Raw genomic sequence first — 72,089 nt, forward strand, 5'->3', positions numbered from 1 at the left:
AATAATAATAATAATATATTAATAATAATAGTAATAATAATAATAATAATACTTTATTGCACACATCCATAACAAATACAAAGAAACGGGCCTGTCTAAGTCCCCAGGACTTGTGCGACTAGGCCCGGCAGAGCCGGTTACGTGCCTCCGTATACTTCTAACATTGAGCTATGGCAGTGTTAATACCTCCTTTCAATTTATGTATGATATATATGTGCATTTAAACGTGTGAGCGTCCGTCAGTGCTGCCGAGGAAAATGAACCCTTGAATATACACTTCTTTACTTGTTGTTCTGGCAGATTTGATGCCTTCATGCAGTAGGCGAAGAATCATTGGTCAGCAGCGAGCTTGTAGTAAGATAACGTGCTATGTGTCGCCAACAGCCAAAAACAAAGTCTTTCATGCTCGCCTTAACGGGTACTGGTGGTGCTGACTACCCTCTCCCAAATTTAAATGCGCTTTCATACCATATAAAGCGGACGGAGCAATCACCGTCGCCGTAGCTCAGTGGCAGAGCATCGGGTGCGTTATTCGAAGGCCGCAGGTTCGGTACCAGCATGCAGCAAGTTATCTTTGGTCCACTTTTCTTTCTTCACGTTCACACTACAATTACTTCTAATAAAGTCCGCTATGCTTTGCTTGGTATTGTCTGTTACTTCTTAATAATAACCTGTCATAAGCATTGTGCTCTACATGTAGAAGTATCCACAATGTTGGATAAATGGTCACGCCGTTCGGCTGCTCACCTGTAGGTCACGTTTTCTGTCGGGACCACGTCGATTGCATGTCGGTGAAGCCGAAGTGGTCTATTCACTGTGCGATGTTAGAGAACGTTAAAGAACAGCTGATGGCCGAAACTTCCGAAGCCCTCTACAGTGTCCCTCATAATCCCATCTCAGTTTTGGCACGTAAAACCAGAAATATTGTTATATGTAGAAGAGACAGATACACGTGTTGTAGTATACACAATGTTATCAGCGTGTGGTATTTTTTTAAATATAGATGAAGTGTGGATCTAATCAAACACACGTCGCTTCACCTGAGGACAAATATAAAACGAAAATAAACGATAACCAAACGCAGAACACTTAAGGGTTTATAGGTACGTAGTGGCTGATGTATGTACTTCGGAAAGAAGCACAATAGTGCTATATAGCAATTGATAATACAGGTCTACGATAAAAGTCGGATATCATATCTGGGTTGGAAGTTGGCCAAAAGTTGCTGGGCCAATAGGCATTAAAGGGGCATAAAAAAACCGTAAACGGGGAAGTGCAGTGCACCTTGTGCAGAATGGGCTTCTTTTGGATTGAGACAGGCACTTGGCAAAATTATTTTTGAAGAAATTAATGGAACATTTTTTTTTTTCAAACCAAGCATCCATGCCGAAATACGCACACCGCAGGGTCCAAAAAAGTTCGCTTCACTTAATTTCTTTGAACGACTCCCCCCCCCCCCCCTTTTTTTTTGTTGCTACAGTTATTGCCGAGTAAAGTAGTTGTCGTTGACAGTAATCATGGACTGAATTCACAAGTCATCTTGTTATTCATTCCCGTCTACTTTTTGTTGATTGGCCACCTTCGTCGATAGTGCGTCATGACATGATTGCTTAGAATATTAGGCTTGCGAGCAATTCTGGTTTTATTTCTTTCACTTTTTCTTGGAAATACGGGAAGAACCAGAAGCTGTGCATAGCTGAATGTCATTATAGAATGCAACCGATTCCTATGAATGGCGACGTGCAGTGTAAGAGATGCTGCTTGATTTGTTGACAGGCTGCCCGAAACGAAAAAAAAATTCACTAAACAACTATTAGTTCAGCAAAAAATATGGGGCTGAATATCCGCATATGTTAGGAGCAAGAATGAGCGACACAAGATACAAGGAAGGAAAAAAAGGATGGGGGGAGGCGTGGAATGAAAGCTTGTCAGCAGGACACCGACCTCGACAAGAAGAGGAAAGCGGGGCCCACTCCCTGTAACGACACGCCTCCTAATCCTCAGAATACGCCATAACACGCCACGCGGAAACACTCTCGTTAAGACAGACACACTGGGAGATCCGTGGAAGAGAGCGCTTTCATCCCGAGGCGCCGCGTTTTCTCTCCTTGCAATTTAAGGGCTCCACTCATTACTCTTCGCGACAAAGTTTTTTTGCGTGTCTGTATGCTTTGTCTTAGTAGCTAGCATCCATGCAATGGATTTTTTTATTTCTTTATATTTGTGTGACACTATTAGGAAACAGGAGTCATTTATGCGCGGCAGTTTCTCCGTCATCTATCTGCGAATGCGCAGAAGAAAAAAAAACTCTTGGTGGGTGTTTGCCCTAGAAATTACGCAAAATCTTCGAGGATTTCGCTTAATACGGATGTTGTAAGCTTTCAAGAAAGTAAATACTGACACACAGAATGGCGTGTTGGAAGATGTACGAGCTAAGACAGACAATGTCTCTTTTTTGAAACCACTTATTTTCTACGCTGGTATAAGCGACAAGTTGTTTCTTCACTCGGATGACGTCGGGTGTTAATAATTAAAGGTGCTTTTTGGACCTTGTCCCTTGTACTAAGGCCAAATTTACGATCATTATAGTTGCCAAGTTCCCCATCATTGTAGCTGATATTAGAAAAGTTTATTTACAGTTGATGGTGTGCCACGACATGAGTTATGACGTTTGTGTACTTTGAAATGCAGATGGTACAACTGAGTGCCAATGACTGATTAACTTCTATAGTTGTAGACTTTGTATGATGCAACAGACAGCAGTGTCCTGTGACTTTTGAGAGCGAAGGACATGCGTTTCTGTTTAATGTTGTATCTTTGTGTGTTTCCTGCTTCTTGTAAAAACTTGTTTATTAGTGTGGCTGTTCTGCTGACTCGTTTAATACCGTGCCATTTTTGCTATGCGCTGAAAGCCCAACAGAGAAGGAGTAGTGTGTATCATGAAGGGCGGTGACCTATGCTACACACATATGTGTTCGATATGAGGAAATGTTTCTACGGCAGAAGTCACCACAAAATAAAACTTCGTTTGTTCCTGCGTATGGGTGATTTTTATCGCGGCCCTTGAGTCCCCGTAACATGTTTATGTAGCCTGAATAGCGCAGTGCCGGGATTTACAATCACCGTCACATATGGAAGAGTAGTGAGAGATTCACGTGACCTGGGCAGAAACGTCACGTATGGACGGCATGACGTCACACCTACGTCGAGATTTGAATGAAAGGGGTGAGGTTCTGCCTGGAATCGCACGCGTATCGCTATTTTGCCAGTGTCAGCGTTGGGCGGTAACAGCGCACAAACTCACGGTACGAAGAGAAGGGACAGAAACAAGCGCCGACTCTAAACTGAAGATTTAGAGAAGTATAAAAATTATCTGAACACATAAGATAAACATACAGAACATGCGCAGAGGGACCAGCTTGGGACCGTGTCAATTTCATTAACAATTTTACACTGTGGGTAACTGCGCAGGGGCGACCAATTTCAATTCAAACAAGCATGCTACTGATTAGAATTTCTTCTTTTTCACGTAAAGATATCGATGTTTGACTAACGAAGAACTCCCCTTCGTTTTTTATAATGAATGCTTCCAAGAGTTTTCTTGTGACCTGATCACTATGTTTGAAGTGCACTGTATTGAACAAAGGCGTGCATCCACACGTGTGGCTTTGTGAAGGCAGATTCACATTCTAGCAGTTCTTGAAGGTTCCGAAGTGTTCTTTTAGCCATACATAAAGACAGTGCCCTGTTTCACTGATGTACACTTTTTTACATGTTAAAGGAATTTTGTAGACTACCCCTAGTACATAGAGTAGTGAAGCGTCCTTGCAGAGTTTTACACTACATTTATTTTGGCTGGAGCTCTTTCTATCATACTTTTTGTTCACCATAGGGCTCAATTTCTTAATTTGTTTCCTGCTGAGAATAGTACCTGTACATCATATCCTAATGCCACAGTTTTTAGTCCATGAGCTAATCTATGCTTGTAGGGCATGATGGCACATTTCTGTTTACCTCTCTCATTTTTTAATACTTTTTTTCCTTCTTGATATGACGTATCGGACCATCGAAAACAGAAGTGATAACAGGCGTCGGGAAGCCGGCTACCTGAAGGCGACAAACCTGTTCATAGAAGCTTTTTTCTGCCTGGTGCCTGCACGACTTCTCAATCGCCGCCCCGAGGCTAGATGTAGCGATGCCGTTCTTTTCCATTTTAAATGCGAAGCATTTTTTGGCGAACTTCGGTGACTTTGAGCGTATCTATCTATGTATCTATCTAGCCGCCTACGACATTTAGCTCTCCTGACCGTTTCAATAATGGTATTGATACCAAACTTGGTATGGCATAATATGACTGTATGAAGAATATATTTGACTAGTCGTGACATGAAAATCAAGATGTGTATGTCATGAATGTCATGATTTTCATTTCATTGCCCTGCAGCTCTTGCGGCGGTTTCATTCACAAGGCATGTTGCAAAACTGGTATGGTATGACATGATTGCATGGCGAACACAAGCGACAGGCCCTAAAAGGAAAATCATGACATGCGTGTCATGTAACAACATGACTACATGCCACGCTCATGATGCACTAGCGGCCATTTCCCTAGCGTCGCATGATTCCAAATTTGGTATTACGATACGTGAATGGTTGACGAGGGTATGTGACTGGTGCAAAGATGATAATCATTAGATGCGTGTCATGTAACAACATGACTACATGCCACGCTCATGATGCGCTAGCGGCCGTTTCGTTAGCTCTACTTATACCAAGTTTGGTATTACAGGACGTGAATGGATAACGAAGGTATGATAATGGTGCAATCATGATAAACATGAGATGCGTGTCAAGTGACAACATGCTAACATGCTACGCTCATGACGCGCTCACGGCCGTTTCGTTAGCTTCACATGATCCCAGCTCGGTATTACGTGACGCGAACAGACGACATAGGTACATGAGACATTCAAACATGATAATCACGACATGCGTTTCATGTAACAACATGACTACATGCCACACTCATGATGCACTCGCGGCTGTTCCGCTAGCTTCACATATGCCAAATTGGGAATTACGTGACGTCAATGAATGACGAAGGTATGTACGTGACTGGTGAAAACATGATAATCATGAGATGGAAGCCATGTGAGAACATGACTACATGCCACACTCAAGGCACCAATACATTTCGACGTGACGTGGTGCGCGTGCTCGCCGGCGTTCATTTCGTTGCGTCAAGCCGGTGTTTCAACGCCAGGCACCGGTCCTGTATACTCGGAGGCGCGCGCCGCGCAGGGTTGCTTTGACACATGCGCGTTTCAGCGCGTCCGGCGTCCCTCCGCCACGAAAAGAGAGAGACGCAGTGTTGTCTGGGTAACGCATCGGTACGAAATGCAGCATGTCGCATTTCGCGCCAGTTGCCATCGGGTCACGCCGACGGACGCTGGTCGAGCCGGTCGTGCCTGGCGTCAGACTATAGAATGCTCGCATTTTGCTAACGTAGCGTCGCTGTGCCCAGCGTGCGTGCGCGCGCGTCAACGCTAAATTGGAATATATTGGGCCCTTCATGATGCGCTCGGTGCCGTTTTGCCAGCTCTACATATACCAAATTTGGTGTCAAGTGACGTCAATGGATGACGAAATGTATGACTGGGGCAAACATGATAATCCTGGCACGCGAGTCATGTAAGAACATGACAACCTACCACGCTCATAGCGTGCTCGCTGTCGTTTAGCTAGCTCCACATATACTAAATTTGGTATCACGTGACGTGAATTGATGACGAAGGTAAACGACACACCTATAGATGATAATCATGACACGGAAGTCATGTACGGCATTATTTGATTCCACCTCTTAACGCTGTGCTCATTTTAAGGTGACATATCAACCGTCCTCATTTGTGCTTCGCATGTCATCGTTTCTCACTGTACGTGGGGTCTGCCAATTTTTTCGATCACCAGACTTGTAATTAAGCAACGGTTTCACTAATCTTGGGTTATACGCCCAACAAGGGTGGTGGTTAGCAAAAGTTATCTTTATGTCTAGGAACTGTAAGACATGCTGTGAAGGCATTTCGCAGGTGAAGTTTAGCCCGATCCCAGTTTATCGAAAGATCTGCAGAATCTTCTCTTCGTCCCATGAGTTTGTGTGCTGTTACCGCCCATAATGTATCACCAACTAGCCCAACTATCAGTCTGCGTCAGCGTTGGGCCCGCATCCCTACAGGGGGCCAGTAGCCTACGCATGGCCTCTACGTGGTCGTCACTTGTTAGCCAGCATAAATGCTGTGAGAATCACAGACGACAGTGCCGTGCCGCTCTATCAATCACGTCACGCATGACGTTTCTTCTCGGGACACGTGACTTCCACATGTGACGGAAGGCCCGCCACTGTGCTCTGTGGTATAAGGAAACGCACGCTACCATGCTTCGTGTTGTTTTACCCTTGTAGTCGGGCTAGCTTCCTCAACAGCAACTTCTCAGAATATACCGTTGGGTACTGTCCAGATGAAAACTGTACAGGAACAATTATGTGAATACATGAATACTTTTAGATTCATTATTTTATTTGCTCTATTATACACCGATAACCCTGTCCCCCTTCTCCAATCTGTCCATTCTCTTTGATACACCGGTCTCCGACAGCTCAAGGCACACATATTTTCCCGTCCTCGTCCACAGAGTACACGCATAATGATTTCGCCCACTTTTTCAACAACCGTGCTACGTTTTTCGCGCCTTCGATAACTCCCGTTGGCGGCGCAGCACCAGCGTTCGTTTTGCTTCGCTCGCAAGCAGCTACAGGTGCCGAGGGGCAAACGACCGATTGTGGTCAAGATGGCACAATTAAGACATCTGGGTGCTCCCGTGTCATCACTCGTCGTCATGTAGCTAGTACAGCCGTGCACTGAGGCCCCAACAAATCTTTTTGCTGTTGGCCCCGGAACGACTGAGGCATGAGCGGTAATCTCTTCAAACGTATGATCAAAACAAACGTCTATACATTCTACCTAATGTTGAAAGAACCCCTGGTGGCGAAAATTTCCGGAGCCCTCCACTACGGCATCTCTCATAATCATATGGTGGTTTTGGGACGTTAAACCCCAAAAATCATCATCTATCTAAAGTTGGTCGGCTAGCTTCCGTGTTCGTCTATTTCTCCCGCGTTCTCCCTTCATGACTTTACTAGAGGAAACGAGGGAGGGAAAGACGCGTGGTGTGCTGTGCGTGTGTGTGGTGCGTGCGTGTGTGTGTGTGTGTGTGTGTGTGTGTGTGTGTGTGTGTGTGTGTGTGTGTGTGTGTGTGTGTGTGTGTGTGTGTGTGCAGCCTAAAGAAGCTGCAGAGTCATTCTGGACACCACTCTGCAGCTCTCTCCCGGCCGGCCGGGGGTTGATGTGGACTCGGGAAGGCAAGAGCAAAGAGCCCACGAAGTAGCACGCTGAGGCTGATGTCCACTTCCGCGCGAGTAGAGAAGCCGCTCTGCGCCGGTTAGTGGCCACGGCTCTTGTCGTTTGGCTGCGATGCCCGTTCGTTCGCTCTCCCGCTCTCAAGTCAACAACTGAGTCTATAGTTGAATCTTTTGTTGTATATTTGCGTCCCTCTTGTGTGTTCGGCACGGGTAGTAGCAACCCTGCTGCCCCTCCCCCACATGCACACGATACCCCAAGATCGAAAAAAAAGTACAGCTGTACGAGGGAGCACGTGTCGTCCATATACTGTCGCTTTCGCTTAAAACACCAGAAAAGCGGTAAACGGATAAGCGGTGCCACACACGTAAAACTCGGCCGACCAAGTTGGAGTGCGTTGTTTTAGATGCGGAAGCATCTTATACTCGCGCCTTGTAGTGCGCCGTCCACGCCGTCCGCACCGCTTCTCGAACAATCGACAGCTGACGCGCGTGCATGCGCCGTCGCGCCGTCGCCCACTCTTCCACCATCTGTGCATCCCTTCCTCCTCTACACACCGCGCGCGCTTCACTCCTCCACCATCTGTGCACCCTTCCTCCTCTACACACCGCGTTCGACATCTACAATTCTCCTGATTCTCCAGTGGACGCGCATGTGGCGTCGCGCTTCGAGAACATTCAACAGCTGACAGTGCATGCGCCGTCGTGCTGTATATATACTCAAGGTCGGCGCTCGCTCGCTCAGTTGCCGCTCATCGGTTGGTTTGTACGGCGCGTCGACGTCCAAGGTCGCGGTGAAATGAATTCCAACGAATCCACAAACACAATGATCGACGTCCCTTCGACCAGCGCCGCCCTTTCGCATACGTGTGTACGTGTTCACTCATTTAACACCCCCTCCTACAACCACGTTAACCAATTTAGCCATCGACCCAAGTAAGTCGCAATTTAACACCCCATTTCACAACCACGTTAACCAATTTAGCCATCGACCTAAGTAAGTCGCACTTTAACACCCCGTTAACCAATTATATGGTCCGCATCCTCCTCAGTGTTCCCCCGAGGGAAGCTGCGGGCATTTTTTTTCCCTCGAGTATAAGTGAAGACGAATAGTTGTACGGAGAAGAGTTGACAGACGTCGGTCAGTCGGTGCTTGGCGCAGCAGGGATAGTTCATCCATTAACCTCTTTTTGTGCAAACCGTTAGAGAGATGAGAGCCTTTGTTTTCTGAGGGACTGCGAGACAATGGAAAGAGTTTCTTATACACAGGCGAGCTTTCATTGCTGCTTCCGCCGCCGACCCTTGGGTCGGGCCCCCTTTATGCGATGCGGACAGATGCTGTCGTTCTTGGCAGAAGGAATCTCCACATGTCATAAGCGCCTCGCGTAGTTTTCTTTTTTTTTCTTTTCTTGAGACAGGGCACGCGAATAAGAAGTACGATGTGCGGGAGCACTTTTCTTGTAGGAAAGTTTTCTCTGTGGAGCGAGCGCGTGTGCATGCATTAGGAATTATAGAGTAAATCAACGATGATGACGATGATAGAAGCGGAACGCCGAAAAATAAGGAGGGTGCCCGAGAAGTACATGCCGAGTGTATGCTCTGAAAGTATGGCCCAAGGCCGCGTGAGGTCTATAACTGTGGGTTCGCGTACACGCGGGAGTATATTGCGGTTGAGTTGAAAAAGCCGCGTCCGAGAAACAAATTGCCGCGTCCTTTCGCGGGCCTATGAAGCTGTCGACATGATCATTTTCACTGTCCGCGTATTGTGTTAGGCACAGCATGGGAAACCAGACGTGGCTGATTTTTTAGTTCGACAAAATTAAGATATCTGTGTCCGCAAGAGCAGTGGTTTCGCTTCGTGAGAGAGTTGAGACGCAAAGTAGGACAAACGCTTTAGTCGTACTGGCTTTATACATCCAAACCATTGAGGCGTAATGGTGGTCCCCATTTTTTCTTGTTATCAGACTCTATACAGTTAAGGTTATAGTGCTCTTAGGCACTTGCGACAAGGATTGACCAAATGCAGCCAAGTGCCAGTTTCGTGCAGTGAGTGCGTGGAAAGATGTATACAGGAGATCCGCTGTAAAGATTCAGAAATGGTGCTTAAGGCACGTGTTTGATACTCATTTTAGGGGCGAAGCTCTTTATAGCGGCACCCGTTCGTCCCTCGTCGTAGTGTGTAACAAGTATAACATTTTGACCTTCAAGGTGGTGCCGGTGTGAGATTTCTTCTGTGCGTTGTTGAACAATAAAAGATAGTGCCTAATGTACATGCCAATGGCTGCTAAGGGGGAATGAAAGACAGGAGAATTCGGCTTTTAGTTAACGCAAACGCTGCGAATTTTTTATTGTTCAACGACGCACCAAAGACAAGAAAGGGTTGCTACGTTATACTCGCTGGGCTTAACCTCCTTGGTTTTAGAAAGGTTTAGCGAGCGTTGGGCCGCACAGCAATGAATAGAGTGAACTAGTATATACCGTGAACTCGAGGTGATTAAAGGTGGAAAGTAGACACGAAGCGCAAGCCGTAAGGCCGCGTTCACACTGAGCATGCTGGCCGCCGAAAGTGCTCCGAATCCGGTTTGGCGGAGGCGAGATCCGCCGAAAGGGCCCTCTCCGCGCCGATCGCTCTCGGACCGATTTTTGCGGCGTCTGCCACCGAATCGGTCACCACGGACCAATAGGAGCGCTAGTCAAGGAATTTTGAAAAATGGCGGCCAAGCCCTACTCACTTGTTATGCTGCAGTGCACGTAACTGAATGTTGAAACCAACGGGAGTTTAACCTACTCTGTGCCTACTTCGCCTCCGTATTTCGTGAAAGAGGTGACCGAGCTTGCTGTTGGCGAGACCGAGCTTGTTGCGGTCTTGCAGAGCAAAACGAACCCACCAACGCCACTGGCGTCGGTGGTTTTTCTGCTCTTCGTGCATTGCAAGACGGCCACTTGCCAGCAAAGTAAGCAGTACTGTCTTTTCTTGCTTCTTGCGTACGAGAATTGTCGAAGTATACACCACCGGATAGCGTAGTAGTGTTTGCGAGCCGCGGCAACAACCGGGTGACAGCGCATCCATCCCGCGTTCGCCCCGTAGTAGATGGCATATTCGGCGGCGCGGGGCGCGTCCAGTGCGAACGACGCTGCGTTTCGGCGGCAGGGGAATTTCGGTCGCTGTAGAAAGCGGATGTTTCAGTGTAAACTAGGCATAAGAAAGTGTGCGTGTGCCGCCTCTCGTTCAGTCCTTGGAATGTCCACTGGATGGCGGTGCTTCTATATGAGGAACATATGATGAAAAGATGCGAGATGGTCGTACCTGGAGTGTTGACTACATGGACGAACAGACACACAGTCAGATGCATGGACGGACGCATGGATGGCTGCACGGACGGATGGACGCATGAACGGACGCAGGAGCGGATGCATGGACGAAAGCAGGGGCGGACGCACAGATGAACCTGCGGACGCACGAGTAGACGCACGCACGGATGGGCGGATGGACGCACGGGCGGCCACACAGACGCACGCATGGATGGACGGAAGCAAGAACGAATAGACGAACGGATGCTTCGCCCCACTATCTATCATTCACTCCGTGGATATGCTGCCTTTTTTTTTGATCAGCCTTTGAACGCTAGTTACTACATTCTGTAAGATCTTACTTGATGACGCTGACACAGTTTGCGTGGTATAGACGAAATGCGCAAAAGATGCCCAGCGTATCTGAAGAACGGGCACGTTAGCGTTTTGGTTAGTCAGTCAGCAAATTTTATGAATGCAAAACTTTATTACAAATGGCTTTCTTCCGGTGAAGGTGGAGCCCTCAGTCCAGGGCCCCTGTGGCATTTGCCATCTTGCAAGCACTGTCGATCAGCTTGAGCTGTTCTTCAGGCTTAGAGCAGGACAGCGCAGCCTCCCACTGCTCCGGTGTTGGTGTACAGTTTCTTGGCACTATCTGTGTGTGTTGGCAGGCCCATGTTACGTGGTAAAGTGTGGGGTGTTCTCTGCATAGCGGGCATTTGTTGGTGTATATTCCCGGATAGATTTTACTCAGAAGACTGAGATTGGGTTACGTATTAGTCTGCAGCTGTCTCCAGGCAAGCGACTGCTCTCTGTTGAGGTCTTTGTGGGGAGGGGGATAAATTCTCCTCAGGGCTCTCTGGTGTTCTAAAATTGCTCCATAGCGTCTTGTAACTGTGGCTGGTTCCTCGTCGTTGTGCGCCCCCCGGTCGGCATATTCTCGGGCAATGGCGTCGGCACGCTGGTTCCCTGTCACAGTTTCATGGCCTGGTGTCCACGTAATGGAGCAGCTCGAGAAGTTGATTTTTCTTCCCTTGAGTATGCGGATGGCAGCACTGGATATGCGTCCGCTGCTGTACCGTCGACACGTTTCTTGCGAGTCAGTAACTATTTCTGTAGTAGACTCTTCGCTCTGGTGTGTGATGGCGAGCGCAATCGCTACTTCCTCAGCCTCGAGGATGTTGTTGCTTTTGATCGAAGCGCTGTTGACTTCCCTAAGTTGGTGATCAACAACACTTACAACTGTCCCGGAGTGCTCTCTGTATGTGGTCGCGTCAACGTACAATACGTCGGTTCTCGCCTTGAAATTTTTTTCTTGTGGTTCTGATCTGGCTTTTCTTCGAGCCTTATGGATTTCTGGATGCATGTTTCGAGGTATTGGGCTGACTTCAATGATCTGGCGAATGTCCTTTGGTATGCTCGCCGTGTAATTGATTTCTCCGCAAGCATCCCTCATGCCCAATGTCTGCAGCGTATGCCTGCCCATAGCAGTCAACATTAATCTCATTTTCTGCGCAACAAGATGCGCCTCGATGTGTTCTTGCACTGTGTTGTTTATCCCGAGTTTAAGGAATTTCTCTGTCGAGGTGCTGACAGGTAGACCAAGGACGCACTTGTAGGCTTTTCTGAGGATTGCCTCTAATTGTTCTTTTTCCTGTGGGAGTGGTGTTTGGTAGGGGACACTGTAAACAATCCTACTGACCACGAGAGCCTGTACAAGCCTACAAGTGTCCTCCTCCTTCAGACCCCGTCTTTTGTTAGAGATTCTGGTGATCATCCTCGTGATTTTCGCTGTAGTGTTTGACAGCTGTCTGACGGTGTGGTCTATACGACAGTTGCTTTGTATCCACATGCCGAGAATCTCGATTTGGGACACTTCTGGAATTTTCTTCCCCCCTATATAGACGTCTATGGAGTTTTGCAGATCGTATCCTCGTCTGTAGACTCTCAGAACTTCAGATTTCTCCGGAGAGCAGACGAGGCCACATTGACGCACGTAGTCGTGAACTGTATCAGCTGCGCGTTGCAGAAGATCTTGTTTTTGGCCTAGAGATCCTCTTGTTACCCAGATTGTAACATCATCTGCGTAGATGGCATGTCTGAGTCCTTCAATGTTTTTGAGGTTCCGAGCTAAGCCAATCATAACGATGTTGAACAGCATTGGCGATATCACAGAACCTTGGGGTGTTACTTTTGTGGGCGTATCGAACGTATCAGTGCGGATGCCTCCTATACCGATTGTGGCGGTTCTGTTACTGAGAAAAGCTTTGATGTAGTTGTGTATTCGCTTTCCACAGCCTACTTTGCTAAGCTCCTCTAGCACAGCTTTATGACTGACATTGTCGAAAGCAGCCTTAAGATCCAGTGCAAGTAGTACGTTTTCGCCATATTTTGGGACATCGGTAAGCACCTCCTCCTTGATTTGTAGGAGGACGTCCTGTGTTGAGAGGCATTTTCGGAAGCCAAACATGGTGTGCGGCATGAGTTTGTTGTCGTCCAGGTAGGTCTCCATCCTATGAAGCACGATTCTCTCGTATACTTTTCCCAAACACGAAGTCAACGAAATGGGTCTTAAATTTTTCAAACTTGGGGCCTTTCCAGACAAATTTTATGAAGGCAGAATGAATAAAGATTATTGATCATCATACTAAGAATAACTGCACAGAATTATAGACTATGCGACAAAACTTATTCTGAGCCTGAGTCTATGGTTTTCATTGAAGAGATGTGGCAGTACCGTTAGTGAAGGAACTCCACTGTCATCGAGTCAGAGAGGTTCTTTCGCCATTCACTCGAATTCACAAAGTAGGCGAGCCTGCCGTCACAATCAAGAATTTCTCCACTGCATAAGTTATTCTATCGTTCCGAATTATCAATAAGAGAACTCTGGGATATAAGGGAATGGATATGAGGGGAAAGATATACGGGAGATGCAGAAACAGGATATTCACATACGCAGGAACCCCGCTTATTGTGCGGATTGTTCTCCGTCTGACCAATCCCCTTTTGAAGAACGGCACCTTTAAGAGTACTATGTTGTATTGCTTAAAATTGTCACTTCATCAGTGTTAACAGTGCACGTGGACAAAATCTCGGAGTGCACGTCATCAAGAAAGGCTTCATTAGCCTCAAATGTACAACTTATCTTGTCGTTCTGTCTTCTTGCCGTATCAGTGATTAACAATTTATTTCTACAAACATTGTGAAGAACTAGCCACTGCCTCAACACGGCATCTATTTCTATAAATTTGGCAATCACTAGTTGCCCTTTAGCATCATGCGAGTCATTTGAAATGTTTAAAAAACGTTTCTCAAATGGCTGACCAGTGATGCAGGTTTTACTTTATCCTTATTCTGTTGCATGGCATGGATTAGAAATTCAAAGTTGCTTTAAATATGTAATGGTAGAGGTAAGCGAAAGTAAAAAAAAATATATGACGATCACCTCGAAAGGAGACGCTACGCGTCCTAATTTCGGGCGTAAATCACAGGCCCTTTTACCCTAAGCAAGGCCTTACGGGCAATGCCTTTCAGTGTCCTCGCTGAAACCTTTTACAGAAGTTCCACCCAGAACGAACGCTATAAGCTATGTTGCTTATTTTTATGGTTATTGAATGTATAAAACACTGATTGGGCAAAGATTGACACATTGGCATTTGTACTGCTACCGTGCAGTGAAAATAAAAGTTTCAGACTTGCCTTCGTTCGAACTTTGATCGCACGAACGTGATTTGCCAATGTGAAGCGTTTCGTCGAACGCTATTTAAAATATTTATCATTTACGTGGAAAGTTATGTAACCAGGTATATGACAATCTGTGGCCACCACTACTGGGGTACAGTGGTTATTGTGCTTGGCTGTTGATCCGAAGGTAGCGGGTTCGTTCATGGCCGCGAGTGTCGCTTTTCGATGCAGGCAAGATGCTGGAGGCTCGTTGGTGTCCGCGCACGTGCTGTCTGTTCTTATTATGTTGTGTAGCGCAGTTAGAGCGCTAATCAGATGACCATTTGTTTATACTGAGGTCCACGTTAAAGTACTCCAAGTGGGGGCGATCTTCAAAGCACTCTATTATTCGGCGTGCCTCCTATTCATATCGTGGTTTTGGGTCGTCAGCCCAACTGTTATATTAGAGTTTGCGACCGCAAGAATTTCGCAAGGTACTGAAAGTCTTGCATTATTACTTCCATCTCAAAGCTCACGATATATTAAGACGCCACTAATAGCACTGACATAGAAATCAATAGGAGACTCGAAGATTGGGCTTTCGAGGTGCTTTGAATTTTTCGATACATACCGAAACACTCGGAGCAGGAAATATATGATCCGATGGCTAAAAGTGCAATTTTAGTCCAGCGTTTTTACTACCATGGCGTAATGAAAACACTTTTCAATAACCACCACACGTCGTACTCTCGCCACGTGGGTTCCTCTCTTGTTTGCTGGCAGCCACGCAGCAGGTCACCTAGTTCTCTATGGCATGGTGTCCACGCATATGAATTTGTAGCTTTATTTATTTTAATCAAGAGCTTGCAGTAAATATTGCAGCTGGCCACAGGTGTAGGCCTCGCATGTGAAGGTGTTCTAATAGGTATGTTCTACTGCTACCCCTTAGGTGCTAGAGATTTCATTTTAGAAAGGCAGTAAACCGTTCTCTTTGAAATTTTGATGAAATGCTCATGTAAAAAAAGAAGTAGAAAGATCAAAGGAACCGACGTTAATTCGGGAAAATCGCAGTGAAAAAGAGCTGGAGAGTAACACTGTGGCAATAGCCAAGTGAGCAGCAAACTAATGTTTTGGGAATCGCCTGGTGGGTTGAGATTAAATAAGTAAACAAAGTTACAGCTATACCTAACACATCCCGGTGGTCTCATCTTGAACATGTAGTGTGACATGTTTTCCATGAACCGCGTATTAGTACTTTCACACTTATTCACAAAATATAGGTCTGTCTGTATACCTCTCCCTTTATCTTGCTCTTCCTGCAATAATGGCTTCTTGGCCTGGCAGTACATTGAAATAACAATAAGTAATAATAAGAATCAGTGTTCCTTTCTGTGATGTTTCCACGGTATTTTCACACCTATATGGACCTTAATACAAGCTGCCGTGTTTTTTGTTGGAATTTGCAAAAACGCTGCGCCACACCATCGATACTCTAATGGCCTACTTAGCACAACCAACACCCGGCACTTGTCAGGAACTCAACAACGTTAATTAACGCGTTATAAGCGGATCATACCGATTATTTCTGAAATAAACAGAACAAGTGGAAACAATAATGGCCAGTGGATATCTCGCCGAAAGAACTTTCCTGTTAAGTGATGCGTGCTAGCGATGACGTTCGATCAGACGAGCAAAATAGCGAGGTGCCATCAGTTCAGCAGATCAGGGCATGCGTCGCAAGACTAGCCGGCTGACAACAGATTCGCAGACACTGCACACTCGATTTTGCCTTCTGTGAAGGGGGCCACGGCTGCTTAGGCGGGACTTGTATCTTTTGCCACCCGAGATCACCATGATATTTCTGTGTGCTCGCACAGAACTCACACAGTAGTCAAAGAACTGCCTTGGTTCCCCCCCCCCCTTTTTTTTTGTATTTCTCCCGTATATAGAGGAGAGCAAGCGGTAAGTATAACGCAATAGTGAGAGCGAGAGAGAGACTGAAGAGGTTGAGCCGACAAACAAAAATGGATCATTGCTGTCCTTCGATGGCTGCCACCTCCGACGCCCTCCCCCTTCACCCCCCCTTCTTCTCATCAAAGTGTCGCGAGACGCGTGCTCAATTTAGTGATTATTGTCACCTGGCCATGATTAATTATTATCACGATGCGTCCTAATTACTACATGAGTACTGACGTTGCTAGTGGTGGCACACGGTTTTTTTTTCACTCTTTCGAACATCAGTGATCCATTTCTTCTCTCTCGAATTACGAAGGTTGTGCGAGAAAGTGAAGGAGCAGCGATGAACAACGAGAAGGGGAGGAACAGAAATGAGCTTAGTGACCCCCTTTGCAATCGGTCGGGCGCGTCCGAAGATTATTCCTGCTCTTTCAAGTTTCGTGGCTTGCTTTTGTTTTCACCTTTTCTAGCAGAGAGCTTGAGTTCAGACGTGAGGAGAAAATGAGAGACGGAGAAGGAGAGGTGCCGCTTTTGTGCGTGCCGAATTGGGTTACGCTAATCACATGCATGCATGTGCTTTTGTCAGTACCAAATCTCTCTTGCGGTCATCTTCATTGCCTCGCAATGGCGCTTCCGACGTACATGTACCTTCCATACAAAATGGTAGTGCCGTGCGTGAGTGGCTGTGTCCGCGCACATGCGCTAGTTTCGTTTGTAATTACTTTCTCGAGAAACACAAATTACAAAACATTTTTTTTCAGTCACCACTATTTTTTTCTGTACAATTCTTCTCAAACCTTCGTGGGAAGCACCGCGAATTATAGGTATTTTTCACGCTTTCCTTATACCTCGAGTAATCACACATGCCTGAGGTGGAGGTAAATTTTGTTTGAACAAACAATGATGATTGAAGCCTTGGAATTCCATTTATTGGATGGGGTACAGGTGCAAGAGTGCGCGAAATACAAACAATGTGATATCGATACACCCATGCCTGGTGGTTCTCCTTGCGTGTATTTTTATTGTTTGTTTGTCTACTGCCCCTCCCTGCCCCCGCCCCCCCCCACACACAAACACACACACACACACACACGCACGCACGCATGCACACACACACACACACACACACACACACACACACACACACACACACACACACACACACACACACACACACACACACACACACGCACACACATTAAGGTCTGTTAACCCAGCAGAAAATCTGCAACCCTAACGACACACTTTGATCAGGTTCTTTTTCTGAGCAAATCGTAGGACGCTTCGTCAGGAACCTCGTTTTCTAGGACAGTTTTACATTTACTTGCACTATTAAAGTGAACTAACTTCGTCGATTACAAACACGACGGCAATAAAAAACAGCCACAAAAAGAAAAGAAAGGCAGGAAAGGAGCATCAAGAAAACAATTGTTACCACGACAGCTATAGTATAAGAAAAGAGAAGTAGCCCGCATGACACATATAGGCTCGAACACCTCTCAAGTACAGTTATAAAACCAAGAAAGCAACAGACACGACACTTTTATTATCATTATCGTTGTCACTATAGTTACATGCAAAGCCATTCAATGAGTGGATGAATGAATGAATGAACTAGAGCTACAGTATGAAATTTGAATTATTCATGTAGGCGCGTCCACCCAGAAATTAAACGCTGATCAGTGTATATATATATACCTTGCTAAAGGTGTATGGATTCTCGCTGATGTTTATTTGGCCATCACCTCCAGTAGTGCTGGGCACGATATCTTGGTATACGCTTTTAAATTTTCTTAGAGTAAAAGAGATCTTTTTATACTGGAATTAAGTCTCTTCACTTATAGTCACCAATGAATGATCATAGTGACACGGACAATTACGAGTGAATAACTCGACTTCATCCCATAACGCATTAAAACGCTTATTAAGAATATAAATATACATTATTTGACAATGCTTCCAACGCGTAAATTTATCAGCTTGTTATCAGGAGGGAGTTCCGAACATGTTCATCCGCTTCTATTGCCTAAAGTACTCAAATAATCTCGCTCGCAATTTCGTAATAACTGAAAAAAAGAAAAAAGAAAGAAAGAAAGAAAGAAAAAAAAGAAAGAAAGAAAGAAAGAAAGAAAGAAAGAAAGAAAGAAAGAAAGAAAGAAAGAAGTGATGAAGCTTCGTGCGGCAGTAATAAGAGCAAGTTGGGAATCAAAACGAACCACGAAGAAAGCTTATTTGCGTAACACGTGGATTTGATTTTGGCACTGCTCCTGGCTCGATATAGCTGCACAGACAGTTACAAACGAGTCGTTTGGCGCAACGCTTACATATATGTATTGTACTGACGCCTACGCAGCCCTTCCGTGCAATCGACGACAAATTGCCGGCGATCGCCGACATGCATTGGTGGGGTAACTCAGACCACTGAGAAAGTGCGGCGACAGCATATACCACTGCAGCGCGAACCGCTCGCCCAGCTATATGCTTTATTACGCGTGCCAGACTGATCGGTACGTGAATTAGTCAATCGCGCGTTGTGATAGACCGGTGCGGAATTAGTTTTCGTGACACTACATCCGGAGGCTATACTACTAGCCGCCGGGAGTACGCCTAGGGTTACAAGAAAGAGACCATCTGGGCAGGACGACTGCCGCATCTGAAAAGCTAATTTCTTGTGACTGATGTACTTTTGTCACGCTGTGAATCGGGCTCGAAGAATTTGCAGTTTTTTTGAAGAATTTGCTTTTTATTTGGCTTTGCGTGCCGAGGGTTTAACTTTTTAATCTTTTGCAGGAAAAGCTGGGGGAGTTCTGAAAGTTAGGGTGACGCTCAGCGAAGATGCCCAGCGTTCGTGCGTGCGTGCGTGCGTGCGTGCGTGCGCGCGCGCGTGTGTGTGTGTGTGTGTGTGTGTGTGTGTGTGTGTGTGCGTGCGTGCGTGCGTGCGTGCGTGTGTTTTACTGAACAAGAAAGGGTAGACAAAGCGTCAACCTTTCCCTGTACTCACTGGCTTGGAATTTTGAGCGCTTATTTCGTGAACCGCAATTGCTTTCATGTCATACGTTTTGACGTGACATTTTAGGTTACGACTGAAGCGATCTGAATTATCATTTTCACACACGTACTGTTAAGCTCATAGAGACTGCTCGCAGTCAACGTGTAAGTGGACGTTTTACTATTTTATTACTTTTGCTGGCAGCAGTAGAAAAATGGACACGTTCTCTTGCAGCCTCATGTTTTCTTGAGCGTTTTTTTTTCTGAACTAAGGCCGTATCACTCGTGTAATTAATTTCCCATCATGCAACGTCAAGCGTACCACATCTCACAGGCAGAAGACAAATCCATACGTCTCATAAGAGCTGTCCGCTCAGAAGTGCAAGCACCACTGGGTTGTTTTGCTAAGATAACGCAAAAACAACAAGATGATTGGCTCTGGTACCGCAAAATAGCCGGTGTAAATTTCATTTTCACACAGACAGACAACAGGTGCCATGTGATTTCACTTAGGACTCGGGAAGAAAGAGTGCAGTTAAAAAACCATAGCCATCCCCGGCACATATATAGGGTTGCTTGCATCTTTATTCCAAGGAACTCATCCTGGTATAACAGGGCTCCAACCCCCATTATTCCACAGAATCGAGCATAGCCATGGCGTGTGCTTGTACAGTAAATTTGACTCTGAATTAGTCCGGAACCGCAATACATACAGCTCCAAGGCTCGTCGCGGCTGATAAAAAAGTGAATAAGATACGTAAACTTCACGTGAAATATGTTTGAAGAAAAGAATTTGAAAGAAGCGGGGGCTCTAAAAAAAAAAAAACATTCCCCCCACAGAAGCGAGTTGGCTCGCGGCTATAACGTTTGCGCAAGAAAAAAAAATACTGCCAGATTAAGGCAGCAAAAACAGATATGCCGACTATATGACGTGTGGTTGGGCCCTTACGTAAATTACGACCGTTTCTTTATTGAACTAGAGCGCTGATCGTGAAAAACTAAGAAATTGAGAAAAGTAAAGCATGACGCTCTCAGAGAATGGAAATGAGGAGAGTGGAGTCGGCGAGGCTGGAAAAACTTAGTGGCTTTGGAGCATATGCTTGTTTCACAAAATAAATAAATGAGAAAAGAACGCATGCTAGTGAAGGCTAAGTGAGGGAAGAAAGCGCTTCGAAGAAGTTCGGGGAAATTTTTCTTACACGAGTTATAGCGTTTGTGCATGTATATAACCATGCTGGCTAACAGAAAATTGCGTGAAAAACTATATATATATATATATATATATATATATATATATATATATATATATATATATATAAAGAAGTGTATACCTAAGGAAAGAAGTGTATACCTAAGGGCTCGTTTTTCCGTGTTTTTAACACAATAATAATGAGATATAACAGACAGTAATGCCAAGGAATGTACAGGGGAAGTTATTAACATTAATGGAATGTAAATAAGAAGAAAGAAAAGTGGATGAAAAAATTACCAACTGTAAGCAGAAATCGAACCTACGACCTTCGAATTACGCGTTCGATGCTCTAACCACTGAGCTATTACAGCGGCCCTCCCTCCATCCACTTTTTTTGGGTTTATCTGTGAATTTAGAAGTAGGAGCGACAGTCAGCGCCATCTATAAGCCAAACAACGAGTGTGAAAACACTCTTATGCGCATGTTTGGCGTCACGTAGCACGTGAACTTATTATGAGCGGGCAGCTGATTAATTGTCCCTCTTATACAACCTAAACACACCAAGTCTGCCAGTACGAGACCCTCGTTCAATGAAATAAGGGAAAGAAGTGTATACCTAAGGGCTCGTTTTTCCGTGTTTTTAACACAATAATAATGAGATATAACAGACAGTAATGCCAAGGAATGTACAGGGGAAGTTATTAACATTAATGGAATGTAAATAAGAAGAAAGAAAAGTGGATGAAAAAATTACCAACTGTAAGCAGGAATCAAACCTACGACCTTCGAATTACGCGTTCGATGCTCTAACCACTGAGCTATTACAGCGGCCCTCCCTCCATCCACTTTTTTTGGGTTTATCTGTGAATTTAGAAGTAGGAGCGACAGTCAGCGCCATCTATAAGCCAAACAACGAGTGTGAAAACACTCTTATGCGCATGTTTGGCGTCACGTAGCACGTGAACTTATTATGAGCGGGCAGCTGATTAATTGTCCCTCTTATACAACCTAAACACACCAAGTCTGCCAGTACGAGACCCTCGTTCAATGAAATAAGGGAAAGAAGTGTATACCTAAGGGCTCGTTTTTCCGTGTTTTTAACACAATAATAATGAGATATAACAGACAGTAATGCCAAGGAATGTACAGGGGAAGTTATTAACATTAATGGAATGTAAATAAGAAGAAAGAAAAGTGGATGAAAAAATTACCAACTGTAAGCAGGAATCGAACCTACGACCTTCGAATTACGCGTTCGATGCTCTAACCACTGAGCTATTACAGCGGCCCTCCCTCCATCCACTTTTTTTGGGTTTATCTGTGAATTTAGAAGTAGGAGCGACCGTCAGCGCCATCTATAAGCCAAACAACGAGTGTGAAAACACTCTTATGCGCATGTTTGGCGTCACGTAGCACGTGAACTTATTATGAGCGGGCAGCTGATTGATTGTCCCTCTTATACAACCTAAACACACCAAGTCTGCCAGTACGAGACCCTCGTTCAATGAAATAAGGGAAAGAAGTGTATACCTAAGGGCTCGTTTTTCCGTGTTTTTAACACAATAATAATGAGATATAACAGACAGTAATGCCAAGGAATGTACAGGGGAAGTTATTACCATTAATGGAATGTAAATAAGAAGAAAGAAAAGTGGATGTAAAAATTACCAACTGTAAGCAGGAATCGAACCTACGACCTTCGAATTACGCGTTCGATGCTCTAACCACTGAGCTATTACAGCGGCCCTCCCTCCATCCACTTTTTTTGGGTTTATCTGTGAATTTAGAAGTAGGAGCGACAGTCAGCGCCATCTATAAGCCAAACAACGAGTGTGAAAACACTCTTATGCGCATGTTTGGCGTCACGTAGCACGTGAACTTATTATGAGCGGGCAGCTGATTAATTGTCCCTCTTATACAACCTAAACACACCAAGTCTGCCAGTACGAGACCCTCGTTCAATGAAATAAGGGAAAGAAGTGTATACCTAAGGGCTCGTTTTTCCGTGTTTTCAACACAATAATAATGAGATATAACAGACAGTAATGCCAAGGAATGTACAGGGGAAGTTATTAACATTAATGGAATGTAAATAAGAAGAAAGAAAAGTGGATGAAAAAATTACCAACTGTAAGCAGGAATCGAACCTACGACCTTCGAATTACGCGTTCGATGCTCTAACCACTGAGCTATCACAGCTTTTTTTTTCTTTATTGCCTTGCAAATCATGACTGTTCCCATTTTACATATTTACATATTGGTTCATATTCAAGTGCGTCACAAAATACATCCACAGAATGCATTGAGGTACCGTCAGCTCTTGGCTGACTATTAATCAATACTTGGGCATTCGTAACAATCGCTCAATGCACCCAATCCAGTCTGGCACATCCTCTTGGCTTTTCAGCATTTCAAGAAAATGGCACACAGATTTGGAAAAATATTGGCGCACAGCTAGCACTTCTACATCCACGTATTCAAAGGCACATCGGGTTTTCCATATACTGTGCAGGCCCAGAAGCATGATAAGATCATAAGGTACACCTGCCTCGTTTTTAACCGAAAGAAAACGGATGCCATGTGGACTTAACGGTAATTCTTTTATCAAGGTTCTTTGCAGTATGTCCCAGAAAAATACCCCGCTCCAGCAATCTATAAACACGTGTTCAATTGTTTCCGGTTTATTACACAAGTGGCAATTTGTGCTACATGGCACGAATATTCCCTTATCCTGCAACCACGTTTTAACTGGTAAGGTACCAGTACGTAATTTAAAGAAAAAAGTTTTGACCCCTGGCGCTACAAGCATTCTTTTAACACGTTTCAGAACATCCTGTCCTGGGCCTGCACAATATAGCTGACGGCACAATGGAACAGGCAGTAAAACATCGACAAGGTCTCTATACAATTTTTTACGTGGTACTTCAGCCAGATACTCTAACGAAAATCTCACTGACAAAAAGCGGAAAGACGAAACAACTTCTTGTAAATACCCTTGTATTGGTCCTTGCATATTTGATGATGATACGAGAAATCCCGGCAGCACTCTAGATAACCTTAGTTGTATAACAGTTCTCAAAAAGGGTCATCCACATCACGCAGAAAAAGGAAACGATTGACAAGTTGTCTTATGTACAAATGAACTAATCCGAGTCCGCCATCTCTAACTTTTCTGAAAAGGTTTGTGCGGCTTGATCTTTCCCATACAGAGCTCCATATGAAAATTGCAAATACTTTGTGTATTTTCTGTACACTTATTCTACTGCAGTGCAAAACCTGCATTACGTACCACAGCTTGCTCACCAGAAACAAGTTGCACGTTGTGGCCCCTGCGAATATCGAAATACCCCAACCTTTCCATTTTTCTACATCATTGCGCAATGCCTGTGTTTCTTTTTTCCAATACGGTTCACTGTCATGATAGAACTCCAGCGGCACTCCTAAATACTTCACTGGTGTTTCCTGCCATTTAATGTTTAGAAATACTCTTGGCGTGACGTCCCATTCCCCATGCCAGAAGCCAAGGCACTTATCCCAGTTCACGGCACTACCACTCGCCTGGCAAAAAGTTTTCACGGCATATACAGCATGCATTATACTCTCATAATTTGTACAGAAAACTGCAATGTCGTCTGCGTATGTGAGGAGGCTAACCTCAGCTTCATGCAATTTAAAGCCGCTTATTGCAGGGTTATAAATTACACTTAAGCAGAAAGGTTCAATGAAAACAGCAAAAAGCAGGGGCGATAGTGGACACCCCTGTCTCACTGACCGCAGCACAGGTATACGCTCACCCGCAGTTTTATTTATTACCAATCTCGTCGTGCATCCAGTGTAAGCCATGCGCACTCCTTCGCTAATCAAACTCCCTACGTTAATGTGCTCAAGTAATGAAAGGAGCACGTCGTGCGGCACGCGATCAAATGCCTTTTCGAGGTCAGTTTGAAGCATGGCAACATTGAGATGCATAGCGTCACAAATTTCTAGGATTGATCGTGCTATGTTTATGTTGGTCATTATTTTCCTTCCCTTTATGCCACAAGTTTGGTGGGGCACAATCAGTTTTGTCATAGCTGTCTGGAGTCTTCTGGCCAATATTTTCCTCAATATTTTATAGTCAACATTAGTTAGGCTGATTGGTCTATATGCAGTAACACTTCTTAACTTCGCGGGATCATCTGTTTTAGGTATTAAGACCGTGTGGGCTGACAAAAACGATGGTGGAAGTTGTTTACACTTAAAAGCCTCGTTAAATACCTCCTTCAAAATAGGTGAAACTACGTGTTTGAATTCATTGTACACTGCAGCACTCAGGCCACCTGGTCCTGGAGACTTACCATTGTTTAACTTATCAATTGCTTTTTCAACTTCTCGCTCTGTTATAGGCAATTCTAAAATTTCCTTTCTTTCATCATCAAGTCTTGGCAATAATGAAATGAAATCGCTATTAAAACGTTCTGCGTGCACACTGGTTGGTGTGAATAACTCTTTGTAATATTCGAAAAAAGCACCGGATATTGCTTCTTTCGTATGGCACCTTGTTCCTTTATATTCTATTTCTCTTATTTCATTCTTACAGACAAGTCTCTTCTCAGCTCCAAGAGCTCGTTTTGTTGGCATTTCTCCCGCTACCAAGTTTTCTGCTCGAGCTCGAATCAATGCTCCACGATAACGTTCTTGGTCTATCAACTCTGGCTTCTGTGTAGTTATGTTTATCTTCTCTGAAAATGTTCCGGCCTGAGTACATTTATCCGCAACTAACTGTTGCAAGTTTTCACGCAAACGCACTTCAAGTTCTTTTTCAGCATGTCTCAGGATACTGGCTCTCTCAAGTGCTTTCAGTTTAATGGTCTGTTTAAATATTTCCCACTTATGTCCCCAGGATTCAAGTGTTCTATTTGCTAAGTCTTCTATGCCCTCTAGAAAAATTCGATTAAACTCTTCATTATTTAGTAGCTTTACATTAAATTTACAGAGGTCCCAAGAGAAATGTTTGTTACTCCTTTTATGTTTACCCATTGAGAATGAAACCAAACAATGATCACTAAACGTAACAGGTGTAACTCTGTAATCATGGCACGAAGGAATGATTTCGGAAGACACATATACTCTGTCAAGTCTAGCATGGCTTGAACGCTGAAATTGGGTAAACATAACCCCTTTTCCACTGCAAAGACATTCACCGACGTCCTCTAGCTGAGCTTTCGCCACCATATCGATTAGAACGGCAGTGTTTAAATCTCTGTATGGCCTGGAACTTGATTTATCTATACTCGAACAAACGCAGTTGAAATCCCCGGCCAAAATTAGTTTACGTTCACTTTAAATACACATGAAGTTTTTCAAAAAACTCCTTTCGATCTTGAATCACAGTGGGTGCGTACACACAGATTACTCTCCATTTTTCTCTTGGTAGGGATAAATCACATATAATAAAACGACCCGCCTCGCAGGTAGTTACAGACTCCACTTTCGCATTAAGGCTCTGCCGAATCAACAAGAGGCAACCTGCAGATGTACCCACCGCGTGACAAACGCACACATCAAACAGTCTCGTGAAAGGCTGCACCATTCGCTCAGCGTGCTCTTCACTCTCTACTTTAGTTTCCTGTACAGCGACGATGTCTAGATCTTGTTCTATAATCAGGCGGTAAAGCTGGTTTTGCCGCTGTTTGGCAGAAAGCCCACGTACACTTAGCGTCGCCAATCTAATCGTCGCCATCGTGATGAGAGAAAGCCGAGCGAAAGACGCTTAACTTACCAATACCTAAAACACTGTCCGGCCGACGCTCAAGGCGTCGTCCCGTCGCCGCCGCGTGAAAGCGACGACGAACGCAGGCGGCCAGCACCCCGAGACTTTTTGGAGCCAGCCACTCGCCACTGCCCTTGATCTTCCTGGGTCAGACGCTACTGGGACGCCGCGTCTCCCTCATTCAGGCGTCGCTTTACTGGCGTAGCTTCAACTGTATTCATGTCCGAAGTAGCGTCGGACCCGATGACTGGTTCAGCCTTGTGCTGGGTTTCCATTTGAGTCGAACGCCGTTGCGTTGGAGTGCCCACAACCGTATTTTCGTCTGTGTCTTGCTTAGGTGTCTCCATCTTTCTCTCGCTGGTCGCCACTGCATGAGACGCCTCCACTCCTGCCTTCGACGCCGCGGCCCTCTCTGCTTTCTCTTCATCCATGAGCAATTCACTGTGGTCGGCATTTGTTGCTCGACTTGCTGCACTGGCATAGGAACGAGTACAGTCCGCCTGCTCATGCCCAAAAGCGCGACAACCAGCGCACCTGGGCACCCTGCAGTCGCGACGAATGTGTCCCGTGTTCCGGCAACGCAGGCACAGCGGTGCTCTTCCTGGCACAACCACCAGTGCCATGCCGCTTCGGAGACGCATCTGGTGGGGTATGCGATCCGTAGTAACGCCTTCTTTAAGTAGTAGCCGAACGAATCTTGTGGTTGACTCAACTCCTTCGAAGTCTTCGTCTCTCCACTTGTCGCTGATAACTTCTTTCACTTCACCGTACTCCCGGAAAGCACGCCGTACAGTATCTGCGTTGACGTCAAAGGCTACCCAATGCAACTTGAGACGCACCTCTTGCCTTTCTGGGTCGACGACGACGCAGAGCCGGTCTTTCACGGAGAGTAGGCCAGCGTCCAGAACTGTCTTCTTGGCTTCATCAGTCTTCATGTTAAGAAGCCAGACGTGCGACATCTGATACGCTCCTATGCCGCTTACCTCTTGAATGATGCCTAACTCCTTGAGCGGCTTTCGGAAGTCATTAATCCCGTACGGACGCGCTGCGATATCGCAGTGCAGAACCAACGTGCGTCTGAGTCCTTCTCCTGTGGGCAGTGGTGGAAGAATTAAACGGTAGTCCTTGGGAAGCGATGTGCACATGAAACCGCGGCCAGCGTCGGCCGCTGTTACAGCTCTTGAGGAGCCTGCCATCCTGCGTCCGCACGCGTCGGTGACCAGAAGCAGAATGCACTGAGCTATCACAGCGGCCGTCCCTTTATCCACTTTTTAGGGTTTATATGTGAATTTAGAAGTAGGAGTGACAGTCAGCGCCATCTATAAGCCAAACAACGAGTGTGAAAACACTCTTATTCGCATGTTTGGCGTCACGTAGCACGTGAACTTATTATGAGCGGGCAGCTGATTATTTTTCCCTCTTATACAACCTAAACACACCAAGTCTGCCAGTACGAGACCCTCGTTCAATGAAATAAGGGAGAGAAGTGTATACCTAAGGGCTCGTATTTCTAAATTCACATATAATCCCCAAAAAGTGGATGGAGGGATGGCCGCTGTGATAGCTCAGTGGTTAGAGCATCGAACGCGTTATTCGAAGGTCGTAGGTTCGATTCCTGCTCACAGCTGGTACTTTTTTCATCCACTTTTCTTTCTTCTTTCTTCTTATTTACATTCCATTGGTTCTAATAACTTCCCCTGTACATTCCTTGGCATTACTGTCTGTTATATCTCATTAATACTGTGTTAAAACACGGAAATACGAGCCCTTAGGTTTACGTGTGTTTCTCTGCATATATTGTGTTTCTCTGCAGCTGACACGGTATAAGCTGCGTTTTGCAGCAACGATGTCGAGGAGGGAGTGCCAACTGATAGTTCAAGGGCGGCGCGCTTAAACCGACTGTTGACGCTCCCTCCTCAATATCGTTGCTGCGAAACGCAGCTTCAAGCGTGTCATCTGCAGCGCTTTTATTTCTATATTAACACTTGTATTAGCCTTATCAGGAGTACAGTGAATACCCAAGATTTGCGGCAATTATCTTCCGAAGAAAAACATTTGTTAATTTGTGCAATTTTCTCTTAAATGCTCTACATCATGTGCCACTGAGGACTTTTAATGCTTTACAACAGAAAACAGTAAATTATGACTAGAAAGTGTTGTCTTTCTGCATTCCTTTTGCGCAAAAAGGCTCATTCATGTGGTTTAGATGTGCTGTACATGTATTCCCGTCGCGGATGCGTGGGTGTGCAGCCTAGTGGAAGAGGCACTCGCTTTCGGAGCATCAATGTGCAGGTTCAAATCCCATCGTTGGAAAGAGGAAAACGTTATTTTATTCCTGCTGAACTCATTATCGGGTCTGACCGATCATTCGTGGCGCTGAAAGCAGCGCAGTAGCTGGGCCGCAGGGCTTACGGGAGCGTCCACTCTTTATTTAAGTATGTTTTTCTATGCTGCTAGTGGTTGCGGTCGGTCATATAAATTCACATCAACGCGCACATCCACAACCACTTGACGTCATCATCATCATCATCATCATCATCATCAGCCTGACTATGTCCACTGCAGGACAAAGGCCTCTCCCATGTTCCGCCAGTTAGCCCGGTCCTGTGCTTGCTGCTGCCAATTTATACCCGCAAACTTCTTAATCTCATCTGCCCACCTAACCTTCTGTCTCCCCCTAACCCGCTTGCCTTCTCTGGGAATCCAGTCAGTTACTCTTATTGACCAGCGGTTATCCTGTCTACGCGCTACATGCCCGGCCCATGCCCATTTTCTCTTCTTGATTTCAGCTATGATATCCTTAACCAGTTGACGTAGCAGGCTGTAAAGCTAAAGAAACATGGGCTGTGACGTAGCCGGCCGCGATACATCGGCTGGGCATTAATTGCATCAATAGATTGTGTTCGCTGAGCGTTTCAATGCGCATCCTTGTTTTCGGTCACTTTTATATTAATTTTCGTGTCGTCATTACGCGATAAACTGCCGTTTCAACGATCATGCGTTTATAGTGACGTGGGAGTGCCAACAGTCAGCGGAAGAGCGCCGTCCTTTAGCCTCCAGTTTCGGCAGCGCCATCCTCGTAGCACGTTATCTGTATTTCGAGGCTCTCTGCAACTCGCGCCTTTGATATATATATTGCTCACAATAGTACATCTGTTTTAACTATACGTCTGCTGTGGGCCACGTGGGAAAGAATAGGCACGTTTTGCGTTCCGACTTTCTGCTCGTCGCATATGAGTGCACGTTCGAAGGTGAAAGTCTTACGGCGGCCAACTGTGCCATACTTCGAGCGTCTTTCTGAGAAGTATAGGTAATGTAAACCAGTGTGGTGCTTTTCGGAGTACACTGCCGCTTCTCGGTGGTATAGCTGGGATGAAGCTAAATGAATGGGCGAAAGAGTTTCGTCAGATAGCTTGGAAGGAAGTTAATGGGCGCCAAACTTTTCGGGGCTCTCTTATATTCTTCTCAAAAAGCGCGCATTGGCGTGAGCTGGAAATATAGCGAGTGGCAGTGCGTCTGTGTACGCGGAGCGAATGTTTCACGAGACGTGAAAATTGGTCTGAATAACGTCAGGTGTTCAGATTGATTAGCTTCCGAAATGTTCATTGCTCATCGTTATATATACTCTTACGCATTAGTCGCGTTCAGGTGTGGAGGCATCACTTTCGTTCAAAGTGTAAAGATACCACGAGGCTGCAGTTTTCAGACGGTGGACGGCTGAAGCGTGGTGGTGCTTCGGAGAGAACACCCGAGTAGGAGACGAAGAAAAAAAATTGAAACAAGAGCTGATGTGGAGATGAGAAAGCTGAGGGGGGAAATGTGCAGAAGTTGGGGTGCGAGATTCACCCCATACGAAGCGGCGTGCGTCGTTTCATCTAGCGGTATTAGTGCATGAAAAAAAGGAACAAATAAAAGGGAAGTTCTTAAAAAGCTCTAAACTGTGTCTTGATAGCATAAAAAATATATCTAAAATTAAAACAAAACGAGGATAGAGACTGCGACAGCCTTTTACTACTACACACACAACTCGATGCAAAATGTGAGCTTCCAAGCAAGAAAGAAAAAAATGGAAGAACGAGAAAGAAGGTGACAGCACAGGACAAAAATTAACAAAAGTATATAATAGAAAAGCTGCTCGACACGGACGAAAATCCAATGGACGATGACGGCAGCTAGGCCTCTGCGGCGCGATTTCTGAGCCCATGATGTCCTCAAAAATTAAACGACACTAAGCCAAACAAGCCAAAAAAGAAACACATTATGGAAAGAGACACAAGGTTCGCTTGTCATTTGTTTTGCAGAATAGCATCATTCACATTTTTTTGGAGGCCACTCACTCCCAGGGTTATATGGCTACTCGTTGAGATAACATTTTTCTTCCTTCTCCCGTAGCCAATTGTAAAATATCTGTTTTATGTATCTTTATTGGAGCGTTACTCTATTTTTGCAACTGCACGACTTATTTTTTCTTTTGTTCGTCGACCCACTCGATAACTGTACTGGCCAATTCTCGTCCCCTCTTTCAGACTCATGTCATTTTTTTTATTTTTGAGTCCGAGAGTTTATTTGCTCATCCAGATATAGTTGGCGATAAGCTTGTCGTCTAATACCGTGCGGTACTACCTCGCTAATATGTGTCGCAATAGTTTCCTTAATGACGGAATGGTATACTGACAGCCAACACCTTCGGCATTATAACCGTAAATCACGCTGCATTTATATGGATAGATATGTTGGGTTTGACGTCCCAAAACCACCATATGAATATGAGAGACGCTGTAGTGGAGGACTCAAGGAAATTTGGACCACCTGGGGTTCTTTACTGTGCAGTCTGAGCACACTGGCCTACAGCATTTCCGCCTCCATCGGAAATGCAGCCGCCGCAGCCGGGATTTGATCCCACGACCTGAGGGTCAGCAGCCGAGTACCTTAGCCACTAGACCACCGCGGTGGGGCCACGCTGCATCTAACTTTTTAAAGCAGCTCCCTTAAGGTTAGCTTACACCCGCCATATAGACCATCATTGCCCACTGGTAGCGTTACAGAGGTGTTAGTGATTGAAATTTTATTTGAGCTTGCGTTTTCTAACGGCCTCATAACTCACTAACCGATAGTGAGCTTCGTGCCTATAACGTGGCGTGAGTGAGCGGAATCGCGAAGCCGGTGTGAACAGTGTCACGACCGTCATAAAAGATAAAAGGGATGACCATGGTTATCCGTTCTATCTTGTGAACGTCAGTGTTCACGCCTTAAGTGAACTGTGCATCATCAGTCGCGGGCATAGTGCACCACGCATGTAAATCAGGCGACGAATTCCACGATACTTTTCACACATAGGGCTCTTTGCAGTTAATCAATTGCTTCTAACTGAATGTGCTGCTTATGCATGGCTGGCTAAAGCGCTCTCTTATTAAAAGAAAATAAGTAATATCTTTCTGTGAACGCGGGCCGAAATATGAAATAGCCATTATTTGTTTTGAGCCACCTTTGATTGAATTGCCCACCTCAAGATGCGGACATGACGCGGTATGCGTAGCTCGTTTCACACTTCAGAGTTCATTTAACATGAGAAGAGGTTTTCTTTCTTGATGGCATGTTTTTATGGTGATCATTTTACGAATGCAATACAGGTAGTCAGAGCGAAGAACCGTGTAAATAGATGACAGCAACCAGAAGCGCGCAGCGAACAAGCCGAGCGAGACCAGCATCTGAGCGTTGGCAAAGCTGCTGACTTTTGAGACGCGTCTTCTTCGCAAACTGTTCGATGACAGTTGAGTGAATACTATACTCTGAGCCCGATCCAATTAGCAGTCGGGTCATGGGGATGCCTACGCTTATACTCAGAATGTTAGAGGTATAAACTGTGTTTGTAGACATTTGCTGTGACGTAATTTGTGGTAGAAGAAATGGACGTGGGCCGGGCACGCCGCGTAGGCAGGGGTACCGGTGGTCATTAGGGGAACTCACTAGATTCCCAGAGAAGGTAAGCGCATGAGGGGGAGACAGAAATTTGGGTGGGCAGAGGAAAATATGAAGTTTGCGGGTATTAAGTGGCAGCAGCAAGCGCAGGACCAAGTTGACTGGTGGCACTTGGGAGAGAACTTTGTCCTGCAGTGGGCATACTCAGGCTCATGATTATGATCATGAATCTGTGATAGCTGCTCGTCGTTCTGAAAACAGTACCCCTGTAACTGAACTCGCGTTGAGTAACTGTCCTTTCAATAAGAAAACACTGAAATTCTTATCTGAAGTCCTTCGTGACGTAAATGTTTAGGGTATGCGGATTTTCTGCCATACTGAAGTTATCTGGACGTCCTTTTATTGCCATCGCTTTTTTTTCTTTTTAGGCATCGTGTCGATGCACGACAGAGCGCCCCGTAGCTTTTCTTGAAGTACCACGCAGTCGTACAACGGAGTGCAATTGGTTTTTCGCTGAGTCAGCGTTTCATGATAGGTCTTCGCAGGAACGCTGGTTAACTTCTATTTGTTACCATTGTCGAGCAGCTGGGCGAACACGACTCTTGAATGGCTGGACGTCAGCCGTAGAGTAAAGCGTAGTGCACGCTACTAAGGCCTCAGTCGCTCTCATTTTTCGCGGCTGAGAGGCTATCGGTCACGTCGTTCGTGTAAGTTTATGGCGTAACCTCACTTAAACTCCACTCGCGCGGAATCGGGGGATAATGATGGCAATTAGGTTAGTGAGGATGAAAATGTTGTTTACGAGAAGGCCGAAACCGAATGGTCTGAAATAGCGAAAAGCCTGTTGGTTTATGCTCGCTCGTTAACTGAACACTGACTGCTCTTCTGCCGCTACTGCTGCTGCTCTGTCGCTGTAGCCGGAAAGTCCTTGGTTCATCGACGACAAAAAAAAACTATAATACAGCTGTAAACTGTAATTGCACGTATTTTTCAAGAGACGCGGAGTAGTTTATTTTCTAGACAGCAAGACTTAGGACGAGGACCATTACACACGTTGAAGTTTCGCGAGTGTATCGTGCGTGATTGTCGTAAATTAAATGTTTGATTTGTATTTCTAAATACGAAGCTGTTCTTCCTCAACCAAAGGCTCTTTGACCACTTTTACCTATCTCTTTATCTAGCCGCTTACGTCTCGGTGCTTTCATGGTCGCTTCCTGAACTTGTTATATACCAATATTGGCACAGGAGGGTATTAACGTATCAGGTGTCTTACCGACAAGTTATGGCATGAATCACGTGGTATACTCCTCTCGTGTACCTGAAGAGCCTTTTTTCTCCCAGTCACGTGTCACACAGATACTCGCACAGCAGAGCTCGCGGAATTAAGGCATGGACTTACGCGCCAATGCTGTACATAAAGCCAGGAACAGTGGCAATAGAATTTGGGAATCTTAATGCAATAGCGTTGAGGAGCCCATTTCAAGCTAGCTTAGTGCCTGCGTCGGCGGCGTTGTCGGTGAGAGAAAAACGCATATGGACTCAAAAAACACAACGACGGTTTGAGCCGTATTGGAACACAAACATTCTACGTTGCAAGTGTTCTAACACAGAGCGAATAATCATTATTATTAAGGGTTTTACGTCCCAAAACCACCGTATGACCATGAGATACGCCGTACTCCGGAAATTTCGACCATTTGTTGTTCTTTACCATGTAGTGACATCGCAGAGTACACAGGTCTTTACCATTTCTCCTGCTTTGAAATGCGACCGCCAGGAACGGGATCGAAAGCGTGGCCTTCGGGTCAGCAGCCGAGCCACTGTTCCAGCGAGGTGGACCTATACCACAGAGCTACGCCAGTGCTCGGAACGGCTTCAAAAAAAATAATAAATATAACCTATAGAGGCGTTAAGGAGAAGCGAGAGGGTAACGTCAGTAGCCGGTGCACTGTTCATGATCTAATTTTATGACAATATAATGAGCATTACATATGTAATCTCATGCCTCAACAACCTATAGTTCAGCGTTGTTCGATCCCGAAGGAATTCGCCAACGAAGGTTAGTTGTAACATGCAAATCAGCACAATAACGTGTACTTAGGTTCTATAAAACTTGAGTTTGTGCTCTAAAGTATATACGCTACCCTCTATAGACACCAAATAAGTGAGCGTGCCTAGTGAGATAATGAAACTTTTCGGTGGGCTATTATTTGGTATTTAATTGCCCAGTAAGCCCGTGGTGGGCACACTTCTTCGCCTTCCACAAATACGTTCATTACAGTCGCAACTCTTGCTTCAACAAAAAAAAAAAAGAAGGAGGGAAGCAGCATTGGTGGCTAACTGCCCTACGTGAAACCGGTTCCCATAATGAGTTGCATCAGCCAGTATTTTTTTTAATATTTTACTTTTGCCAGCTTATCGTATATGTTCTGATTACTTCCACGTAAGTGCCAGTGCAATTGTGGATAATGTCCCTCCTTTATATCAATTTCTGTATTCGCTCTCTGCTGTCTGGTGAACCTCCCTGCCTTCTTCCTTTTGTCTTCCTTCTTTCTCTCACGTCATCGGTGAGGAGTGTGACTTCAAACTTTATAAGGGTTTCGCTTTCCTTCAAAATCAAAATTCGTGTCGTTTAGAGTGAAATTCGCTCCTAATGGCGTGGCTGTAGTCAATGAAGCATGTGGGAGATATATGATGTGCAGAAAGAAGGACATCTAAACGGTAGGTTGTTCCACTTTTCCATAAAAAAATATGTAAGACTAAAAGGGAGAGAGAAAGCGAGGTGAATATGGCTGAAGTAGTAACATGCGAACTGTTGGCGTAGTAGTGAATGATGCTAGCAAAGTATGTTCGCTCAGCTTTATGCCGGCCACAGCAAGCCGAGGTGGGAGGTATGGTGCTCAGTGGATGGAGTCGTGTCACTTCCTGGATCGCATCACTCCCTGCCATTATTCTTGCTGCACGCATTTCGCCGAATATTTTAGCCTGCGACACTTGAGGAAGGGGCGTCTGTCGTTCGGGAGTTCAATTACGTGTAGCACTTGCGCTTTCTTCTTCTCCCTAAAGAAGTATGTAATAAACTCACGAGGCCAAGAATAATCTTTAAGTGCTGTTTTTGCAATGCGAGACTTAGCATCTACGTATGAAAAAAATGTATTTTTTCCCAGCACGTGAAGTTTGGTTGAAATGAAGTCGCAAAATCATTTGTCCACCTGTAATTAAAAGTTTGCGTAATTTCACCTTGGTGGGTTCAGATATCAGCAGCCGAATGAGTGCTTTATTGTTCACTTCAATTCTCCTCAAATTGCGTCATAATCATTACTCTAAATTAAAAAGCAGCAAATGGCGTCCCCCACGCTTTCCTTGACTTCGTTGTCTGTTTTTTTCAGTTGCTTTATGTAACGAGAGAACGAGTCTCTTGAGCAGTTCTCACTCCTTCGTAATTCAGATTTGACACTTGAACAACAACGTATAGGCGCTAAGATAAAACATGAAAAAATAGGTAAAAGCCTTATAATATATAAAGAAAAATGAAAATATTACAAATGACTATCGAACAATAAACGTTTATTTTTCATCCTCCTTCTTGCAAATACCTCTCACCATCTCTTCATGCAACATGCAGTGGTCACTGCGGCCTTTAATTTAAGATACTTCGCGCGCAAAGCAAGTTTAGAAGTAGTTTCTTGTCCTATACTTCTCTTTTTGCCTTCTTAAAGACAGTAATGCTAGCAACTAACAGCCGGTCATGCGAACAACTCGCACTCCAAAACAAGTCCCAGTATAGTTTCCAGAGGCGATGGTAGGAATAGGGTGTAAGGTGCAACTCGGTTCATTTCAGCACTGCAAAGGTGCCTCTCGGCAAACCGTATCGATTTACACGTGATGTCGACTGACACCGCAGATATGCCGACTCGCGTGTAAAATGACTCGTCCACCGTGATAACGTTTTAAAGGGTGGCTCTTTGTAATTCATGTATAAAACAAAACAGCTTACATAGATTTGCCTTTATTACGCCTGACATATTGTTTATGCAGCAAACCAGCACAACGTAAACAGTCGTGACGCTGCATAGCAGGTAAATAATATTAGCAGCACCTCTCTAAAATGTGCTTGTTTTATTTTTGCATTAAAAGAACGCTAAGCTCCAATGTTGGTTCTGCAAGCTTCGCGTGCAGCGGGCGCCGAAAAATCATCTGTACTCTCTTAAACACCGCGTAGCCGAAACGCACCTGCTAACCCTGTAAAGCGGCGACTCTCTTACACGTGAACCATCTGTTGCGTGTGCTGGTAGTGTTTCGTGTGGATCTTTGTTTCTGGCTTTTTGCCTCCAGAATTCAGAGGTATAGGCCTATGTTTGCCGCAGATATTCGCGAAGCATAACGCGCGGATGGTCCGCGTTCTCAAAAAACTGGCTACTTCTGCCGTTTCAAATGTGCACCAAATAGAAGTTCCCGGCACAGTCTTATGCTACCAGAAATAAGAAAGGATAGCTCCAGCCAGCAATTAATTGTGGCGTGCTTGCTTCGAATGCGGTTTGCGGGTTCAGCTGGCCAACCCAAGCACTCACGAAGAACGCCCAAGATCCCGCGAGGTATTACCGCATTAATGATGCTCTTAAACGTCCCCAGCTTTCAAATCACAATGACGCCTGTTTCTAAGGGACGTAATGTGTCTTGCGCTATGCACAGCACGTGTGCGATGTTACTTGCTGTTTCGGCTCCGAGGTGCGCACGCTGGAACTGCAGTGAAACTGACACTCTTTCCGCATTCGATCGTGATTTAAGATTATGCTTTGAACAGAGACTCTAAAGCTGAAACAAGCGAGCAGAAAATCAGCTTTGGCACTTTCCAATGAAAGCAGGAGTGTAGGTACTTGATTCTCCGCTTGGAGGTAAATACCCTATTTACTACGCTTTTGAGCTCACCACCTGACTGACAAAGCGCACCAAATTACACTTCAGTGGTTACCCAGTCAATGTGGAATCATCGGCAATGAACAGGCTGATCAAGCAGCCCACTCAGCCCACGCAGAAGACCATGAAGTGCTACTACCACTTTCTAAGACAGATGCTGCACGAAAGCTCCACTGGCCCCCTCGCCAGCAAACCACATCACAATGAAGTCACCCGCACTTCAAGCATACCCGACTGTACTCGCTTGACCCTACGTTAAGTCTTCAAGTCCCATCAAGACTTCGCCGAGCAGACAAGATCCTCTTATGTAGGCTGGGCATTGTGTTTAGCAACGCCTACGCTTTCCGCATCGGGATGGCTGACACCGCAGCCTGTGGCCACTGTGGCAAAAGAGAATCCATCAAACATATCCTTTGTGACTGCCTAGAGTATAGTGGACAACGACTATGCGTTCGCAAGGAACTCAGCCAATTAGATAATCAACCTCTGTCGGAGGAAAGAATTTTAGAATATAGACAAGATGCAACCAACTTAACAGAAGAAGGCCCTGAAAGCGCTACTGCACTTTTTGCGATCGACCAGCCTTTTTGAATGGTTGTAGCCAGAACGGCTTTCCTGTGTGTGTTTTCGTTTTCTCATGTGTACACGTGTGTTTTTTTTTTTGGTATTCTCTATCTACCCCCTTTTTTTTTCCTTTTTCCCACTCCCAGGGCTGGGTAGTGAACCGAATGCCAATATCTGGTTAACCTCCCGGCCCTCCTTTCTCTCTCTCTCTCTCTCCCTCTCTCTCTGTGTGCGCGGCGAAAACGCCTCATGTAGATCGGCTGCGCAAGATGCTCATGCAAGCAACGACAGTCTTTCTCTCCTTCTCTACTCCTTCTCCTCTTATAGAAGCTTCCGCGCTGCTTGTACTGGACACCATTTCATACATAAATGACTGGTCGCCGAGGTGCATGGAATACGGGCTACGGCACAAGGCTACTGACCCCAATGTCGCGGGCTCGATCTTGGCCGCGGTGGTCGCATTTCGACGGAGGCGAAATCTTTTAGGTCCGTGTGATGTCAGTGTACATTAAATAACAGTAAATGGTCAGGATTTTCTGGAGCCCTCCACTACAGTGTCCCATATAATGGTATCACGGTTTTAGTGCACAACCCCCCCTCCCCCCATTGCTAATATTAGCACAGTTAACTGCGTGAGTGGTTTTCGTACATGGTTGACATTGGTCGAGTTGGTGCAGTTCCAACTGATGCTAAAGGATCGCAAACAAAACGACAAAACTTTGTAAGACTTAGCAAACAATTATGACTGACTGGTGTCCCTGTTGCGTGCGCTCCTTCAATCTTAGAGGGTTTTTTTAAAGTTTTTATTAGCTTTCATGAGAACTAGTTTGAACCTAACTAAAAGCCAACTCCGGCGATATTTCGACTATGTCAAAGTAATGGCGTTTCTTTGCTCCTGAGACACTCTTGTCACGAGCCCAATAGCTGCAATGCTTGAAACATTCAAAAATAAGTTTAATAAGCAAGAAGGTGCAAAACCAAAACCCGACCGGGCGCCCTGTCTGCGTTTCACGTACTATTTGGTAAGAACCGGAAGCCGCATACTGGTCCCGCCGGTGCGTAGCATGAAAACTGAAAGACAGGCCAGCGAAGCACCAGCCTAACACCACAGAGGAAGGAAGAAAGCTTTCCCATGCTATAGCCGTGCCAAACACTACTACCGTGGCCTTGTGGTCAGCACAATAAATGCTGTAGCGGCCAAAGTAGCGATGTCATCGGCTGCATGACTTCTGATGACATGCCAAACATGGCGTCACATAAACAGTGTTGCCAATAATTCTGGCAAGCGAGGTGAGCTTTTCGAGGCAATCTTAAAAAATTATTCGCAAACAATCAGCGCAGCTCTCAACCCTGTAATTTGGCAAAAATGACGATAAGTGCAAAGGAACGTGTCCAGCAATTTCATTAAGGTACACTGACCTAAAGAAATTACTGTAATTGGCCTTTATGTGTTGAAATGACAGCTCAACAAGCGAATTGGCCTCCGAGAAAGCGCAATGTTCAGTCAGCGCCTTAAAATGAGCCCAACCATGCGTTCTTGTTAGCATTAACTTAGCTACCTAGCGTCTTATCTCCTTCTTATTCAAATGCTGTTGCGTTTTTATTTTTGGCGAAAACGTGGGACGCTAGGTTACGTTATGCGTGGCGATCGCAACATCATGATAATAATATACAAGATACACACAAAGATAAAAAGTTGATGAGAATAAAGAGAAAATTCATCAAAAGCACTGTATGCATATGTGTACAACATATGGCGAAGAACACCTAGCTTAAGTATTTCATTTAAATCTAGCGCATGCTATCAGAATCTCTCGGCAACAGAACGCTGTTATTATTTTTTTCTCCTTCACTTATTTCACGTGTGCAGTTTGGTCGAAACATCATGAACAACCTTTTAGAAATAAGAGACCCTGCGTCAATGCTATGGAGCTGCGCCAGTAACGTTGGAAAAGAGCCTGACATTTTAATTGTTGTTCACAGAACCTACGAATGCCTCAAGGAGGGATGAGTTAGTTTACATAAGCGCAAAACTTCGTGATTCTGAAAGCGCTGGTAAGTACCAGGCTTTCAACTCGTAACACAAGAACAACTTCATCGAAATACCCGCGCATACGGATGCGAGTCATTAAATATCCGAAAACACCTAATCTCACGTTTTTAATTTAGAAAACGGTGACTATGCGACACAGCAAGAGGTAATTCCAAGTAGTTTTTTTCTTGTCCACTTTTTTTGTAGGGCAGGCCTGCACGAAGGCAAAACCGAGCAGAGAGAAACACGTGTTTGCGGTGCTCATTACGAAATAAGGGGTTGCTAGATTTATAGGCACTGTGCTGTATAACATATGAAACAAAAAGTAGAGGTCCTGTTGATACCACGGATCGCCGAATTGATTTTAATGCAAACATAACCGCGCTAGCAGTTCTTGGAGCCCGCTGCGTGCTGTTCCAACCGATCGATCTTGTTTAGATCGCGTACGGGTGTGGAAATTACAAGGCTTATGCTCAAGTAGTGTTCTGTGCGTAAGTGCCGTTAATCACGAGTCAGTCATCAACAGAATGAGATCATCGCGTCCAGTAAATGCACATCTGGTTTATTCCGCCAGCAATTTTCACTGTCGCGTACAAATATTGCTTAGTCTTCAATTTAAAAAAGAAATTAGTGCATTAGTTACCTCCGCAAGGCTAGGTAATCGCAAACTACTAAAAAAAGGGTGCTTTGTGTTTCGCCTTTGAATACCTTATGGCAATTGTTTATTTCACCTCGTGGTGATGTGCCTACTGCACATTGACGCAGTATTTTTCTGAAGATAATCCTATGAAGGAGCACGCCGATAATGCCACTCGGGCTGCTCTTGATAGCACACGGCGGATACCACACCACTTTCAATGTCCAGAAGTATACGAGGGCTTTCGCAAGAGATCACGCTCTTTCTATGGTGCCCACCAAGCGGCTAAACCAATCATACAAATCGTCAACAGCACCTGAGCTTTTTGATGTATCCTTATATGCCAAGTGGACTCCGCTGAAGAGAGGCCACACTGCTTTATCAATTCTGGTTAGGTTTGACACTTAGGAAATAGCATTCCTTGCTCATTGGAATGGCCGACAACGCTCCCTGCAATCTCTGTAGTTGTGAGTAGACGCTACGCCACATTCTGTCTGACTGTATGGTCTATAATGATCAAAGGAAATAACTGGCGTCCTTTATTTCGCACCTTGATAAGAGACCAATTTCTGCCTAATCTGTTATTGCATGTCGTCGACAGAGGACAACGCAGCTGAAAGTGACCAAAGAAATACTGAGGGTTTCGAGAAAAACGGACTTGGACAAGTGGCTGTGACATTGATGTCGCGTTCTACGCCAGTTCACGGACTGTTACTGACTTCGTGCCACTTCACGTGCTGTGTGGTGTGCTATCTTTCAATCTCTTTCCTCTCCTTCTTTTAATATCCCTTATCCTGTTTCCACATGTAGGGTAGCAAACCTGGCCTCCTGGACTCATTGACTTACCTACCTCTCCTTTATTGCCATTAATTCTCTATCTCTGAAGATAGGTGCAACGCATAAATGTAATACTATATGAGCATGCGAGAACTACATTTCTTGAGGCGCGTGGAAGATTAACTAATGCAGTCGTATCAGAGTACAGCAGCAGCAACAACAACGACTACAATAAGAAGGACAACGACAACAAAAAACAACAAGGCCGACGACGTCTGCAGGTCCCTCGCCCTCACTGTGTTGTTGTGTTCTTTAATGTATCATTTGTATTCTCTAATGAAATTCCATTGTATCTTCTGATCCTGAGAAGTGCATAAAGAATCACCAACATTGCGTAACCACTAAGGCCGCTATACGGTGGCCAGTTATGGATGAGCGCATCGCGAACACATCGAGGCACGTCAAGATCCCGACATATCCGAAAAGCGCTGCATATGGGAGGAAAACACAGAGTGTTGGCGTTCAACATTCGGAACACGCGTGCCATAAAATGCTGACGGCTGCTTCAAAAACCGGCTCCAGGCCGTCGCTGAACGCACCTTGGAAGTGAAACCTCAGCATGCACTGCAATAAAGACATGTATGCTTTCGTGAAGGTCCCTCTCACCGCCTGAAAGCCGCCCGCATCCGAAGAAGCTGACCCCGGAGCGTGAATGGAGGATCGCTGTAGGTTGGTTTCTCCGTCGAAAAGCCGTTATCGTGAGCGAGAGAGCTAAAGAGAGAGTAGGGTAGGCCGGGCAGCCTGTAATGTTTAGTGCGGCCACGAGAATGTCACATAAGCGCTAGCTATCTCCCCGAGTCGGGGGATAAATCCACTTACGGAGGGCCTCCGTCTTACAAACTGGCCAGCACCATGGCGGCTCGTGAGACCCAATAACGGTGTCGTCATCTCTCACTGGCCCCACAAAAACAGCCCGGGGGGTCCATCCGAAGTACATTTATTTCCGACGTTGGAGTCACGTTCCCAGCGTCGCCGAGAGATCGTCGAACCCGCGAAGGTCCACTATCTCGCTCTTAGGATTCTGCGGGACAAGCCGGCGAGCGTGCACATTCCACGCGAGGCACCTTCTCAGGTTGCCCGAAAACGCTAGAAGCTGCCGCAGAGGAGGCACAGCCGCCGCTGACTGGAGGGGGTGCCCGAGGCAAGCAACGCGAGCACCCGCAGTGCCTAAAAAACCGGAGGCTCCATCTGCAAACTCTCACCAGAAGTCGCCGCTTGATTGGCCGAGGAGCTCCGAAAATGCGTGCGCTGACGCTGCTTCCTCTACTACACGTACGTGTACGGGCAGCCCGCATTGCCCCCCTCCCCCCTTCCAACGCCTCAAATACCGCTAAACGCGAGCGTGCGGCCGAGAATTCACGGTGCGGCCACGGGGCCGAGAAGCGGGAGTGCTGCGAAAAGACGTGGACCGTGCGCGGAGCTTCTTTCTTTTGATTAGAGCCGGGGCCAGCTGTTCCTCTGCACTCGCCTCCTTGTTAACGTTGCCCAGTGTCCGCTATCACCCACCTTCTCCTTCGACGCACGAGTAGCGTTCGGGGCGCGGGTGCGCTTTAAAAGGCTTCTTTGGGGGATGGCGTCACCTGTTGAGCATTGAACCAGGAGCAGAGGGACGCCGCCATATCTCCTTGTTCGCCCTATCTCCTATTACGAAAGAGTTCCCGGCAAGTAGGCGTATTCCGGTTCGTTCCGGCGAACAGAAACCGTCTTCTTTGATGTCCGTGGAATGTGTCTTACTTTTTTTGTTCCCTCTGTGAAAGTTTTTAGGCGTCATCATGCTTTGAGTTTGATCGCCGTTTGTTTCACTGTATTATCGTTGGTACAATGGTGATTTGAAGCACGGTTGCTCACGGTTTTTGTTCAAAATGCACATGCGCAAATGTAGAAAGAAAAGTTATCTAATAACCATGGGTTGGCAAACTCACTCATGACTTGACTCACTCGGACTCACTCCGACTCAGATCGAGCCGTGAGTCTGAATCTGAGCGAGTCAAGGTGAGTAATGTTTTTGTGAGTCGTTTGAAGAAAGCTTTCGTGAGGGTGAGTCCGAATGGGCCCGGCCCCGTAGAAAAAGTTCCTGTATCTGAGTCCCAATGATTCGAACACTCTAAGTGTATTTCTTGAGTGAAATTCAGTGAGCTCCATAAGTTTTGCCGACCTATGCTAATAACAAATGATCAGCTTGCTAACCTTTCTTTTATATTTTATGTCGGGCTCTACGACGGCTTCACCACCGTACTTCCGTCACGAAAGTGACGTTGAAAATATACACTAAGAGATTGCAAAGAAAAAAAAATAACAGAAGGCTACCAGCAGCCTCTCAATTCTTAGCGCGTAGCCCTAGCCACTAAGCCATAAAACGTACCCTGTCTGGATTGATCATGGCAAGCCGTTTACATACACCATGCACCGTTTGGCTGTATTCAGAGCTTCGAAATTTTAGCGCGCTTTCATTATCAGTGGCGAGTTGGCACGATGGGCTCGCATTGGGCGCCCTCTTAATGTCGTCGCCTCCACGAAACAACGAAGCGCAGCCTCCACGGAGCGTGTTCTCTCCTGCTCGCGCGCTTGTCAGACTCGTTATTCAGGAGAGGGCAAAGGTCACTTCGCACGCTGCCACGGCCGCGTTTATAAAAGGAGCACGCTGCTGACACACGACGCAGGAAGAGTTGTGACACTAGTTCACGCTTGTCCTTAGCCTACTTATACGCTCGTTTCGTGGGTCTTTCCTTCAGTTTCAACAACGCGCTTTAAGTGTCCAGCTGTGACAGATGTTAGTTCGAGCTTCTCCTGTGCATACTAATTTCGTGCGTGCTTTCTGCTTGAGGTGTGCGCTGCAAGTTTTGAGCTGCTTGCTATTCTTAACCTGACTTTTCAATTAGTGTCTGTTGCTTAAACAATGCACAATAACCGCTCAGTTACCTTTCTAAGGACACATTTTACTTTCGTGTTATACCGATTCTTATATAGGGGGATCAATCGCGTTTCTTAAGTAAATCGTGAAATTCATGGAGATATGCCACGGGTCATATCCCAGTTTGATGCGATTCCAAAGTGGTGGCTGGCATGGCACCTTAGATAATTTTTATGAGAAACCAGGCAATCTACTCGCATTACTACATTTTGGTAGACAGAGATTACACTGAAAGTTTGACACCTCAAAGTGGTCAGTGGCACTGAATCAGGATGCTTAAACTATCAACAACTTACGCTTACGATAATTCCACAGTACGTAACAACTTATACTGCTCAATGTAGTTAGGTACACCGTTTCGTTGCTTAAAGGGGCCCCGCAACACTTTATGAGCATGGTCAGAAAGCGCTGCTGATTGGTAGTGGCGCCTCCTGAGAAGTTGCTTCTCAAATATTATTGCTTGGCACATGGCCTGGAATCCACAGAAAATTCTCGGTTAGCTGAAATTTACTTTCTCTTCTCTCGACAAATGTCCCTACATACTCAAAAACGCTAGGTCCCATGCCTAGTATGAACCATTGGCGGATTTGAGCATGGCGCGCTCGGTCGTCACTGGGGCCGCCGCGTGGGGCCGTGACTCGTCCACGCGTGTGCACTCGATCACACTGGAAAGCCGTGCATTCGAAATAAACAAAAAGACGCGTGACGTATTTTCTTCCTCTGTGCCACCCCACCGTGCTTAACTTACAGTGCTTTTGTCGGACGAGAGAACAGAGAATGCAATTGCAGCGTGTGACAATCTTTTATAACTCTGTTCGTGTTAGACGAATTCTGAAAATTTTTGCGGTGGTGAATTCATGAGGCAATAAGCTCCCTTAGTGAATCCATCGCATGGCTACTTAGAAAAGTTTTGCATGGCCCTTTTAGGCTGTCAGATGTTATTTCGAAAATTCGCCCTATCGGGCTGGTCGATCTTTCTTAACTAGACTCCTAACAGCCTGAGTCATCACGTTAATTTTAGAGAGCAGCTTATTGCCCCGCCGCGGTGGTCTAGTGGCTAAGGTACTCGGCTGCTGACCCGCAGGTCGTGGGTTCAAATCCCGGCTGCGATGGCTGCATTTCCGATGGAGGCGGAAATGTCGTAGGCCCGTGTGCTCAGATTTGGGTGCACGTTAAAGAACCCCAGCTGATCAAAATTTCCGGAGCCCTCCACTACGGCGTCTCTCATAATCATATGGTGGTTTTGGGATGTTAAACCCCACAAATCAATCAATCAGAGCAGCTTATTCTCGTAACGCCGCATATAATTCGGTTTACTATATTTCAAAACACGGTTCTATACGAGCAATTCATACCAAGTGTTCGCGGTCCCCATTTGTGAGTTAGGACAATGACAATTTGCTTACCTACGCTCCTAATCAGATGCTGTGACAAGTGCTAGCTATAAAACCTTCGTTGTAGTTTCTCTGCAATAAGCAGCGCTGTACACAGGAAATGATAGGCAGGAATTTCGAAGGGCATCACCTTCAGTGCGTGATTATCCATGTCACGCTAAGTGTTCTATTATGCCAGTCCTGTCTTTATGATTGGATTCGTTCAATATTTTTATTTATTTGCCCCCAGTCTTCATAACCATCTGCCTGACTACACACCCTTCGCCCCCTAAAGGCCCATATGACTGCGCCCCCTATTTACCATGTCTTGTGCTTACTGGGGCCATGAGAGACGTGTGACGCAGCGTAGGATGGCTCCAGCGTATATTAGTAAACAGAGTGCTCAGATGACTGACATCTTGTTGCTCTCTTTTCTCTTGCTCTCCGAGATTGGAGATATCGAGCAAGTCTCTCACGATAAAACTTCCACTAAGTTTTGTGACCTTCTATACGAAACCCAGACGCGGCATTCCTATGTTGGGTGCTCACAAGCAACCTCACATGACCCCTCAAATGTCGTGCTGTTTAGACTCAGCCGACTGCCCGCTTCCGCAACGCGACCCCATATTAAGCTCACATCGGGTTCATGCTTTTGCCGCAATGTAATGACAATGGTTTATGTAGGAAATGTTCGTGCGCCGGTTGGAAATAAGCGCAAGCAGAAACACTGCCTGTATGTGCAGTGCATGAGTTGTTGCAAACTCACGCAATGCAGCTAGATCCGCCCCTTACATGGTCGGCGCAACGACCCATGCACGCACTGCATTTATGCATGTATAAACTGTACCTGCTTCATACTCTGGAGTATACTTTTACGTTTAGAAGTTTACTCATCACCGCTCCCGCTCGTATACCTTGTGTAGGTAAAAAAAAACGTAACCTCATAGGAGCTAGGTCTATACCAAAATAATGCTTGGTTTTTGTATACGCACAGCGATATGGGCGTTCCGTGCATACTGTGTTGGCCCCGCTGGAAAGTAAGCCTACTCGGTCGTTCGTCAAAGTGGACTGCAGGTACATCGTGATATGGTTACGAGGACCGCTACGGCATACTTCGTGCAATATACTTTTGAAGAAAGGCTCGTAAACAAAAACAAAAGAAAAGAAAAACAGATAAAGGGCGGGGGGGGGGGGGCACGTTGCACCCTGCTCAGTCTCTGCTTCGAGCGCTCGCATTGTCTTCGACTGGTCTACCAATTAGCTTCTGAAGCCTTTAGCGACCAAGGCATGTAGTTAGGCTTGAAATTAATTAATAGTAGTCCTGATAGATTGTTCACATATACCGTTTCCTTCCATTTGGTGCGTGCTTAATCCTTTGTGGATGTTTCGCACACACGTATACGCAAGCACGCGCTTAAGCACTTGAATTTTGATGAGACACCCTCATTAAAACGTGACTTTCTCAGTTTATTTTTCTATTTTTGCTTATGCTGACCGTTGCCTTTACTAGTATATAGAACGTTGATTGCCATGCTACGAGCTATCAAATTATTGATGATGTGGCTACTGAACTGCCCTATCTCATTCAACGCCCGCACCCCATAGATGGTCCCACAATGCTTTGCGACTGTGACTCTCTTACACCATGTCCCAACCAAAGGTAGAAACTCAAAAAATGTTAATCGAAGGAGCTGAGCGTGGTGGTCAGTTGCAACATTATTGAATCTGCTTCGTTAACGTTGAATTTGCATAAACCATTTCAGTTCCATCACGTTGCCTAAAAAAGTGTATCTTTAGCATTACGTTTGCATAGCTAATGTACCCTAACATTTACGTAACCATAAAGCTCAATGAAGGGGTGAATAATTTGCTCATTCTAATAGTGAGTGACTGAAAAAATTACGCGGCCAATTGTACATGAATGCTTAGTTTTGAAATGGTGCGGAAAACCCTCAAATTTTATATATAGAGTTGAATAATATTCAGCCGGCAAACAATTCAACATACTGATCAAAACTGGACGCTTTTGAAACGGGAATTTAGAGGCTCTGACTTCGCACTCCCCATGCTATACACTTTGTTCAAGGGAAAAAAAAAGAATGACAGAGGTACAAAGAGGCCCTCAAAAACGCGGATTTTCTTTTATATACAGCCAAAAGTTCTACTTTTCACAGCGATAAGGTGGTTGAGAAGGCTACGTGGTTTCAACGGATAGTCATTATACTTACTGTTGAAAAACTTGTACGTATGACTATTGAAAAAAAAGTGCCATATCTACAATCCGCCCTCTCCATCAATACATTAAACAGTTTCTATTATCGCCGTCTTATACATGATCCGCCAAATGCATATTTGATCAGGGACATCTCCAATGCCAAACACTAGCTTTCTTTATCGTTTATCGAGAAGAATTACTTGGCTATATTTCCACAGAAGGGAAGCTGTCAACGCTTGATGCACTACAGTGGTTTCTAGGGTCTTTAGCGTCACCGTACAAACCTTAAATACAGAGGCTTGTGATGAGGCCAAGCGGATTCACGCCGACACCGCGCTTCAAGATCACATCGTACAGTCCACAGCGTTGAATATTACGGCAGTAAATGATTACTTCGAAGGCCTTATTGACACAATACTTCAGCGCCAGCCGGTATAAACGTGTTGGTGTATTACATTGGAGAAGCAGGACCTCAAAGTTTTTCTCACCATGCAATAACCATACCATGCCGGATTGAGCGACGCATTGTGACTGCATATTGATTATGTGCATATTAATTACACAGTGTCAGTTATAATCTGTGGGGCTTTCATCGAATCTTTGCATTTATTCCCTCATACGCCCTTTCTCCTTCTCAAGTACAGGGTGGTAGACTGGACCAGGTATAACTTACCACTCTTTCTCTATCTCACTTTCCCTCTATCGGCTTGTGTAAAATTCATTAGCTTACACGTGAAAGCTAATAGCGAGTACCTTTCCCCGTCTCTTAACGGTAAAGGGAATTGGCTGAAGGCATAAACAAAAAAAGAAAAGACAACCAGAGAAGATAAAGAAGAGGAAGACATTATGAAGGGGTGGCCAGATGTATCATACCTGCAAGCCCGGAGCTTGCCGCGAATCTCTTACGTGAGGCGCAGGTAATTGAAAAGTCATGACTACCTTTTCGCGCCCGTAATCTATCCACCATAGTGCACGAAATAGACGGCATCCGGTGGAATGGCCTTTAGACCATAGGTCGAACCTCTCTCTCGTTCCGCGCAGAACGGACCACATCACGCTTCCCTGTAAACATCGCATGTGCCCGGTCACGTCGAATTACGCTTACGGCTGCATCTCGCCGCCCACTTGCAGTTGGAAGCGAGAGCAAAGGAAAGAAAAAAAAAGATTAGCTACGCGAGAGACTGGATTGCCGCGGAAATGTTGCAGAGGCCTGCTGACGAAGATTAACGCACTCTCAGAGGTGGGTAAGTTCGATAGAAGGTGAAAAAGCAAAAGAAAAAAAAAACTCCTAATGCTTCGCAATGAGGGAGGCCTCAACAGGGCGAGGAAGCAGCAAATGCGATGGGCAGGTAAGGATATTTACTCGTTGGGCGATGATGCCTCGCCACTTTTACGCTCATGTATTTTGATTCTCGCCATTTGCCGCCGCGCGTCTCTCTCTTAACGCCGCAACTATCACATTGCTGATTCGGAAGCGTGCGTGCTTATTTTCTCGTACCTTTTTATTTTTCGTCTTGTTGCACGAACTGCGAGCGAACAGGAAATTTCGGAGTCGTGATTCGAGGGCCGCATTAAATCTTCGCCATTTGGTATCCCACATTTATTGCTCATCACTTCGCTTGGAATCTCAATTTTTTCTTGATTTTTTTTTACTTCGTATTCAGTGTTCCGAGTATGTGCAACCGTGGATGATTTTGTTCAGCAGAGATAGTACACAGCAAAAAATGGGAAGCATGAAGACAGACATGCATGCCCGCACACGTACGCATGTGCGCGTGCACACACTCACCTTCACCAACGAATTGACGCAAAGGTGATATACTAACATTCTATAATGACAAGAAGGTACAGTAGTAACCTTCGGTGAGAAAAAAAAAAGATGTTAGTGACGTGTTCACTATAGTAGCATTCGAAAATCATACGTATTTGGTTGTCTGTTCATTATGTTCACTTCACATTAAACCTCATCTGGGAAGTTAGCCATGCAATACAAAAAGTAGTAAAAGATTAATATTAAATGCGAAGCATTTCTTAGCGAACTTTGGCGACTTTGAGCGTATCTATCTATCTATCTATCTATCTATCTATCTATCTATCTATCTATCTATCTATCTATCTATCTATCTATCTATCTATCTATCTATCTATCTATCTATCTATCTATCTATCTATCTATCTATCTATCTATCTATCTATCTATGTATCTATCTATCTATCTATCTATCTATCTATCTATCTATCTATCTATCTATCTATCTATCTATCTATCTATCTATCTGTTTGCTTGTTTATTTGCATGCTTGTCTGTACGTCAATCACGATCCATACGTTACTGCTCGCTATCTTTTAAAATCCATCGACCAAGGAAGGTGATCCTGCCAGTCGGTCAAGCAGTCAGCTAACTAATCGGGCTATCATTTCACCGCGATATGCAATCAACGGCGCCGCAGTACTATACAGTTATTTTCAACGACTGTTGTAGAGGTACACACAACTGCGGCATTTGTAGTAAGCTTCTGCACTTAAGTTTCCTGGAGCGTAAACTACAGCATTTGTAAGTGCCTTGCGCTGCTGCAATGTCGTCCACAATAGTGGAGCCATCACAACGTGCACAGGTTTACTCGAAATGTGTTACTTGATAACCTGAGCTCCAGGAAATTAAGACACGGTAACTGAAAGAGCGAGCCAATTATTTCAGTTGGTAGTGTACGACATGTACGTTCGGTGATTTGAAGAAAGCCGACCTGGGAAAAAACAGGCATCCAGCCATGACACTCATTTATCATCGCGTACCCACGACTGGATCGCGTGCCTGTTAGAAAAAAAGTAAAGAGAGAGAGAGAGAAAAAAAGCGAAATTTAGCTTTCCGCGCCTTTGTGTATCCTGACGCGGAACGTCGCTTGTATTTACCTTATAGCTCTTTTTTTTTCAGTGTGCCTGTGAAGTGAAGTGGGAGCTCCGGTATAGTTCATTAATAACACTTTGCCGCGTCGCCATGACGCTGACCGCGCACGCAGGAGGCGTCATTGACCCTGCCGGAGGCGACACTGAAGAAGCGAGATCCTGCAAGCCTGCTTGAGCTTCGCGCACGCATAGGACACGCACAGGGTTCCCAGCAGCTACCGTGACGTGTCATTCGAGCCTCTTGTCCAAAACACCGGTGGTCAGGAGAGGCGCTCGGACTAGCGGGGTCCACCACCACACTCTTCGCGCAGCTTAGTCACTCGGCGTGCAAACGTATGCCGTGACGAGGCTTCATTACAAAGTTGCTATATATAGGCCCGGCACGGCGTGTTACTCGCTGAATAAGCCGTAAGGGCCGCGTGGTGGTATACTTTCATAGTAGGGGGCATCGTGAAAAAAGTGAGCGCACGTGGACGGTGACGAATTATTCATCTGTATATGCTTTCTGAGAGAAGGATGGCTCCACTATTGTTCGCATACGGTGTGGTTACCGGAGGCTTCGCCTTCAAGGACGGTTTGTGTGTGCAGGACCTGGCGATTTCGTCAACGCACGGTCAAACACTTGGTGGCACTGGGGCACGCACTCTGCTTCCGTGTGCAATGCGACCTCGCTGGACACGCGCTAATAACGTGTGGTGATGAGAGCGGGGAAGGAGTCTTCACAAATGGGAGTTGGCATGTATTCGAGTATACGCGAAGCCATCGCCAGACAGAGTCACCCTGCGTTATTTCAATGTGCGTGTTGTTCCCGTGTATGACGTACTCAAGTATCGGATATAGTAGCCGTGTTGACATTTGGAAGCGTTAGCTCAGGTGCAGGTACAATGAAATTACCCGCCCTAGTTCGCCAGCTTTTTCTCTGGACATTAAAAAAAAAGTCTCCATCATCATCACCATCACCGGAACTTACCGACCTCTCAACAATGCCTAATTTATTTTAATGCCCAAATATTCTTAAGAGAAAAATCATGTTTAGCTTATAAGAAACAAATGTACTCTAATTAGGGAGTGCTGTTGTGTATCTACTTGGATACTTACTAATCGGTGTCGTAACCTACTTTAGCCTTGTTTCTCGTTTGTCTTTCTTTTTTTATGGCATCTCTTGTATATCGCCACGTTCCTTTCCTCAAGTTTTGTTATCGCCCCGTTACACTATGTTCAGCGCGAACCGCGCTTACGGTGTTGAAGAAGCTTCGAAGCTGTAGTAGATCGTTTTGTTAAGGTTACGCCCACTTCGCGAACCTTTAAGATTATTCTGGAACCGCTAGCGATAACGCTACAATGTTCAATGACAAGTGTATAAATGACGACACGCTTTGGCGCTTGTTAGTTGATTGACGGCCGACGCTCCATATGCCGCCATTACTCATGATTGCTACTGTAATCCGAGTTTCCGTTTACTGTACACAAGTTCGCCCAAATAAACAGTTTATTATTCGACTCGCAGTGTGGTCCATTCGTCCACGTCACGAACCCGTGACATCATATTCCTTTTTCAATTTCTCGAGCACCAGGCTGCCAGCCGGTCTAAAACTGGCTAACGTGCCTGTCTTTACGCCTTTTCCTTCCTCTCCTGTTCCTACGCTGTCGTGCATCTCGAAGTCATTTTAGAACAAATTACGCAGAACACCTGCGTCACCGCCACCCCGTGGTTTGTTGCCAAAAACTTTACCTCATGTTATAGGCGCCACCTAGTGGATGAATATATTGAAAAGTTGCCTTACGGTAAATCAGCAGCTGCGGCGAAAGATCCCAGTTTGGACGTTTCCGTTTCCAGGTGCGGGGCGCTCATATTAGCACGCATGCCAAGAGCGGGTGAGTCTGGCGGATGCGTGCCTACGCCGCAAATTACTCGGGCATTAATCATTCCCAACTGGAGCTCTGACGGAATGCACATCTCATTGAAAGTTGAGTGCCCACACAAAGCGAACCCTTTTGGAGTTAGGGCGAAAGCCTCTGGTCTTTACACCGTGCAACCGTGCACTTTCCCCGATAGGAACCGCACTCATGCGGAGGATGAACGGCTCGTCTTCGGCTTCCCTATGACACCGTAAAAAATTCTCTCCATCTGCCGCAGTTTACGCAGTCTCTTACTTCGAAAGTACTAGTTGGAACAGCCTTGTAATATGAAAGCTTTAATTTAAAAGCACAACATAGTTATTTGTGAAAAAATAACCACATGCTTTCCGGGTTGGCAAAAAGAGCGGAAATGGGGGGAAGGGCCAAACACATTTGCCCGCATTTTGGGCACGTGCGCAGGTCTGCCCACGCGCTACGAAAACCTAGCTGATGAGCTTTACTCGGAGGAAGAGCTGTGATAGTGCGTCTGCTTGTCCTGATTAATCAAAACATCATTAAGATCTTGCTTCAGAAAAAACTAGTCGTGAACGAAGAACTCCATCAAGCATCAAGTTCTTGGAACTTCAGTATTTGATCTTGTACCAGCACCAACAAATGCACATTAACGGGAAGTGGTCAAGGAATAATAATAATAATAATAATAATAATAATAATAATAATAATAATAATAATAATAATAATAATAATAATAATAATAATAATAATAATAATAATAATAATAATAATAATAATAATAATAATTAAAGAAACATACTTACAAAAATAAGGAAGAAGTAAGTTACACGACCGAATCCCTCGATAGAGAGTGAATAAACTGTTAGTAAGAGGTAACTCACCTTCACTTTTAGAAAGAAACCACGCATCTTGATTAAAATATATATATCAAATCATTAATGAGCATTACAAGATAGATATTGGAAAAATTATTTCATTTTCTTCAGGTACGCCACTAGGCAACGCCATGATCGTACAAAAACTCCCCTCCGTACCCGCAATAACTGCTTCAAATATTCTTTTTTCCCCAGAACCGTGCAGGATTGGAATAGTTTAAATAACCATCAAGTCACAACACAGTCTTTAACATCCTTTGCCACTAGTGTGAAAAAACAGAAAATAATTTTACTTGTGCCAGTTATGTTTTCTTTTTTTTAAAATGAGAAAGATTTGTCATCAGTCAAATTTTGTTATATTTGTTTGCGTAGTTATTTGTTTGCTTTGTGTTATATGGCTGCCTACTATATGAAATGTGATAGGCTGTTCTATCTGTTTGCCTGGTGTTATATGCTGATGTGTACGTCTTTTGTACTCACCTGCTAAAATCCCTCCAGGAGATTGTAGTACCAATATTTTAACAAATAAACAAATAAACAAATAAAAACAGTGTCAGCACTTACTGCCATATCTTAGAACACACAACTCAGCAATAATACCGACGAATGACACTTGTATGACAGGGAATGCAGTACGGAAAGTCATGAGACAGGGAGACGATGTGTTTGACTGCGTTGCCTTCAGAATCCCCCTTCCCCCCATCAATACTTGCCCCGCCGCGGTAATCTAGTGGCTAAGGTACTCGGCTGCTGACCCGCAGGTCGTGGGATCGAATCCCGGCTGCGGCGGCTGCATTTCCGATGGAGGCGGAGATGTTGTAGGCCTGTGTGCTCAGATTTCGGTGCAAGTTAAAGAACCCCAGGTGGTCGAAATTTCCGGATCCTTCCACCACGGCGTCTCTCATAATCATACGGTGGTTTTGGGACGTTAGACGCGACACATCAATCAATTATCAAACCCTCAATACTTTTTTCTTTTTCTTTTCCCCCAGAAATCGTACACCCCACACACCAGGTTACATAGTTGGAGTGGAGGAGCGTTAGAAAATATCATACTCCCACATCTATTCCCTAGCCCCAACAACGCAAAAGGTCTATTTAAATGATGGAACATTGAGTGATGGCAATATTTAGCGTCTTGAGAGCTGTTTCTAGAAGGTGCGCGTGTGAAAGATGCGACATGCTTTTCTTCACTTCATTGCTTATATTACTCAACTAATTAATGTTGTAGAGACCATGAGCATGATATAATAAATGTCATCCACCATCTCTAAAAGAAGTTTCTTGAGTATAGCTGCAGGCGCGATTTGCGACTGTGGCCTGTTTTGTTTGTTGCTAAAGCTAAATTGTGAAACAGCATTCGGTTTTTCATTCCAGTTCAAGTGCATGGGAGGGAAACGCGAGGTCAAATCGTTTTATTGCGATAGCAATTATATAGATCTCTCGGCTGGAATTCACTGCTGGCGTTGGCATCGACGAGTACGTCGATGTCATGCACCGTATGTGTATACACCAGAACACAGTGAACTCAGTGCTTGCCACCATTATGAAAAGCGTGTGGCGCCATCTGTTGCAAGCGCAGTGAAGCAACACCCTCAGATGCCACGCGAGCAGACGCTCTACAAATCAAACGCGAAGCTTCACAACCTCAATCCAGCTGTAAGCATGTTTCGCGCTGTTCTATTGCTGAAATTTTATGCTGATTTCGTGGGAAACGTCGAGGAGACCTTTCTCGACAGTCCGGAATGTCTGCAGTATGTGTCATGCAGACTGCGGAAGCAACTTCATTAGGCACGCATTATCCGACTGAAAGAAACACGAACAGCGGAAAGCGTTAACTGCGACGTGCCTTGCCTGTGACAAGGCAAAATTTGTGCTATAAGCTGGCGTCAACGTAGCGCTAGAATGTGGCGCCAACTTACGCTCATGCACCACATGTGTATAAATTGCCAGTCCTGCGGGGCACTCGGAACACACACGCGATGCAAAAAAGCCAGCCAGAAGAAGATTTTAAAATGCTACGGTGATGCCAGTCGAAAGCACATGTAGATTAGCCTAATGACAGTCAAGGCATTTCGCAGTACGACCGAGTCGAAAGCCATGATTTCCGCGCGCGTCACGTCTCTTACATGTGCGGTGTGTGCGTCCAAGCGTGAGTCGTAATACGTATATTCTAATATTGACATGCGGCCTGCGAAAGAGTACGGTAATAGTTTTGTGTTGCATACTACAGGCATACTGCACGCAAATCGATGCTGTAAAGCAGAACAGCTGGAGTCGTGCTTGAATAAACGCAATAAGTATACTTGCTGGTACACTGTACTTGGCTCGTAGTTTTCCCTGCCGATTGCGATTATATCCTAAGGCGGCGGAGCTCAGCATCTTCGTTCTGGACAAAAATCTCTCCAATCTCTCTAATCGCAAAACACCGCACCAGCACGATTCCCGCGATGCGCTGTTAACTTCACAGGCAGTGCTCAGAAATCTCTTTCTTGCGCTGGTTGTTTTCGCATCAGAAGACAGCGCAGTGGTACTTAGATGGCATTTTATAAGCGGGAGCAGCGTGAGCAGGCGTTCGCTTTTTAGATGCGGAGCATCTAATACTCGAGGCTTGTAGTGCGGCGCCGTCCGCAAGCTTCCTCCTCCTTCTTCCACCATCTGTGCATCCCTTCCTCCTCGACACACCGCGCGCGCTTCACTCCTCCACCATCTGTGCACCCTTCCTCCTCTACACACCGCGTGCGCTTCTCCTCTTCACGAACATTCGCTAGCTGTATAATGTAGCGCGCATGCGCCGTCACGCTTCAAAAACATCGGCAGCTGACGCGCGCGCATGCGCCGTCGCGCTTCGAGAACATCGGCAGCTGACGCGCGCGCATGCGCCGTTGCGCTTCTCCCCCTTCTCGAACATTCGACAGCTGACAGTGCATGCGCCGTCGCGCTGTATATATACTCAAGGTCGGTGCCCGCTCGCTCAGTTGCCGCTCGTCGGTTGGTTTGTACGGCGCGTCGACGTCCGAGGTCGCAATGATCGACGTCCCTTCGACCAGCGCCGGCCAAAGTGTTGGCGGAACCGCAACCAAGTCGTCGTCCGAAAACAAGGCAGCGCGGAGAAGAGCTCGCGACGCCGAACGTCTACGTCGGCGTCGAGCGGAAGATGCTCAACTTAGAGAACGTGAAGCCGCTGAGAGACGTCAGCGTCGAGCAGCAGCACCGGATTCGGCCGCTTTGAAACGTAAGCGTCGACAAGAGGACCCGGACTTTCGAAAACGGGAAGCCGAGTGCAAGCGTCGGCGACGAGAGGCCGATCCCGATGCTGCCCGCGAGCGCAAGCGCGCCGAGGTAGCGGCGTGGCGCGCCAAGCAGTATGCCACGCCCAACGCTCGCTTCAAGCGCGACTTCCTCGACCGAAGCTTCGGCCACACCTGCAGGGTGTGTGATCGTCTTTGGTTCGATAACAACTTAACTCGGATCGGCAACATTCAGAACAACTCCAAAGCGTTGTCGGTTCTTTGCGATACGTTTGGAAAGGCACCGACTATGCCGACTACGTCGTGTGTGCTACGTGCAAGCAGCCGTTGATTGCCGGTCGAGTTCCCTCGGCTAGCGTGAGTTACGCTCCGCATCCTCCTCAGTGTTCCCCCGAGGGAAGCTGCGGGCAATTTTTTAACTCCCAGAGCCACTGCATGCTAGCCAGGCGCGCCTTGGCAGTTCAAAACAAATAATGGCGTCTCTGGGAACGAGCGTATACCACCAAAGGTGCCTTGGTGCGATATGGGCGTGCTCTCGTCTATACGTATTTATTTATGTGAAAACGCAAGAACGAAAAATATTCCGAGAAAAATGACCCCGTATCTGCGTGTTTCACTGCAAATGTCATCGAAAGACATAGTCTTGTGTGTGGCGAGAGTCAACGAAACGTTTATTTGATGTTCTGCGCAAGAAAATTGGTGAATTGCATTCTGGGAGCACTGCGTTAAAGAGTCTTGATCCGTGCAGCGAAGGCGAACCAGTACATCGAGGCACATTAGACACGAGCGCCATCTAGCAAATATCTTCGAAAACGGAGGAAGGCGTGTGCGCCCGCGGAGAAAGATGCGTGGCTGTCTTGGAGGCGATAAGGTGTAGAACACAAAGCGACGCCCAAGTGCCACCGCCGTGTCATCTTAGCAAAGCGTTGGAAACACTTGCCTTTTTGAGCATCGCGTTGCAATGTCAGCGCAGCGTGAGAAACGCTACGGCTCTCAGAATTACTTGTGTGTGCCTTCTCTAGTGTAAAGACACACATACAAAACATCGGCGTGCTGTTATTGGGCCTCAGATATGCGCAATAATTGCTTTTTAATTGACGATTGCACCAGTATGAACGCTGAAACGTGAGCAATATTGGTGGGCGCTGCGGATGGGGTTGACCGTTTCAGGTATCGTTAAGTGCTGTTTGGGGCATCATTACCATGGACAAACAGACAAAAATACAGATAGACCAAATTTTAGCGTCGAAGGACTGTGTTTTCTTTCTTTCTTTTTGCTTTTGTTTCATTATTGAACTTGTTCGATGCACGGTTTTGTGCGATGTACCCACTCCTGCTATAGCCCCAAGAGGGGCTGCTGTATGTTAAAGTAAAAAAAAATAAAAAGAAAGACTCTCATCTCTAAAGGGACACTGAAGGCAACTATTAAGTCGACGTGGATTGTTGAAATGGGGGTTCAGAAACCTCGTAGTGTTACTTTTGTGCCAAGGAAGGGCTTATTTAGAAATAAATTCACGTTTCAGTGGTCCGCATCGGGTTAGCGCACTTCAAATTACCCGCCTCAAAAAACGGTCCGACTGTACCGACTCACGTCACTGTTGCCGCGCACAGCGTTGTTGCCCGGTTTTACTGCACTAGTGGCAGTAGACCGAAAGCAGCGGAGCCACAGCAGCAACACCGGTCATTGATCAATATCCTGCCATTGAATTCAAGATAGCGAACGTTTTTTTTTTTTTGACTGCGCTACGTTAGATGGCACCACATGTCCCGTGTAACCACGCGAAAATTGTTGTGTAACCACGCAAAAGCATGGCGCTATAGTAACATGACAGAATCACCTAATGAAGTGCACGCGTCGGCTTATGCCTCATAAAGCATAACCTGACCCGCGGCTTGATACTACGGAAAATTCAGGAGCATTTTCTGTAGCTGAGTTAAGCGTGCCTTGGCTTTTGAAGAAGCTTTCAATTGTGATCTCTTCTTAGTAGACGCAACACGCATCCGTGGAGCTTTTGCCTACAAAACGTGCCTGGCTTACATGCACGACGTGGAAGTCAGCAACACACCTTCTTTTTGTTGCTTTGCAAGGATGCAAACATGCTTGTTCTAGATACATTGCTCGCAAGCTGTTTGCATGGCTTTTTGGAAACAACTGTTGTCGGCTTGGTGCTTGTCTTCGGCAGCGAGGGATAGCGTGATGGGTTGGCCGTTGTAACAACAAGAACAATCGGTGCTCGCGGCTTCTTTGGAGCCTCGTCTCGAGCGCTCTTGTTCTTGTTTCCCTCGATGTTCTCCCGTAGCTCTCAGGAGACGCCCTGCTCAGTCTTGATGACTATAATTGCCGTTTTAATCTTCGTCTTTATCGTGCGCATACGGGCACATTCACTTCAAGATGAGCATAACGCAACTCGTTTGTGCCTGCGGGAACAAAGAAATGTTCTTAACAAAGTGGGAGCACCACTTGTAGTGCGGCTTTAGTCACATGGCTCGGCCAGTGCCGCCGGAGATAAGAACAAGAGCTTTGGGGCCCAGCGCAGAAGTACGCTGAAGCGAGTAACGCATCACCAGTCACTGAGCACAATATAACAATAAAAAAAGTAAAAAACAATACTGTTTCCGAGGCAAGTGACAAGTGGGCATGAATTTATTAATGCTCCCGCGAAGATATCTCCATGTGCGTTCGTGTGTGCTACCACTCGGTTAGAGATAAAGAGGCACCGGCGTCCGCGGCACATGTACGAGGTGGGAAAGGCAGACATTTGGCGCCACACGCGTGTTCCAAAACATGGAAGATGAGAAAAAGTCAAAGCGGAAACTGGGCAATGTTTACGACGCTGAAAAGCACGGTATACATTTTTTCTTTTTCTTTCTTTGATTGTTTGTTTTTTTACGTTGAGAACGAGTCTATATTGCCTTCAGTATTTTGCTAGTGTTGTCATTGCTTTACACTCCACCACGCAGCTTCTGTTTTTGTTGACAAGCCGGGAACGGGCAAAGTGTGTGGTGCGAAACTGCCACTGGCGCGCCGCTATCTTGAAACCAGAAACACGAATGTTTTGAATTACGGCGCCTACATTTACGAGCTATTACTCTTAATTACATGATCTGGAAGACAGACCATCTGTTTCGCTGTAGCGACAAAAAGGAAAGGCAGGAGGTATGTATGCACACGCGTCAGGTGATGGAGAGGAGGGAGAAATAAAGGAGCTGATGCAAAAGCACTGAGGTGTACGCACGCATACAGATTCAAAAGATAAAAAAATACGTAGAAAAGAAACAACGTGTTAGCGGTAGCAAGAAAGTATATTTGGCAGCTAACATTGTGGAAAGAGAGAGGTAAACGAGATTAGTAAGGCAGGAAGGATTGGGGAACAAGTGAAGGCAATATGTGTGATATGAGCCAGCCGGCTCGTGAGTGCGCAATATGAAAATCACACGAGTTGAAATGCGTAACGCGAACAGCTTGGGAAGAAAGAGCGGGCTTACTTTTGACGGCTACTGTATTGTTGCTTGTTCATTTTTGCGCTTCGCTTTTGCGATTCAGTCTGCGCTTGTCCGCTCTCTGTTCAAGCGTTTTCCCGATGCGCTTGTCTCCTTTTACCGACACACTCGTATTACGAGTCGTATACCAAATATGTAACGATCATTACTGTCATCAGTAATACTAAGAGGAGCAAATCTACAGGCTTTACCCGCCGACGTGGTTCGTATGTAAAGGTGCGTGTCGGCTGAGTCAAAGGTCACGGGTTCGAATCTCGCCCATATGGCAGCTGCGTTTCGATGAAAGTGTTAGAGGCTCGCGCGTGAGCATAGGCAGGGGGGTGCGGACGGAGTACTTATCCCACTTTCTCTTCCACCACTTGGTGCTCTAGAAGCTTGCACCACCCCAGGAGAAAGTCCTGCCTACGCTCACAGGCCCGGGTATTTATATTTAGATGCGCGGAAGTTCAGGTGGTCAAAATTTCGGGAGCACTCCACGATGACGTCCCTCATAATCATATCGTTGTTCTGGTACGTGAACCAGCGACAATTATTATATGACTTGACAGGTTTCATGTATATGTCTGTGGGGAAAATTTACCCATCCATGTATCTGGAAAAATGCTTAAGCCATTCGCTAAAGAAAACGTCACCGACTTCGTGCTAGGCGACGTTTGGTTTGCTGGCGTGTATTGTAGACCAAATAAGGTTGTTTCACTCACTCACTCACAAGCACACACTCACTCTCTCACTCACTCACTCACTTTCCGCCTTCGTGTCTTGCAATATGTTGCGCGGGATAATCACTTTCGCACAAAACAGAGAAGGCGGAACTGTGGCTTGTTTTGCGTATCAGTGATCCTTCGATAAGAAATAGAAAATGAAAGAAGAAAAGGAAGAGTGAAATTGAGGGAGAGAATAGAGGGAGATAAATGAAGTAAGAGAGAAAGGAACAAAGCGAGGGAGACGATGGAAACAAGAAAGAAAAAAAGGATGACAACTTCAGCTCACATTACACATTGTAGCGGTTCAGTCAACCACACTGAAGTAAGCTGGCAGCCCTTGTCGCCTGTGGCGTCTACGATGTCACTACCTGCCTCCAACGATTGCAACTCTTGGTCTGCAAAATGAATGCGACAGGCCCAAGTCACAAGTAAAAATGATAATTAAAAACAAAAATAAAAGATAGAACACGTTTATAGTCAAATGCACCCCGTCACGTGGCCAGACCCATCCCCTTCATTCTCCGCCATCGTGGAAGCTATCGGACCGCGTATAAGGCTGCCACAGAACAAATTAACGGCTTCCCGTTCTTAACGACCACGCAATATTCTACCGGTTTTTTTATAACTTGAGCCCTCTGTATTTGCTTGTATTCAAGTTTAACACGGGGAGCTGATGTCAGTGTGCTCAACTTCGCTAAGGGTTTACACACATACATACATACATACATACATACATACATACATACATACATACATACATACATACATACATACATACATACATACATACATACATACATACATACATACATACATACATACATACATACATACATACATACATACATACATACATACATACATACATACATACATAAAATTATTTCAATCTGAACAAGAAGAAAAAGAAAGAACGTTTCTTGTGGGGGCAAGGTAAACATCTAGTGTAGAATATCGAAGTAACGAGAGAAGTGAAATTGTCGAATGAACAATGGACCTGGTGGCGGGGAGCGTCACATGGAGCGTGAAAAATGCGCGTAGATTCATTAGGCATGCTTTGTCAGGCGGCAGAACAAGCTTAACGGGACACCTGACCAGAGATGGGGACGATCGAGACGTAAATTAAAAGTGATATCTGACAGGAAGGAAGCCATGGAGAGCGTAGTAAAAAGTGTCAAACGCGCTTTCGATCTTATCGAATTTCGCAGACTCTCGTTTGGCTGCGTCAAAATACCTTCTTGTTTTTTTATGTACATGGCAGCGTAATTGTTTCCGTTTTCTTAATTCAGTGCGTGTTATTTTTCGCCACACTTTTTTTCTATTTGTGTGTGCGGTAAGTGTAAAATGCGGTAATGTGGGACAAATATGTGAGGCCGGAAAGCGCGATTAGTCAAACGAGGTGTCTCTGTAAAAAAAAAAAAAAAACTTTATATCTTCTAAGCAACAGCTTCTTTTTTTACATTATTTTCATGAGTGTGTAATTTACTGGATAATTCTCAATCATAAATCGAGTATACATATAGAACAAAAAGATGATGGCATGTCCAAGAAGTGAATGAAGATGAGTAGGTGAAGCAATGGGACCGTTCGGTGTTACCGTAAATCACCAGCGACACTGACCACTCACGTGTGTAAGTGAGTGATAAACCGTTGTGCCGTTATATACATTGTTTGTACGTTATAAATGGTATGTTGTACTCAGTTGTTAATTTTGCTTTGCCTTCATTATTGCTGCTTTGTGGTAATGAATCCAGCCTGAAGTTCGTGAAGACGAGGTCCGTTAACGTTCTCCTGGTGGTTGTTGGTTGTTTCTAGTCATACGAAATGGATCGTAGAACATAACGAGAGGTCATGTACTGCACAATCCAGTCGCCCGTGATCACAGTCGACATCGTCACCAGCGTCATCGTCATGGCGTACAGTGGGTAGCTTGCAGGTGCTGTACTAGCGGTGGCTACGGCGCGATAGTGGATAGACCTTGTTCAAAAGCTGCTTTGCATCTAAAACTCTCCAGGGCACCAAAGCTGTTTATTATCTCGTTTGAACGCCCTGGCGTTCACAGATGCATGACGATTCTTGCTGTTACCTCCGAAATGTTAGCCTGGTTTATCGCTTGCCTTGCTACTCCAGGTTTCGGTAATGACTATAGAAGATTAGAACTAATGAGTTTGTGTCTACAGAATGCTGGAGTCATACACATATTAGATAAACAAAAACCCTTGTGATTGTTGCTCCCGGAGCAACATGAAGTATTATTGAAGTATTATTGCGTACAAAGGAAGTTTGGTGGCATCATTTAGCGACGTTTTCAGGTGGCGTCGGGAATTATAGAGGGATCAGTTGGATGCAAAAGAAGGTTGGATCAATTCGTTGCCATGGTCACACCAATAAACGTTTTCTCAGTGGTGCAGCGTGAATGGAAAAATCTCGGTTTTCACATAAGTTTGCAACATGTTCGCGCAATGAACAGCGTAGAGCGAACAGTAAAACGAGAGAAATTCACAACGGCACAAGGTGCTCATTTCTTACAATGTTCAGGGCAGAGACCTCTGTCCGTGTACGTAAATTCTTTTTGTGTTGCCATTCGCATTGCAAAGGTAATGCGCAAACAAGCCCCAATTACAGTGTTACATTCACGGTTGCTCCATTAGAAAACTACAGCTAAGCAGTGAAAATAGTCATACGTTTGAAACTGGCACACCTTCAGTACACGGCTTCATCTGGCTTCTTAAATTTGGAGTGATGCTCTTACGTAGTAAGAGAGCAAGAGTAAAGGACAGCTGGTTGTACATAATGAAAATTTGTCGTGTGCTATTAGGAAACGAAGGATGGCGTATGGAACCACAGTGGACAACACAAGTTCTTTGTAGAACAACAGTCCTCTGTGGTTCAATCTACAACGTTTTTCGTTGCCTAGTAGCGTGCTAAAAATTTTCTCGAACCTATGTGGACAATAGAGTGCACTGTTTACGCATCAAGCATAGAGGAACGATGAACAAAGTGATGGGTGGGATTGAGATATTAAGGACTACTTTACTTTCGCGCAGCTCTCCTTTTAGTGAATGTAAATTGTGACTTCTTAGGCTATAGTATACCAAAAAACTTACCCCTGATGTTTAATTGCCGTAGAATACGTTCAAGTGTGTGAAATACGGCAGCTAAATAAAGATATTGTCTTCGAATGATGCTCACACGGCTGTAGAATGTATCGAAAGTTGACTTCTTCGCATAACTTGTAATCCTCAAACCTGTGATGCTGTCCGCCTAACAGGCGTTGCGATCTTCCTTTCAGCATCTCGTGCTGTTTGTGAGATAACCATACCAATAGACAGACGACCGGGGTGAAGGACACGAGAGTGCGATCCCGGGCCAACCATTACACTGCGTGGCTCATCGTAGTGGTGTGCCTACGCGTTACATGGGCCCTCGATCAGGTCTCGACTTTTATGCCACCAGCCATGGTTTTGCTGTTTAGGCTGTGACCGGGAGCGTCACTGGACTCCATAATACATGTGCGTACTTTGGAAGAAAGTTACCTTGTCTGTGTGTTTTTGTTCAGCCCGACCAAGCTTTTTTTTTATGTAGGCCGAATCAAGCCACGTTTTTTTTTTTATGACGCGTGGGCCCATGGCGGACAGACGCGCTATTCGGGTTTCCCACTGTGCAGGGTTTCACTGGTGGTCACTCAGTGATGTTGCCTTCAAGAACTGCTGCAGGGCTCATGTGGCAGTCTGGGCTGGTGTACTTTGAGACCATGCTCCCAAGGCACGTTCGACACTGTGGCTAACGGTACCTCTCGAAATATTGCTTTTAAAATGAAATCTGTGAACACCAGGGCACACAAATGTGTTCACGATTAATGAATGAGATGCCAGGGAAACGTGGTGCGTAGAGCTAATGTTTGTACGAAGCGTCAGCGTCGAGGAATAAGTGTTAACAAATATCAAAAAGGTATCCCTAATTGCAATGTTTGAGCAATGTCTGCTTTACACTAGACGCAAGAGGATCTTCAAAGAAATATACAGAATCAGATGAGTCGGGCTTGCCCACTTTTTAGGGGCGAAACTCCTTATAGCAACACTTGTTCGTCCCTCGTAGCTGTTGTAGTATGTAACAAGTATAACATTTTGACCTCAGAGGTGGTGCTGGTGAAAGATTTCTTCTGTGCGTTGTTGAACAATAAAAAATAGTGCTCAATGTACATGCCAATGACTTATAATGGAGAATGAGAGACAAGAGCATTCGGCTTTTAGTTAACGCGCACGCTGCGTTCCACATTAGCAGCCATTCGCATGTACATTGAGCACTGTCTGACAAGAAAGGGTTGCTACGTTATACTCGCTGGGTGAAACCTCCTTAGTTTTAGACAGGTTTAGCGAGCGTTGAGCCGCAGTGTCATGAATACAATGAACTAGTATATACCATGAATGAACTCGAGGTGGTTACAGGTGGGAAGTAGATACGAAGCGCAAGCCGTAAGAAAGTAAAAGCTGAATTGTCCTGTCTCTCATTTCCCATTAGCAGCCATTGACATGTACATTGAGCACTATCTGATAGGAAAAGGTTGCTACGTTACACTCGCTGGGCGTAACCTCCTTGGTTTTTGAAAGGTTTAGCGAGCGTTGGGCCGCAGTGCCATGGATACAGTGAACTAGTATATACCATGAACTCGAGGTGGTTAAAGGTGGGAAGTAGACCCGAAGCGCAAGCCGTAAGAAAGTGTGCGTGTGCCACCTCTCGTTTAGTCCTTGGAATGTCCGCTGGATGGCGGTGCTTCTATATGGCGAATATATGATGAAAAGATGCGAGATGGTGGTACTTGGAGTGTTGAATAGATGGGCGAACGGACACACAGACAGATGCATGGATGGATGCATGAACGGACGCAGGGGCTGATGCATGGGCGAACGCAGGGACGGACGCACGAACAGACGCACACACGGGCAGGCGGATGGACGCATGGACGGTCACACAGACGGACGCATGGACGGACGAAAGCAAGAACGAATGGACGGACGAATGCTTCGCCCCACTCTCCATCATTCACTACGTGGATATTTACTTATTTATTGATTTACAGAGTACCTACATCGCCATATAGGCATTACGTAGAAAGGGGGGGGGGGACAAAAACAGTCAGTACAAAGGAATTCGTAGCAAAATACATGATGCACATAAAAAATAAAAATAAAAAAGAACCACCGCCATATTTATCAGAACGTAATAATGCATCACAAAATACATTTTCATACACACAGAACATACATAATGCAAGAAGAATTTCACAGCATAGAAAAAAATAAATCATTATTTGTTATATTAACCAAATCGTCACTTAAGCTGTTCCACTCCCTTATTGTTTTTGGAAAGAATGAGTGGAAAAAAGTATTGGATCTGCATTTGAAGGCACATATCTTTTTTTGCTATTGTCACAGCGAGTGGATGTGTAGGGGGGTTGAACAAGGTGGCTATGGTGATTGATTCCTGTGTTAGAGTAATATATCGGGTGCAACAGTTTAAGCCGTAGTTTCCGTCTACATACACGTAGCAGATCCCATCCCAAAGTGGCCTTCATTTATGAAACGCTGGCGTAGGGGCTATAATTATTTATGCTGCCATTTTATAATTATATGCTGCCATTTTTTTTTCTAACAGCACACGGCAAAGCCTCACTGATGCCAACGTAACGTAAAATTCGAAGCCTCGTTTCTATACAATGAGGCTTTTACGTAACAAGTTATAGGCTTTTGCTTGCGTTTTGTGAAACATGTCGTGCTTAAAAGCAAGGAAACAACAAGCGAAAAAAACGTTAATTGATTCTCTCGTACGTTGCTGCGGCAACGCTGAGCTGTGAACACTGAAGCTTTTCTGGTCGCGTGTGTGCGAAAAACTAAAATAAAATAGTTTTCCGACGTTCCCGGAAATGGCGACCAAATTGCGGGTGACGAGCAATTTCACCCGAAGCTCACGTTTAAGTGTCGACTAATCGCTTTAGAACGAGCCTGCGAGCTCCGTGCTCCTCCGCCCGCTTACAACACGCTTCTCTCTCACTTCACCCTCTCCACCATCTGCAAAGCTTGACCCCACGGCGAGTTGAAAAACTCTCTCAGCTCGTTTATTTGCGATGAAACTAACAAAAAACCCAACTTGCCTCTCATGTCCTTGCGCTTCAAACAAACGTTTATTCGAGTAAACACTACACCGAGTTTCGCTTCAAACCATTCTTCGAGGATCCGCGTCGACGCCCGTTTCAAACGGGTCCATGCCATGCGCACCGCCGCTGCTTCGCTTCCAATCATGGTTCCCTTCGCGGAGATGGTCCAAATTTTTGTGCTGTAGCTGACGGCGATGAATAATTATTCCTGAAGCCTTTTTATTCGCCACACCCCCCTCCCCCAAAGTGCATCTGCACCACACTTAATAGGTGAACAAGATCAAGTGGCTGTAAAGGGTTGGAGCATTCGGCGAGCCACTCGTTGCGCAATTCGCGTTATGTGACAGCTGGTTGTTCCTTGGCTGTAATAAGACGCTTTATTATTCGTATTAACGCGATTCCTTTTAAGACATCATCCCTGCCTAAGGCCACTTTGCAAAGGAGTACCAAGAACCGGCATGGCTCAATGGTAGAGTGCTGTGCTGGCACGCAGAGGACCCATGTTCGAATCCCACTGTGTTCTTGGTGCCTCTTATTTCGTGCGATAGTGGTTATGGATGCTGGTGGTGGCGGCGGTGGCGGACAACTACGGCGCATGTGATCCGTGTTGTGATCTCATGCGCCGTAGTTCTACAAATTAGTTCTACAGCTTTCGCTGTAGAACCTATTTGTAAAGTGGCACTTGAAAATGCATACAGTTTATACCTATCAATTTGCGCGGACATGGTGCAAATAATAATATAATAATAATAATAATAATAATAGATAAAACATTATAAAACGTTTGATGTCACGTGGAAGTATCGGTCTAACATTCGCGTGTAGGGTCGAGTGAGTGAGAGGACTGTTGGTTGATGGGGGAAAAGGAGGAGCACTGGGAATATCGCATTTACTCGTCCACAGTTAGATGTCGATTCCGGCTTGACCCCCATAGTTCTGCGGCATTAGGTCTCTCGTGTGTTTGAAGGGCCACTACTCCATTTAAGCGAGCGAGCATCCACCTCAAATTCGGCAGGTACTGTTCTATTGCCATCTCCACCGGGTAAGCCCGACAAGGCACTCGGTAGTGCGTGGGTACTCTCATCGAGTACCGACATATTACCAACTAGCTACAGACTATGTTGCTGATTGGGCTTATGCTTTCGTGCGTGGTGAAATCGTTGAGTGGTTACATGCAGTGCAAACGGTGCTAACTTTCTACCATCAGGCGATGTATGGTCGCATGTGTGGATGCACTTTTTTTAGGTCACGGAACGGTCGGAGTGGTGATTCATGGAGATAGGGAAACAGTAAAGCGACCTTTACTGACTACAGGATTGAAGAATTCAGACGTAAAATTGTTTAGGTAATTAAAAGTGTTCCGCTCATTATCACTCGTCTTTGTTTGGTTTGATGATATTTAGGTACGATGTTGCTTTACCATATAGTCTTGTGGATAACGAGGTCCGCATCCAAAACACCTGTGTATAGTATAGTTCTGAGGGAGCTATAGTATACGTTAAAACTTACGTGATTGAATGCGTATAAGCGTTTACTTGGCGACACTCTGTGTCAAACTTTCCAAATAATTTGTTCTAAAAAGACAGGCGTGGAAAGACGGACACACGAAAAATGTTACAACACCCCGGACGCCAACTTACAAGTGAACAGACGGACCACATCGGGAAAAGAAGGCACGGAAACTTACATCGGGCATGCTCATGCAACAGGTGAACTAATTAATCCGGCACGCGTGGAGGTCTACGTGAAATATAAACTGTAAAGCCATTTGATTTCATTTTTATGTGATTTAATCGACGGTTGGCTTAATTGAGTAAGCGCCACCGCTATTTCATCAATATGTCATGCATCAATCATTATACGCATTTCTTCATTTCTATGGCCGTACAAAACTGTGCATTCATGGAGTTTTAGCATGCCCTTACACCCCCGACATTGTGAGTCTGCCGTGAGTGATCTCTTATGTTCCAATAATCTCTCGTCAATGCATTGACCCGTCGGTTCTACGTAGAAGCGGTCACAAATGAAAGGCGGAAATCAGTGAATTTCTACGCGTGTTTTACGAAACAAATACCTTCCGCTTTTCGTCCTTTGCTCGCCTATTCTTTCTATGCACATGTGCGCAAATCTTACATAGTTCATTTGAAGTTATAAAAGCAACATAAACGCCGCAACTACTTTCTACTTTCTTTAGGCTGTGAGATGTGGTAGCAAACGGTAGACCAACGATACGTTTTTTTTTGTTTTTCATTGCTTTCAGCAGTCATACGCGGACTTGAATTAACGGACTTTTCTAAACGTTCGGCGAAAGTGGCACTACCATTTAAGGATAACTTATGTCTAAAATAGGTGCGTAAGCTGTATGTTCAAGCTATGACTTATGCATATTTATAGGTTCACCCGACTTGGTAAGCACAAACTTAAGGCAAGACATGACTATACATTTTTTTACAACCTTCCAGTTTTTCGACAAAAAATGTAACAGTAGTCATAAATACTTGGCACTCAAAAGCTATAAAGTTCTGCGAAATGCGTAATAGCTGCAATCCACATCACGTCATTGTTCACTTCATACAACTGAGTAACGTTATGTAGAAGTAGTGACTGTGATACGCCTGTTGCCTATACTTTACTGACTGATTCACTCATTCACTCATTCACTCACTCACTCACTGACACACGCAACCCCTGTGGTGGTCTAATGTGCAACTAAGAATCAGCGTTCACTGCCGACTTGAAGGGGGCGTGGTCGCATCCTTGTTGCGCGCCCCCATTTCCATAGGGTGAAGTGCCAATGACCCGAGTACATTTAAGGGTATGTTCAATAGCTCGAGGTAGTCAAAATTTATGGAGCTCTCTGTTGCGGCGTTCCTCATAATTGTATGTTGGTTTTGGTAATAGTTATCAATAAATTAATCAATCGGTCAATACCGGGGAACCATTTTTACCCTTCTGTATGAAATTATTTCACTTGTTCAACACAGCCTCATGTCAAACTTTGAAGTTTGTTCAAGCAATCACGGAAGACTATCGGGCGTGGCTAGTTACCAGAACAACTAACGTTTCTCCGATTACGTTTCCCACGCGATCAGCTATTGCGCACCGGCCGACAAGTGTGTGGCAGCCTTCCGTTTGTACAACGAAAGTCTGCTAGTATTCGAATACATGTGGTATATGGTCGACGAAAAGAAAAAAATAAAACTGCTGCTGCGGCGGCGGGAAGTCATGCGCGAGAAACGGGATGATCGGGACGACATCGAGGGAGAGCCTCGGCTGACGAGAGGTCACGAAGTGCAGGGTTGATGCCCTCCCTGCAGTGTGTATACGTGAGTAGTGCCAGAAAATGTCTCCCTGGCATCGGCTAATTTATTCATGCAGCATCTGTGAAGGGTCCGCGATGGTGGCAGACCCAGCCGGCTGCTCTTCTAGCCTTGATAGATCCCGACGTCGCGTCAACGAAAAAGAAGCATTCCCTAACTGTGAACGAAATTCTTTGTTCAATTTTTGTTTTAGCTTTCAGAATTTTTTATTGGTTTTAAGTACTGCATTTTTCTGTTTGTTTTGAGATTGTGCTAGTACTTATAGGAGTGCTGGCGTAGCAAGTTTTTGGTTTTATTTTTCACATAATGTATTTTGTTAGAGTTAAAAGTTATATTATAGTGCTATTCGCACCTATCACTGTACATTGAAGCGCGCATTAGTAAGCAAACTTTGTTTCCTCCAAAACACTCCGGTAACTTCTTCATTATGGTAAACTGTTATTGCTATTATTGATATTGCTACATGCGTGCAAATTGAGATTCTAGGGGGCGACGCGCGTGTGTGCCTGACGAGGAAGACGAAGGGTGGTGTCCGCTCGGTGTCTGGTCTACCGGTCACGCCGCTGCTGCTGCTGGTCGAAGTATATTTCATCCACAGCCTCGTCGATACGGCGTCTCTCTTCCGTAACATATTTGGTGGAGGTGCTGTGTATCACAATATTATTAGTGAGATCTCATCTCTATTACGTTTTTTCAGTACTGTTAGCTTCCTTCGTATAGAAGGACAATCCTTCGTAGAGGCATCATGTGGCCAATTGCTATTTGAGCACTTCTGTAGTGTGGCCTGACACGCGTATTATTATTATTGAAATGTAACGTCACGAGATAGAGGAGTGACATATGCATATATGCGTTGCGTCACATGTGTTTACAATCGACTATGTAGGTAATTGATTTCTGCAGTTTCAGGAGTCAGAGAGAGAGAGAATAAGGATGAAGAAAAGACAAAGAACTTAACCATGGCTGAGCTTGGTAAGCTACCTTGCACTGGGGAGGGGGTAAGGGAAGTAAAAGTTAGAAAGAGAGACGGAAAGAAAAGTCACTCCCGCTGTCGACAAACCGTCAGTTATGTACTTGACAACACAGACGATCAGTCACACCCATGTTTTAACGAAATGAGCACATTCGTTGCATTACCTAACTTGTATTCGCGGTCCCATGCACCCAAAGTTTTGCCGATGATGAAGCCATGACGGTGCCGCTTGCGTTCTAAAGCAGCAAACTTCTGAAGGCTTGCGAGAATGGGAGTGATGGTGGCAAGAAGTTGCAACACGCGTCCAGCTATCCGTGTCTGCATCTTGCTCAGCAGCACGCGCATAGGACTGACCAGGGTGCTGCCCATGCTGATAACTTGTCCTTCGTCCGTCAAGTTATGAGGTACCGTAGAAGTGTCCCTCACTGTCGAAGTCTGACGCCTCTCATTAGGCGCATGTATCTATGGCAGTTCGGGCCAAGCGTCACCTTCATTGCTGGTAGATGCATCGTTGTCCTTTAAGACGGTTGCGTTCGTACTGGGTAGTAAGAATGAAGCGTCTGCTCCACTGCCAGCAGAGGCGCCTATGTTCTTAAAATCGACAACGCTTGACCTGAGTAGGAGATGGGGAGGTGGTTTCGGGCGTGCTTCGCGAGCCGACGAGGTTTTAGAGGCTTTCTTGCAGCGCCGGTGACGGGACCGTCGTCGCGTAATGAATGCGCCTTTTTCTTTAACTCTTTTCTTCAGTATTGTTACATCTCTTCGAATAAAAGGACAATCCTTCGAAAGGGAACATCATTATCGTGGCCTGGCACGTGTCCTTGTTCTGGTGCCCAGTTCACCGGGAACAGATGGTAGAGTTCGTGCACCT

The 72,089-nt window shown here is 45.4% G+C and overlaps 1 non-coding gene across 1 annotated transcript; it reads right to left on the reverse strand.

Moving 5' to 3' along the window:
- Positions 1–22,630: 22,630 nt before the first annotated feature.
- On the reverse strand, positions 22,631–22,703 carry TRNAT-CGU (transfer RNA threonine (anticodon CGU)). Its single transcript has one exon. It is a non-coding gene; the product is annotated as a tRNA-Thr (tRNA).
- Between the last annotated feature and the right edge of the window lie 49,386 nt (positions 22,704–72,089).

Source organism: Rhipicephalus microplus, chromosome 2, assembly GCF_043290135.1.
Source record: "Rhipicephalus microplus isolate Deutch F79 chromosome 2, USDA_Rmic, whole genome shotgun sequence".
NCBI classification, from domain to species: Eukaryota; Metazoa; Arthropoda; class Arachnida; order Ixodida; family Ixodidae; genus Rhipicephalus; species Rhipicephalus microplus.